Source organism: Cynoglossus semilaevis, chromosome 17 (assembly GCF_000523025.1).
Source record: "Cynoglossus semilaevis isolate Cse_v1.0 chromosome 17, Cse_v1.0, whole genome shotgun sequence".
Classification (NCBI taxonomy): Eukaryota; Metazoa; Chordata; class Actinopteri; order Pleuronectiformes; family Cynoglossidae; genus Cynoglossus; species Cynoglossus semilaevis.
The window spans coordinates 1,805,427-1,875,572 of record NC_024323.1 but is presented as its reverse complement, the minus strand read 5'-3'; the positions used below and the strand labels follow the sequence as shown (position 1 = coordinate 1,875,572).

General features: G+C 39.8%; 4 protein-coding genes and 1 long non-coding RNA gene across 8 annotated transcripts in view; 4 read left to right on the top strand and 1 right to left on the bottom strand.

Annotated features, from left to right (window-relative positions):
• The window catches only part of mafk (v-maf avian musculoaponeurotic fibrosarcoma oncogene homolog K), a 13,920-nt gene extending 1,072 nt beyond the window's left edge, over positions 1-12,848 (bottom strand). Inside the window, exons 1-3 of the mRNA XM_008329271.2 lie at positions 12,497-12,848; positions 3,341-3,419; positions 1-3,249 (exon numbers count right to left, since the gene is read on the bottom strand). The exon at positions 1-3,249 is cut by the window's left edge and continues 1,072 nt beyond it. Of these exons, the coding sequence (XP_008327493.1) occupies positions 2,824-3,249; positions 3,341-3,385 (471 nt within the window). The 5' untranslated portion in view covers positions 3,386-3,419; positions 12,497-12,848 and the 3' untranslated portion in view covers positions 1-2,823. The remainder of the gene's footprint in view (positions 3,250-3,340; positions 3,420-12,496) is intronic.
• Positions 12,849-20,280: 7,432 nt separating this feature from the next.
• ints1 (integrator complex subunit 1) lies at positions 20,281-40,063 on the top strand. 3 transcript variants are annotated; one of them, XM_017040736.2, is made up of 48 exons: positions 20,281-20,487; positions 20,586-20,689; positions 21,433-21,723; positions 21,815-22,011; positions 22,575-22,712; positions 23,954-24,113; positions 24,264-24,369; positions 24,470-24,656; positions 24,806-24,942; positions 25,038-25,179; positions 25,264-25,440; positions 25,535-25,643; positions 25,751-25,871; positions 26,108-26,185; positions 26,274-26,434; positions 26,833-26,929; positions 27,017-27,108; positions 27,252-27,312; positions 27,412-27,609; positions 27,700-27,829; positions 27,921-28,100; positions 28,198-28,347; positions 28,432-28,611; positions 28,756-28,860; positions 28,958-29,125; positions 29,267-29,378; positions 29,476-29,634; positions 29,723-29,869; positions 29,965-30,063; positions 30,297-30,421; positions 30,514-30,768; positions 31,032-31,191; positions 31,276-31,407; positions 32,030-32,198; positions 33,138-33,261; positions 33,355-33,470; positions 33,564-33,651; positions 33,741-33,994; positions 35,865-35,994; positions 36,611-36,744; positions 36,830-37,022; positions 37,113-37,237; positions 37,324-37,433; positions 37,987-38,100; positions 38,195-38,265; positions 38,352-38,443; positions 38,582-38,691; positions 39,149-40,063. In XM_017040736.2, exons 2-48 carry the CDS (start codon positions 20,635-20,637, stop codon positions 39,262-39,264), a joined length of 6,555 nt encoding a protein of 2,184 aa, XP_016896225.1. In that variant the 5' UTR covers positions 20,281-20,487; positions 20,586-20,634; the 3' UTR covers positions 39,265-40,063. The 3 variants fall into 3 exon arrangements, with proteins under 3 accessions (XP_016896225.1, XP_008327497.1, XP_016896224.1); XM_008329275.3 differs by having other exon boundaries at positions 24,806-24,951; positions 26,274-26,431; XM_017040735.2 differs by having other exon boundaries at positions 24,806-24,951.
• A 1,260-nt stretch (positions 40,064-41,323) lies between these two features.
• On the top strand, positions 41,324-49,172 carry LOC103392628 (uncharacterized). The gene is made up of 9 exons (XR_522932.3): positions 41,324-41,849; positions 42,727-42,805; positions 42,918-45,178; positions 45,293-45,349; positions 45,433-46,571; positions 46,649-46,710; positions 46,854-47,027; positions 47,141-47,271; positions 47,345-49,172. It is a non-coding gene; the product is annotated as an uncharacterized LOC103392628 (long non-coding RNA).
• Positions 49,173-51,900: 2,728 nt separating this feature from the next.
• Positions 51,901-55,038, top strand: LOC103392629 (paired mesoderm homeobox protein 2). Its single transcript, XM_008329277.3, has 3 exons — positions 51,901-52,728; positions 52,972-53,129; positions 53,618-55,038. Exons 1-3 carry the CDS (start codon positions 52,494-52,496, stop codon positions 54,011-54,013), a joined length of 789 nt encoding a protein of 262 aa, XP_008327499.1. The 5' UTR covers positions 51,901-52,493; the 3' UTR covers positions 54,014-55,038.
• Positions 55,039-56,029: 991 nt separating this feature from the next.
• On the top strand, positions 56,030-66,312 carry micall2a (mical-like 2a). Of its 2 annotated transcripts, none has more exons than XM_025064844.1 (17): positions 56,030-56,498; positions 56,593-56,641; positions 58,464-58,605; positions 59,180-59,346; positions 59,678-59,808; positions 59,954-60,451; positions 60,533-60,711; positions 61,129-61,189; positions 61,435-61,622; positions 62,222-62,335; positions 62,435-62,499; positions 62,936-63,059; positions 63,700-63,802; positions 64,290-64,363; positions 64,453-64,567; positions 65,275-65,321; positions 65,536-66,312. In XM_025064844.1, exons 1-17 carry the CDS (start codon positions 56,356-56,358, stop codon positions 65,613-65,615), a joined length of 2,280 nt encoding a protein of 759 aa, XP_024920612.1. In that variant the 5' UTR covers positions 56,030-56,355; the 3' UTR covers positions 65,616-66,312. The 2 variants fall into 2 exon arrangements, with proteins under 2 accessions (XP_024920612.1, XP_008327500.2); XM_008329278.3 differs by having other exon boundaries at positions 61,435-61,628.
• Positions 66,313-70,146: the final 3,834 nt, after the last annotated feature.

Genomic DNA, 70,146 nt, shown 5'->3' with positions numbered 1-70,146 from the left:
GAGTCTTTTTTAGACAAACACAGACATTGTATGTATGAACATACATACAAATATATATGTATGTATATATATGCATATATGTGTGTTATGACATAGTATATAGATACTGTATGTTTATAAATGTATGCATGTGTATATATATTTATATACTTTATCAAATATATATACACATACATGTATACAAATACACATGCATACATATATGTTTGTGTGTGTAATAACAATGGTATTAGAGTCTTCATATGAATTTACATCAGGCCTGTCAAGTATTTTTCTAGCTCAATCTGCATATTGTCCTTACATCCAATCAGATGTCTTGTGTCCTGTGGATGGATCAGTATTCCTAATTGTAACATTATGACTTTTTGGAAACAAAAAAAAAAAAGAAAGAAAAATTCAAAATGATTCGACGTCTAAAGATTACATAGTCACACCACTCCCAAGATAGCAAAAGACATAAATATAGAAAAATATGTAATATATATATATATGTATTTAAATATTTATAAATTCTATATACTGTATATGCATAGAAAACTAGGTATCGGAAAGAGGACATTAGTTGTATATCTACATAGAAACCAGGTGAAAATATACAAAATGTTAGAGTTAGAACACAGCAATGCCCCCGCCATAAAAATCACAGCAGGTTGTACAGCAGCAAGTTCCCCAAACTGTTCTGTTGCAGCTATGGAACGGGAGGTGAGGGGTCGGGGGGCGGAACAGTCATGTCCTCTTAGCCAAGAGAAAATCCTGACATTTAACAATCTCCAAAAAACTTCACTCCCAAAATAAGGAATGGATCCTCGGTAAGAACGACTTAGAATTTCAAGTGAATATTATATTCAAATATCTCCGAGGAGATAGACGAAGACAACAGAAGGAAGTGTGTGTAGTGACGGCGCCACCGTCTTTGTTGGGCTTTTGCGTGTAGAGATAGGTCGTCAGGAGTTCTCTTGCAAAGAGTGTGTCAAAAGCAAAGGTGAAAACGGCTACTGTTTCAAAGTGACCGACACCGGCAGAGGCACGTCTGGTGAGAGAGCAGTAGGAATGATTGTCTTTCTCTGTGTGGACGGAGTTAAAACAAAAAAAACAGGAGGCGGTGGGAGCTTTTGTCGTCTCGCATGGTCTGTAATATACAGGAAATTCAGCCGATTCGCAATTCACTCGTAAGGACCGCCCTCGTCACACTGTATCCAATATGGATTATCTATCAAAGAGTGGCATGTCAAGGAAACACGTCAGCCAGTAAGTGCTGCAGCAGAACCATCCTCAGTTACACCCGGGGTGTGACTTTGCAGTGAGAGAGTGAGTGGTCACACCACCTGTGATCATTGTGCACGTACAGCAAGTCCTGGTTACTTCACAAAGAGCTTCTGTCTGTTGCCATTTTGGTTTTTCTTTTATACTGCATTTTTGACAGTTTTCCCATTAAGTGCTATGTGTAAAAAGACCGTATCATGAATCGTACAATAGTTTCCTAAAAAAATTCAATTCAAAGTCAAAAATTGTACTGTTACTGTGCTTTTTGAATCAGTTCCACTTTCAGTGACGATGGTAAGAAGAGTGTCTACTATTCTATGTCCCGGAACTAATTATTATTATTACACTGTTCGGGAGAGTCTGTATCAAACAAGTAGCTCTTTGTATGACTAACTCTCAGTTTCAAAACGGTTGGTGACCCCTGGACTAGAGCTAGTCTGAGGGGAACTTGCTAGTACGTACGTAAAAGGCACGGCAAGGGCCTGTTATTAAGGAGTGTGGGGATATTTTTTACTCTGCATCAAAGTCATTTAAAAATGATACTTCCATCCCCCGCGGAGAAATAACTGCACATCATGACTGAGCACTGAGTAATCAAGATAGAAGAGATCAAAAAAGTGTCTGTGAAGGTTCTCCGTCATCCAGGTTTCATCTTGAGGGTTTGTTTGAGGAGGCTACTGAACTGGGCTAAGGTTTCAATGATAGTTTCTGCTTCTAAGAGCTGAATACTCCGGTTTGACTAACATCCTGTAACAGGGTCAGGGTGTGGGTGACCTGTACTGTATTGTCTATCATAACAACTCATTCTTCAAGTATTCAGCCCTCCCCTAGAGGCCGAACAACCTCTGGGATGATAGGCCTCTTATCCAGTTCACTTACTACTTCTGAACGTCTTAGATGTCAGGTCTACGGTTTCACTGCTGCGGACCAGTAGGTTAACACCGGTCTGTTTGACAACAGGGGACTTTTTTTCGTAGGGTCTCTAGGGTTCAAGTCTATGTTCAGCTTGGTTTGAAGTCCAACGCAATATCTATGAAAAACAAAAATCGGACGAAGGCTGTATGAACTATCAGAATCCAATACACAAACGCTTGTCTTGACTTGGCCCAGCGCCACCTGCTGTATCTGTCGGCCTTTATCTCCTCTATAAAGACTCTTCTCTTCCCACTGTAATTTAACTTTGCTGTCACATTGTTTCCCATCTGAACTCTCTAGTGATTAGTAGGCTAGTACTGCCACATTAAGGCATTGCAAACTCCTATTTTGTTTCACACCTAAGTAAAAGCGAATGTCTGCTCTCAGTCGGGCCAGTGGGTCACAAAGGCTCGCCGGTGCTGAGAGTGCGGGGCGTGGATTTGCACAGTGCACAGACAGTGTAGGTTGTGTGAATCAGACAGAAAGAAGCCAGATGCAGTTATGAAATCCAAGTTACATCACATAGAGCTCGCCTCCCCCATCCCATCCCTCAGTCTGACTACTGAGCGTCTTCTCAGTATAGGATGAACAGGGTCTGGCAGGGTCAGGACCAGGCAGGAGCATCGGAGCCCAGTCCTGTCAACACTAGGACGGGGCTGAAAACGGGGTGGGGCTGGAATTGGACTTGACGATGGTGATCACACTGGTGGTCGCCACTTTGCCCGGCGGGAGGGGTCCACGGGTGACAGTCCGGGCGAAACACTGAAGAGCCTCGTACTTGGCCCGTAAGGCATCCAACTCCAGTCTCATGCTGGCGTTCTCCCGTGCCAGCTTGTCCACCTCGTGCTGCAGCTCAATCTTTTGTCTTTCCAGCTCCTCCTTCTGGGTCACACGTTTGATGCGGCAGCTGGCGGCGTAGCCTCGGTTCTTCAGGGTCCGTCGCCTCTGCTTCAACCGCACCACGTCCTCTTTGGTCAGCCCCCGCAGGTGCTGGTTGAGCTCCCGTACTGACATGGCCACCAGCTCGTCATCGCTGAGGGCAGGGGCATTTTCCACCACCTCCTTCTTGACCTGCGGTCAGAGGAGGCACACGTCAAACATGTTGACAATTGATGAACACGTGAAAAGTTGCATTGATCACTCTCAGATCCCACACACATACCTTTAAAGCTTTGCTGGTTTTAAAATGAGTAGTCATTCCCTGCATGCGGACAACAGGACAGAAGCTCTCAGAAGACACGCTGAAAAGCAAGGAGAAGAAACTGTGAGACTAAAACTCGAGTACTGCACTAAGGGAGAGAAAAGTGGGGACAGACTGGGTTTTCAGTATGGAACAAGTTCTGTATTCAAGCAGAGCGATATATTGCTCAGACTATTTGGCTAAGACCCCCAACTTCACTATGTTACTTCTTAAATAATTTTGAATAATCATATAATTATTATTTTTGTTGATTCAGTTGTTGTAGGAACAGCGTGACATCTGTTTAATCTGGCACTCGGAACTGAAATCCACTGTTATGTCATACGTCAACATTTGTGTTTGCATGCTGGGGACGCTTTCGCCAGCAGAGGGCAGCAAGGTACCGTACCAGCGCAGAGGAGCGCGCCTCTGTTTACTACACGGTCAATCGGAGGCCTGTGTAGTTTATTGAATTGAACAACTTAAGAAACCTTCTGTGCTTCTCTCACGCCACTTTGCAACTATCGTTTGACCGCTGCTCTTCTTCTCTGGGGGCAGGCAAACTATCGTTCGACCGCTGCTCTTCTTCTCTGGGGGCAGTTAAGCTAATGTTTTTCAGAGGAGCCAGACTGTAGCCAAAAACAGGGGCAAGAATGCTGAGCTGTGAACCTGTGTGAGGCACACACATCCCCCCAAGGCTCCATTTCAGGAGCAGCGGACCAGCATGACTGCAAGTGCACTGTTCCACTGCCATGGAAACACCCTGGGCAATGGGCGTGGAAGTGGGAGTCACATGGTCCAGCAAAAGAATAAACAAGTCTCATTCATAACCACAACGCCGGTCTATACATAGCAAGAAAATGGGGGCCTTGGAGTTGTGTTTATACCTCCAGGACACCTTTCACAACCCGTATCTCTTGATGTTTGAGGGGATGGGGTGGGGGGGGGGGGGGGGGGGTGTACGGGGTCAAAGTCCTGTCCACTGCTTCATCACTGGAGACTTTAAAACAAACCATCACATCAGCATAACATCTACACTCGTGCTGAACGTTACGGGGCCCGTCTGATATGCATGTGGAAAATTCCTGGCGGTGGAGAGTCACTGGGAAATACTTTCCTTTATAGTCACCGATGTATTTTCTGCTACGAGACAATGTCGTCCGTCAGTTCCTAGTCTGTGTCTCTCGCTGCTGCTTGGATCCTCTTACAACTGGGCTTTCCTGAGCCGCTCCATGCCCTTATTTAACTCTTGCAGATATATTTAGCTCCGCACTGCTGATACAAGTTTCTGCCAACTAAACAGTTTGAGCAAGCATGTGATAAGTGATATGTCAGTAAGAGGGGCAAATGCTCCCTGCAGCCCTGTTAGCTGTGGCCTTCTTGGAGGAATACTGTGAAGTCAGGGTGTGGCTGCTACTTTTTGGGATATTTACCATATTTTATAAACTGACGGATAAATCTTGGGGCACCAGTGCTTCATCTCGGAGATTACAGGGAGAGTCTTTAGGAATAGTTCCGTCCTTTAAGAAGTCACAAAGTCGATCTCTGATCTGTTTTCTGCTCAGACAGATTCTATTTCAGTGCAGTCACTGATCCAGCTGTTTCTGTTCAATTCTATCCATTCATTCCATTACACAATCCTTGTATGGGTTGCAGGAGGAGCTGAAGCCAGTCAAGGCAATCAATGGTGGAAGACGAATATACCCTGGACAGTTCCCAGTCCATCACAGGGCCATATATAGAGACAATCAACCAATCACGCTCAGATGTTTCAATGTGGTCAATTTAGACTGAAGAATTAGGAATATATATTGTTCCTAGGCAAACTGGAGTAGTTATGCTACGTGCTACGTGTAGATACTTGGAATGCAGTTTTGGGTCTTTATTATTAAAAACATAAATTAAAATGAAGAAGTCTGTAATCCGAAGTACAAGGGAGGCTCTGGAATGGTTTAGTGCTGCATTCCAGCCAGGGGAGTAAATTATTTCACTTTTATCGACTTAAAGACGTGCTTGTTTGTATCTGTATCTATCTGCTAAATGGAGTAAATTATTTCACTTTTATGCTTGTTTGTTTGTATCTGTATCTATCTGCTAAAAGTCTTTTTTTTGTTGTTGTTAATTCTTCCGTCTCCAGACTGTTCTGTGGTTTCTCTGCAAACAGATGAACCTCAAAGTCTCTTAACTTAGTAAAATAAACAGATGTGAGGCGAATAAGCCAACACAACAACTAAACCCAGAGCCAAATAAACTGCTGTTTGGAGATTCAGGGAACATCTGTTGCTCTTTCTGGTGTGTTCGACTCGACACATGCAGCAAGGAAATAATTGAAATTTAAAATGAGGGTCGAGAAGTAGAAATAGAAAGCTCTCTTGAAGCCAAGTTGGCCTAAACTTTGTATCTTGAGTGGAGTTGCGTCAGAGGGGGGTCCCTGGGTCTATTTCTTCTCAAAGATCATGGAAAAGCAGAGCGGGGGCCTCCAGCTCGGGCTGAGAGGCCAGGTTGTTTTCCTGAAATTCTTGAGGCATGTGCTTATGTTTTTGCAACTCACATATGGACATGGTTTTCCTGAACATGACGCCAAGCATTCCTCAAGAGGAAATCCACACTTGAAGGATTCTGCCACATAGACAAGACTGAAATGTGTCTGACAACAAGTCACGGATCACATCCCGGAGCTCGCGTTCGTTTTTCTGTGAAAAAACACGTCAAAGAAAAAGGGCTACAGATGTGGGACACGGAAAAGAAAAGTGCATTCCTGAGTGAGCGCACATGTGCACAGAAGGCAAAGAGCTGAGCTGGAGAAGAAACATGCAGCCTGAATGTGTGTCCTGTGATGCACTCAGCCATGGGGGTGGAGCTCAGACGGTCCCCCTTGTAAAACAACGGCTGCAAAATTCACAAAATGTCTGGAATTCACCGGAGTCTCACATCGTACGCCTGCCCAAACAAATCAAAGCTGCAGCCTGTGAGCACATGTGAGATTGTCAGGAGTCGACCACCTCAGCTTTTCAAAGAACAGGGGTCTGCCAAACGTTGGTCAGGGGGGAGACAGACGTGGTCATGTACAACAACAACACCACCTGACCATCAACTGATTCTATGGGATGTGATGTTTAGGACTATAAATGTCATGCTTTTATAGATAGATAGATAGATAGATAGCATTGTTACCGTTGTTAGCAGATAGATAGATAGATCAGCGTGAAACCTGGGTTTCGCATTTAGTTGAACATACCGCTGATACACTGACAGGAATTAAAGAAACACAATAAGATCTTTAACACCTTTAGGTGCTACTTAGTGAGAGATTATTTTATCGTTCCGTCTGTCACTGTGACATAGACAAACAAAGGCTTTTTTTTTTTTACAGTTGTACTACAGCACAATGTTTAAGAATCGTTCATTTACCTGCACCATTTAAAGATAGTTGTTTATTGTTGGCCCAAAGTGTCTGACTTGTTGTATAACCTTGATAATATTTGGTTTAATAAAAACTAGATCATAAACTGAGCTAAGGAGGACAGAAAAAAATAGTTGTGGCCTTGAAGAGAAAACTTCTCTTTTTAGTGGGTGAATCCAGACACCACGGTAGAAGATATATATATATGCATGGCTGACATCAAAACGCGGTGACATTCCTGAGTGAAAAGGTGCATTTTGTTTACGTGGAGTTGGCGCACACAGGATGTCAAAAACTTCTGAAGCAGTTGTTTTTAGAACACGTTGGTTCGGCAGATGGTGAAACCAGCCTCGCTTTGTTTTCAACTCTTTCGGTTCGAAGGGATCCCATCAAAGTCCCTCAGAGAAATATTTCGAACCCAAAGAACAAAGTAGCAGGTCTGCCATTAAACGCATTCTGCTCCCTACATCAAAAAGGACGCAGGCAGGCGGAACAATGACGCATCGCCATGAAATGCGCACAAACTGCGGTTTGTAGATATTTGAAAAATGACTTTCATGTTTCCCTCTGGGCAATCTTTAATTGTTTTTCATCATAGCTGCAAGATGGAATCAATTAATATCAACTTCTGAATAATAACCACTAACTATCTGTTTATACAAAGCAAGCTGATTTGGGGTCAGCATTTATGTGTACTCTTCAGGATCTTTCTAAAAATAACATAACAATGACAAGCTCGCCAACTAGTTCACACGGGAACTATACACGAGTCCTCAAAGGGGTGGATCTGTTGTTAACACAATTATTTCTCAATAAAGCTTAAATTATTAACATAATTATAATACACAGAAGACATTGTTGTTTACATTCGCTGGTTGTATGCCATACATTGGATTGTGTTACAATAGATTTTGTGTGTATGATGTCACCGCTGTGCTAGCATGTTAGGTGAGAAACACAGGTACGTATGTGAAGAATGCGAGTGCCGTCCTATCGTGCAAATCGAGTTACACCACATCGTAACAGAGTTCCAACATAAGTTGACAGGTTGGTTGTTGCGCGTCATCAACACGCAGATTTGACGTTATTTTGCGATCAGACATAAAAGTGTCACCTGAACCACTTTGCTCCCTGCAGTCAGGAGCAGTAATTAGACTTCGGTTGCCACCGTTGTCAGTCCTGTTTTGTTGCAGTTTGTTCAAGATACAACAGCACCGCGTTTAACAACGTTCAAGTTCAAGGCTGTGCTTCAGGTAACTGCGGGGCCCAGTCTTCTCCCTAAAACAAACAGGACATCAAAGACGTGTGTGCTCATGCTTCAGTGATAAATGCAGAGCAGGCTTGTGTCTGCCCTCTTTGTTTTTCTTCCCTTTGTGTTTGTGGCTGAGCAGAACGCAGACTGAGAGTCAAATGCATTCCTGTGAGGAAGAGAAAAAAAAACTTGTCCTCTTTGCATTTTTTTTTTTTTTTTTTTTGCCTTTTTCTCAGGGAGGTGGAGAGACTTTGCTTTTTAGACTGCAGTGCTCTCGCAGCAGTCTGCTCTTTCTCCAGCGAAGCACATTTGGTGGGATACTATGTGAAGGAAATGGAGAGCATAGTTGAGCAGTGAGTCACGCTGTTTACTGGTAAAAGCGAGGACCAGCGGCAGGGAATCACACACCCTCCCGATCTGACGTTTCCTGGAAACTCCCGTTGTTTCATTTGGGAGGAAGGAAAAGTACAGAGAACCTTGGAAATGGTTGGAATGACCACCGGAACGTTGGTGCAAAAGGGAGGAGAAGTCACAGAATATTTGAGCAAAATGTATTTCACGCAGTCTCCAACGCTAGGATTTAAATCAAGGTCAAGTGCAAGGTTGTATTTTACCAGGTTTTTACTACCTGGTAAATACCAGTTATGTCCAAAACATAATGGTTCTCATTAACTCTCGCCGGGACAAATATACTGCTATTATTGATTCTGTATAAACTACATTTATGTAAAGATCATTCATTACAGCCAGCCACTGAGCTGGTCCATAATAAGTGACAGCACAAACTGTGACTGTTGTACAGTGCTTGTGTTGCTGCCGGGGTGACGTTTGAGTCATCATGGAATCAGGGAGTTACCGAGGAAAAGGATGAGCAATTGAATCAGCAAATAAGCCTCAGTCATTTCTCAACAAAATAAGCAACTGACAAAGCAGAAAAATAAATAATGGCAGTAACCGGGGTACTTCTAAATATTACTTTTCCGCCTGACCAGACCATCACAAATATAGAGACAAATAACAGTTCACCTCGGTACTCACGCCTACCACCAGTCTCTAATCAACCTTATGTTTAATCCACATATTTTGGACTGGAGGAAGAACCCAGGAAAAACTCTATACAGATGAAACCAATGTTCCACCATGTGGCCAAGTACTTTATTTTCAGCCCTTAAATTCAACTGTAACCTTGTATAAAAAATTACCGATAATGAACAATCAGCCCATAATCTGCCCTCTACTTGTATTTTTTTTGCTTTGTAACTGTTAAAATCATACCACAAAACCAGGGGTTTCAATCTGGCCCACTTAATGAATTTTGAATGTAAAAAACACAAACACATGTTCGTGATGTTCTGTAAAATATTTTTAACACATGTTCGTGATGTTCTGTAAAATTTAAGTATGATTATTTTCCAATATACTACTTCTTTGCATGCAAACAAATGGGGGAAAACATGGACTTATTGTTATTTATAGGTAATTGTGTTATAATTGTGGTCTGGCCACTAGAAATCTAATCAAGCCAATTAGTTTGACAGCCTTGGTTTAGAAAATGTTGAAGCAAGTTCAAAGTTGGAAGAGCTGCAATTAAAAGCTTACGCTAACAACAAGCGAATGTTGGCAGCAGTTGGTCGGATCTGCTCTCCAACCAACACTCCACACTCTGCTCCTGCTGTTTGTCTTATTCCAACTTCCGACTGATTAATCACAGCGCTTTAAAACTAAATGTATTACATGAACTTGCAAAACAGTTTCCCCGACTTTAAATTTGACAACTCATAACCCTTGACCCCATCAGGGAAGAGAGAAGGAGCTTTATGTGCTGTGCACACGGTACCTTTAAAAAGCCTCCGGGCCACCACTTGAGCCCCAGACTCTGCCTCCCTGCCGACAAATGGCCCTACTGTCAGACAGTCACTTTTCATGGACCGACCACAGACCTGTTGACACATTCTCCTTCGGAATGCCTTGTGCAATACCGGGCTGCGTTGAATCCACACTGACTCTTCATATTTTTCCAGTAAAAAGAGCAAAACATCAACCATGTTCCCTGTGAGTCATCACACCACTGACCACAGCTATTCCACTTTCACAAAACTTCACCAGCGAAAAAAAAACAAAAAACGCTCTGCATTCTGCAGCCTTTCATTAATCACTGCTGGCTGGCTAACCAGTGGAAATGAGAAATCCTAGCTGCTGAAGCGCACATCGTCCAACTACATCCTGTGGCTGCAGGTGAAATTTCATCCGGTGTGTCCTGTCATTGTCACACACACACACACACACACACAGGTGTGCCCGCAGAATAGTGACTCAGCCAGTCTAATTTCCCCACTTCTGAAGGAGGAATCATCGCTGCGGAGATGTGACCACATGTTAACCTTATGACAAGTGGACTGCGCTGACGTTCCCGCCAATACTGTCTGTCTGTCTCCCTGGAAGCAGCGAAAGTTGCACACCAGATACAAGAATGAATCAGGCTGAATAGAAGCCTCGCACACGCAAATCTGTGGCTATCAAAGTGGAACGAGTTACTCACACGCACAAGATTTTCCAACTGTTCATCACAAGCACTATTTATCCGACGGCTGAGACAACAAACTAAAATATAGTCAAATATGTTCTAAAGGTACATTTCATTTTTGTGTAAATATTTATAATTTCAACTTATTTTCAGTTTTTAACACATAGAAAAACATACTGTAACTAAAAAGAAAAAGGATAAATGCCGGAAGGATAGCCATAGTTAGGAAGTAGAAGATAACCCTAATCATTTCCCAAACTTACTGAAAAGTCCAACATATAGTACCGTCATGTTAGCCTAGTAATATTGTTAAAAATCTCAAAGGCTAACCAGGGCTAGCAATCGCCTTGAGCAAAGCAAAGGTTGTGCAATGTTGGCGAAGAACAACTCATGATAACTAAAACATGCAGATTGCTTCCTAACATATGAATAAAAACAGAAGTCTAAACAGTCTAGTCTAGAAAAAGACTCATGTCATCCAAAGCAGTTATAAACTGCATAAGCAGGTTAGCTAAGAAGGCTTACAACACACAAAACATTATTCTAAGAATTAGCATGAAAACCTGTTGGGGTTTTTTTTTTTTACATTTGTTTTTCATCAAAAATTGACCTAGTTTGGCCGTAGATAAGACAACGTCTTTGCAGACTGATTTATTGTGTGTGGAAACATGCACTCTTCCTGCTCCTGCTTGTTGCTGCTCTTGGAGGGCCACTCAGTGCTGGTGGTCTGACTCCAACTCTTGCCCTTTGTCCCACATGTCTAAAATGCAGACCACGTGTTGCCTTCCAATGTCAAAGCATGGCTGATGTTTCTTTTAGGTGGCTTTGAAGTGCCGAGAACCTGAACGAAATGCATTTGATTTTAAATCGATTTCAATCAAACGCAATCTATTTAAAGCCCACTTGAGGCACTAAGACATAGATTATAAATAAGCAACAACAAAAAAAAAATTATGGTGATTTTATGACTCATTATGTTTTTATGACTCATAGTCCATGAAATTAAAAAAAGGAACAAAAATGTTATATATATAAATAAAACAGGAACTACATTATAGAGGCTTGAAAATGGTCTAAAATGTAACATATTCAAAAAAGCTCATTCAGCAACAGGTTATAGATATAGTGGCCATTTAGTCAACAACTCATCAAATATTTTTTGAATCTTTTTATAGCATGTTAAAAGTGTAAAAAAAAATGTGAGTTAAAACGATAGTTATAAACAACAGCAAAAATCTTTAAAGTCTAACTTTAATCTTGAAATTCTAAAGAGAAAAAGTGAGAATTCTGACTATGACTGACTTCAAAGCCATTATGTTAGAAAAACAGAACAATCATAAAGTCAAGAGTTCTGGGGGGGAAAGGGTCAAAATTGTTAGATTTAATCTTTTTTCTCTCTCTCTCCAAAAATCTCAAATATTTATTTCAAAGAAAATGTTAACGATTTAGACCTTTACTGAAAGTAAAAGAAAGAAGAAAGAAAGAGTCATGACTGACTTCAAAGTAAGAGTCCTGCCCACATTCACCACAAACATGTGTTTATTAAGTTATTCCATTATTTATGTGGAACTTCTTTAGGCTTAACTTCTTTAATTCGGTCATGTAAGGTTTAGGAAAGTTACAGTAAATGTGTGTTTTTGTAAAAATGTGTGGAATTTAAAAGGAATTTCCTGCCAGTCTTAACTTAATGTGACTTAAACTAGCAATAAAAAATAAAGACAACCGGTTGCTTCAACTCTGAGATACTTTTACTCCACCACAGCACGTGTGCCAAACATGTCAACATAACACTCGGCTTAAACTGCTATTTCTGCTGGTGAAGATGAGTGGTGACGGTGTGAAAATATTTTTTTTTTTAATGTCTCAGTTCTGTAATATAAGAATGTACCGGCCAGGAGTTGAGGCTCCAGAAAGTCAAGAACATCCAAGTCAGCCTTTTGAAAACGGAAATAATCTCACCTCTGTGGACTGCCTTCCAGCTCCGGAGCGAGGGTAATGATGGAGACGGAGAAGTAAAAAAGTCACAGCGGCGGCGGCGGCGGCGCTTGTTGTTGTAGTAGACTTAGTTTTCCCCCTGGTCACCGTCGCACAGTCTGTCTTCTAGTCACAGCAGAGTTTTTGGGTCAGACGTGTCTCCGGCAGCGGCAGCAGCAGCGGCGGTGTCTCCTCCTCGCACTCGTCACTGAAAATACATTAAAAAAAAAAATCCTCTACAAAACAGGGGCAATGTACCAACATTCCACGCTCTGCTTCCGCAAGCGCTTACGTCACTGGCTCCTCGTGACCGCCCCCTCCATTCATGAAAACAACTTTGTGCTGACGTAAGTCTGTGGAGGAGGTGAGAGGCGGGAGGCGTGGGGGAGGCGTGGGGGGAAGGGGGGGGGCGGTGAGAGGCCATAAATAGAAGACAGATACCACAACTGGCTTTTTGCTTACTTTACAAAAGGCTTCTTAAAAAAGTTCTAAAGTTTTTACAGTTTGTGCTGTGCTGTTAACTTTTCCATTTGTTTTTATTTACCTCAGGACCAAATACACCTGGGTACTCAAGTACCTCAAGTACTTGTGTGTGTGTATACACTTGAGTATGTTTCAACTTCTCTTATGCATTTTATTCCAAACACACCAGCAGTGTTGAATCAATTTATGCAACACTAAAATCATTGCCACACCAGACGACAAGTCCAGACTTCAAAACCAGTAGTAAAAACAAAGTGTTTCACGCGAGATAAGATAACGATAACGTATAGTTGCACATGTTACAGCTTAGAATCATTGAAAATGATCCGCTATGGCTTTAAATCGGCCAGAAGGACCGCAAACGAGACGACCTAGGTGCTAGCAAAACAGAGGTAAGGCGACGATAACGGCGTGTAGTGTAAGTCAGTAGATAAAAATGTCAGACGTGGCCCAGAAATAGCTTCACCGTAAGTTACCCAAGACGGTTTCAAAGTAAAAGATAAAACAGAGCGCAAGATTGTACAATCACAGTGACCCAAAGTTAAGAGTTGTTAAAGGTTTGTAAAATAAGTACAAAACAACTAAACAAACAAATAAAACGAGTAAACAAATAAATAATTAATGACAATGACTTAAAGTTAATTAGGAAGAGGTTAAATAGTTAAACAAGTCACAAGTTGAAGTTACTGAAACGTTTAAATCAGTAGTTGTTGGTTTAGAATTAAGAGATTAAGAATTCGGAGAAATGTTATTGTTTGCAACTCGGATGTTGACGCAGAGAACACTTATCTCCGAGGCTAACAATATATAGCAAACAAGCGGTCAGAGTTACCAAGAAAAAGTGCAAACAAGGCGACCCTACGGTTAAATGATGAAATGAATGCCAAAGATGAGGCCATCAGATACACCGCCGACCGGAGTCATTGTGGTTGATGTGCTAGTTATTTATGAGACAGCCCTATCTGTGCATCATAAATGTCCCCCAGTTATATTTACACACTAAAAAGATAAGTCTAGTTTGTCTTCTCTCAGACTTGTATTCATCCTGATTTTTTTTTTCACCTTTTCAATAATGTAATGAGGGTTCAGTTCTGGACAGCAGACTCTTTTTGCCAACCATTTGAGTGGAGTCACTCACTGTTGGAAAATGCTCTAATGCAATTGGTCAATCAAGTCGACACACAGGATATTATTATATTATAGTCCCGCAAATCCCATCACTTTTGAACTCGCCCTCACCTAAATAATAATACTGAGCACATAACCATGATGGGAAATATACTTACCTGAAATTCTTGTAATTATCATCAACATTTTTTTCTTTTTTCTTTGCTATTTCACATTCATAGAGAGCGGACTAGGTGGAATTAAGTCAATACAGACTTGTTTGAACAATGAAATCACATGACCTAATGTGACTGATAGTGATAAAACAGTCAAAAAGTGACAGGGAATCAGTTTAAACATCCTGTTGACGGTTGTGAAGGAGCACTTATTTTATCATATGTACAGTATATGGATAATTGTGTTACCCAAATAGGTGACAAACAAGTAAAAATACACACAGCAGATTTCTAAAAGTGCAAAGAAAAGAAAACCCCACAATGAAAAGCTTTTAACAGTCAAGGCATAAACCAGCCGCTTTCATAGACGCCTTCCCTACAACTTTCCTCCTCACACTGCTTCTTTTATGGTCAGGTCTGTGCTACAAGGTATTCAAAAATGTGTATTAGTTGAGACAGAACCTCCTCCTCCTCCTTCTCCACCCTCTGCTAAGTTGGGAGCAGCAGCGGCATTCCATTCCTGAGGAAAGTATGTAGTGTAGTAGTCCAGCAGTCACAGGATTTTTCTTATTTTAACTGCACTGCTGCCGTCACAGGTTATCCTGGGTAATTAAGCTCTGGATGGAAATATGTTAAGTCAGAAGCCTTTTTAAGTCCTTCAGCCTTGTATGCCGGCTGGGGTCTCCCGGTTCGTTTATCCCTGTGGGCTGTAAAACAGCCTTGAGGTTGCTTCGCATTGTTAGAAGTCATCGACTAAAAAACAAATGTGGGATGGAACTATAAACACTGTGGGTGACAAAATTCAGACGAGACAATTGAAAAGACATAAAAAGAAAACGAAAAGTCTCCTTAGATATTTAGCTGACTAGACCAAGATTATGTGAAATAATGTGATTTATGTTTCCTAGCAATCCAGTGTATATGTATTTAATCTCTGACACGTTATATAAAGATAGTTACGGTTTTGGCGCGGGGGCGTTTGAGGTATAGTGTCAGTGTGATCCATACAGCATATGGCAGCCTCTTTAGAAGGAAGTCGGGCCATGATTTATGCATTGTTTTGAGGTCAACGGGGACAGACAAAACTGGTTGTGGGAGGCCTGACTGAAAAAAAAAAGTTCCTTCTCTTTGCTCTCCATAATTCACCGAAAGAAAAACTTTAAATCTACATGTCAGACTGGAGTAAACTGAAAAGCAACAGGGGAGTGTGCAAATATTAGCCAAAATTCCTAAAGAGGAAGTAGTTCCATTAATCCAGACGGTGGTAAAGGTCAGCCAAAAAACAGTTTAAATATAAGAAGAATTGCACAAAAGAAAACATATCTCAGAAATACAAAAATAATGAAAAATTAAAGCCCCCAAAAGACAGTTTCTGTTAGCAACAAAATTAATACCGGAAGGATAGCACAAATAAGGAAAAGTATTAGCCAATGACTATATAAGGTTACTATAAGGACAGGGGCCAAAAAGCTCACAAATGAAACAAATATGTAAAAACAAAAATACCTCAGAGTGAGGGAGTCAGAATTAGCCAAAAAAAAAAAAAGTAACTGCAGAAATAGATCACAAGTTTAAATGGATGATTTTGTAAACATAAAGAAAGTCAAGCTAAGTCGGCTAAATGATTTTAGTTAAGAGATTATTAAGTAAATTGCCAAGAACAGTCCAGCAATAGCTTAAATGGGAATTATTATTAAGTAAATTCCCAAGAACAGTCCAGCAATAGCTTAAATAAAAAAAACTCTGCTACCTTAGCCAATCATTATATTTTCTAAGGCTAGCCTTAGTACAATTAACCTTAGCTTCTGTGACAAACTTAGCCAAAGTGAACCACCAAAATATCATGAACCTGTATTTTACATGGTTATATATTTGAGTATTGCACCATTCTTAAGTACTTTACTGCCACTCCTGATTTCCTCAAACATTAACAGCTCCCTTCTGGTGAAGCCGTCTGAATTAGCCCCATAAATTACTCATGATGCGTGGTTTTAATGACCGGACAAAATATAGAATTTGCCAAAACCGAAGCCATTTTGTCTACCAAAATTCCACCTCAACGTTTTTGAAAGTTGACCATTTTAGGACAAAAGCAACTTTAGCCTTTGGGTCACCTTTCTATTCCGTGGTGGTTTTGCTGTAATGGTGTTGCGTAATGTTTAGCAGCCATAGAGATAAAAGAGGAAACAGAGACACCCTCAAGGTTCACACACACTGTCTCAAACATGATGTAATGTTAATGACGTGCTAAAGTACATCATAAATGTTGAGTAAGATTTTCATTGACTATATGACTGGTGCCAGAACATTTCCCAAACCGTTTTCAGATGTGTTCCTGTTGATAGGTCTTTTTTTCTTTTTCTCCACAGCGATGGTGTCAGACAGACAACAGTACGTATTGACTTTTCTGACTCACACATGGAAGAATCCTTTGTGCAAACCACAACGTTCCGTTTCCAGCTTAACAGACCACCAGAGACCTTATCTCTCCGACCTCGACTCTGCACCAGATCCCAAGATTGTGTTAAATTTAGTTTTATTGGCAGGACTTGAGAACAACATTTCTACATACAAATATATATTAAATATTCTGCAGTTTATAATAAATTGAATGCTGTAAAAAAAAAACGTGGTCCTGGTTATTGGCACTGAGTCATACTTAAACGAACTGAAATTAGATCTTGTTGTATGAGTCATATGTTCTAGTTAGGTCGAACTAGTTTAAAGGAGACTCAATGGTAGTTTGAAAAAAAAAGATTATAATAGATGACAGGAAACAACAATGAGCTTACAGCTACAAGTTAGCCACAACTATAGTCATACCAGCTAAACTGATTAATATATGGGGCTACATAAGTACAAGGTAAATAAAAATGCTATAAAGTGTCTATAAATTAAGCAAGCATAGCCATGGTGCAGCTGAGAATTGGCATAGTTAGCAAAAACGGTAGCTAAGCTAATCTGATAGCTGGGGTTACAGTCATTAGTGACAATGAAATAAATACTAAAATCAGCGAGAAAACATTGACATGATAGTCTAATGTTACATAAGTTACCAAAAATACATACAGAGCTAACACAGCTAAGTTCACAACCAGAGAACATACACTACAGTAATATAAAATAAAATACACAGAAATATAAAACACATAGTCCGAATATTGTAAAACATATCCAAAATGTGTCAGAAGTTAAGGCTGGTATAAAAAGCAGAAGGAAAGACTTTCTGGTTGTCGTCGATTTCATTTGTTTGTTTGTTTCTGTTGCGTGTTTTCAACAAATGCTGACATGAACTCTCTGGAGAATGAGCTCACTTATTTTATGTCAGTCAGACTTTCAGCTGCTCGCTCACTTCCACACAGCCCCGTTACTGTCCGTCTGTGCCAGCGCTGTCCACACATGACCTGTATTACAAACAATGTGGCAAGAAAGTGTAGCGTGTGCTACAGAGTGGGCCCGGGTTTTGGTTAGATCAGCGTGCTGTGGGGTCTGCACTCTTGCAGGTCGGTTTTGGATTACAGGAAGTAACACTGACTCACTAATCTCGTTTCTTTTAAACTCAGACCGTTGAAGTCGGAAATTTGATCGCGTACAAAGACCCCCCTCCAGCCCCCGTAGTACTCAGATCACTTTCCTTCCTTCCATGCGCTCCAAAATAATCCCTGAGTAAAAAGGGGTTGTGGAACCTGCAAAGCCGAAGTTGTGATAATAACAACACACACTTTGACGTTTAAAGTGGTCACTTATTGTTTCCCAAAGACGTTTTACGAATTTCTACAGACTTGGATCGCGCAGGTGTGTGACGTTTAAAATATGGGTCCCCAGAAAAAAAAGTTTGGGAAACACTAACTTAGACAGCCCACCAAACTGTCCAAACATGAGAAAATATCACGTGGTCTCCACTACCAGAGATATTTTTGAGACTTAAAGAACTACCAATAATCATCTGCATTTATGACTCTGTTTGATCCTCACCATTTTTCAATCCGGTCATGGGCCGGATTGGGCGGTTCGGTGGGCCGCATTCAGGACATGTGCTATAGAGAGACAAATGGATATAGTGGACCTATCAACCTTTACCGACCGGTAATACCACGCCATCGTTGAAGGATCAATACATTTTCAAAATAAAACATCTTTCAGACTTTCTTCTGTTAGCATCAGAGTCTGAATGACCTGTCGTTTTGAAACATTTACAGTTTATCTTTGAAAGAAAAAAGTAAAGGGACATTTTGAAACATTTACAGGTTATCTTTGAAAGAAAATAGTAAAGGGATATGACTGGATTCTTTTTGATTGAACTAAATTAGTGAAACTGAAGTACATTTTTTCACCGTGTCCCTCAAATGACCTACGGACCAGCATCGGTCCCCGAACCGGGGGTGGGGGACCCCTGTTTTACAGATTTAATTTGAAAAACCAGCGACCTCGTTCGACTGATTTCCTCAGAATGTGTTTGATGTGAAAACACTTGTACCTACGCAACGGAGCCCAGACACACACCAGAGGAATACTGCAGTTACAGCACTAATGGCAGCAGCTGAACTAGGGCCAAAAAAATCCTCCTCATCAGTAAAGATCTCTGCAACGACTCCAACATTCTGAAAGCCTGCCATGAAACAGCCGGGGAGGGTTTGGGAGGGGGGGTTCAAAGTCAGTGGGGCCTGTTGGTTAGATATTCGCTCATTTTCTATATTTGATACTTATGTCAAAAGTTAAGTCATGTGGGAAGAATGAACAAAATCACTGGCTTTGACCAAAGGCGGGACTAAATGTGGATCTTATGAAGCCTGGCGAAGTTCTGCCAATGCTCTCCCACTCTGCTTGCTGTAAAGTTTTAGACAAACTTAAAGAAAGACAAGTACCATCAGAATCAAAATCCACACACTGTAATTCCTCAAACGCCTTTTATCCGTGTGTGTGTGTGTGCGTGCGTGTGAGTAATTCAAACGCCTTTTATCCGTGTGTGTACGGGTGTGTGTGTGTGTGTGCAGGCGTGCGTGTGACTCATCATGACTCTAAGATTCCTGACTTTCTTCATGACTTCATCCTGAAACTATTTGCATCTCGTTGCCTTCTGGCACTGATCTGACTCCTCTCTCTACTTCGCAGCTGCCGTTTCAGTTTGTTTTATTTCCCACCTGCACCTTTTTTTTTTCTTTTGAGAAACGGTGAGGCATGTATAGGTTTCCTTGACTTTTGTAAACTAACTTTTATAAAACATTTGTCGACATAGTCTAAAACCTTTTTTTTTTTTTTCAGAAGTAAAACAGTTTGCCCAAAATATGTTACAAGTGGCTAAAGGCACATGACATGTTGAGTCAGAATAGAATTAAATGTTGGTCCATGCTTTTGGTCTGGGCGGTTGTTTTTGATGTTTTTCTGAAATAAGACAACTGAATGATGTATGTGCAGATTTATATTAAGTCTCCTTCATTTCCACCTTAAATATGCAACGTGGTTTCCTTAAATAAATATAAACTCTGACGAGCTTTCAGTTCGGTAAAATACAGTCTGCGCTGCCATCTACTGGTAAAAGGTATGAATTGTCCGATTTGCTATGTATGACACAACAAAAGTGTTCTGTCATATATGTGTATGTATATATGTGTATAATAAACACGAATAAAGCTAAAGTTGCCCGAAAAATCTTACTAAATATAGGGGGAAACTTATACTAAATAAATAAGAGGCATATCACAATGACTGCGATGTCTAAAAATGTAAATAATGATTGTAATTACATAACAAAGTCCAATATAGCTTAAGGTAAGGTATTAAGGTATTAGCTTCATTAACCAAAGTTAACAAGTTAATATAGATGATAATAATAATAATAATAATAATAATAATAATAATAATAATAATAATAATAATAATAATTGAAGTTAGCGACCATGTTTAAACCAACCCTGAATTTGTTTATGAGGTCCAAGTAAAACAACTAATAAGCAGTACAAGCAATACAGCTGATTCTATACTAGATGGCGCCGTTCGCGTCATGGCCAGTGAAATGAAGCCGAAGAAGAAGACGAGGCTGAAGATAACATGGCTGCTACGATGAAGTTATGAATCGTTTAAACGTTGCGTTTTTGTTACAAGGGCAGCGTCTTGATTGAAAACGAAGGAAAATGAACAAATGAGATGATTATTATGACACAAGTTTAGTATGAAGCTTGATATGCTTACGTGAGCGGTTATATTTTCATCGTAAGTCAAGACAATGCTAGCTGCCGTGATGGTTAGAATTATGTGTTAACATATATTCTAATTCTGGTCCTTGTTTGTGTTTTTTTTTTTTCAAACAGCTTACATTGAAAAACCCATTACATCTTGTATAACTCCGGTTTAGAAAACATGAATCGCCCAAAGCAAACGGCTCTGCGGAGACCTAGTGCAGCAAAACCATCAGGTATGGCTGTCTTTTCTTTTTATAATTTCACCTTAACTTGGTCATTTCAACATATTACTAAGTAATTCGTGTAATTCCATATCAACATTTAAAATTGAATGCTTTAAAATCGCTTTGTATTTTTTTTATAAAGTTAAAAACGATGGTTTAAAAAAACCGTGAATGTCATTGTTGCTATTTGCTGCACACGTTTGTCAGACAAAACTCTGTGGCTGACAGTGTTACTTTTACAAATTTTAACTAGCATTTTGATAAATATTGTAACGTTAGGACTATCTATCTGGTACTGCTATGGAGAGATGCAATTTAACTTAAATTTGACTTGAGTTAAATTTAGCTAACGCCCAAGGGCTTCCAATTCTAACAGAATCAATAAACCAAAATAATAAACCTAACAAACATAGTAATTAAAGCCTTTTTTTAAAAAACATTGCTTAAAACAGGTTACTCGCACAACAAAACATGTCTACCCAGGGAAGTTATTTTTTATATTTATGATCTATAATAAAATAGCAAATCTATTATAATATCTAATAATAATATATGTATATAATATAGAAAAGGTATTTTAATAAACAGTTTTATCTTAAAAACAAACATAACCAACATTTAGGATGTTAAAATAGGGATTTTAAAATAGTCCTTAATTAGTGGATAGATAGATATTTGAATAGATAATAAAAGAGCTGCAATGATAATGAAAAAAACCCTGAGATTTTAAGTTTATGATTTTTATTTTGTAGGTCACCCACCACCAGGGGACTTCATTGCCCTGGGATCGAAGAGCCAGGGCGGGGAACCCAAAGTTCCCGCTGTCCTCCTGAAACCCGCAGCGGCAGGTTTACCAGTTGACCGTAAGAGAGAGACGTCGTCCACTCTGCCCTCATCATCAGGTCTGTCTAGTCTCACCAAGCGTCCCAAATCATCAACCACTCCTCCGGTCAGCTCCCTGGGAAGACTGGCTGATGCAGCTGCTGTGGATAAGAGGGCTATATCCCCCTCCATTAAAGAGCCTTCAGTGGTGCCCATTGAAGGTCTGCGTTTATGAAATATTTTAAACCAAGTTTGTCACCAAAAGCTGTGAGTGTTCAAATCAGCTGAAGACATTTTATTTTTCTCCACCAGTGTCGCCAGTTGTGCTGCTGGATGAGATCGAAGCTGCCGAGTCGGAAGGAAACGATGACCGCGTCGAGGCGCTGCTGTGTGGAGCCGCGAGTCAGCTCAAGATGAACAGAGCCAAACCTGACATCACTCTGTACCTCAGTCTCATGTTCCTGGCCAAGATCAAGCCAAATGTTTTTGCAACTGAAGGAATCATTGAGGTGAGAAAGACGTCTTCAGGAGTCATTTGACACAGAGTTAATAAGTTAGTGAGTTAAGAGCTGGGCGTTACAGTCCCATATATAATGATACATTTAAAATTATTGCAGGTGGTCTTATCTTTACCACCTGGACAGCAGTCAGCAGTTACTGGCTACAAAGCCTCTAGACCAGGGGTGTCAAACATAAGGCCCGCGGGCCAAACCAGTCTCCTAGGGGGTTCAATTTGGCTCGCTTGATCTAAGGCCCGCGGGCCAAACCAGTCTGCTAGGGGGTTCAATTTGGCTCGCTTGATGAATTTTGAAAGCAAAAAAAGCACAAACACTGATGTTTTGTAAAATTATATTTCATTAAATGAATGAATGAATATTTTACAATATACTTATACTACAAACAGGGGAATTATGGGCTTATACTTATTAATAGATAATTATGTGATGATTGTCCTGTCTTGTACTGGGGTTTTTTTTTTTACTGCAGTGTCAACATTGTAAAACTATGTCTGCACTTGAACATAAATAATCCTCTGAGACAACAGCTAAATCTTTGTACTGACTCTCACCAGGCCCTGTGCAGCCTCCTGCGTCGGGATGCATCCATCAACTTCAAAGCCAAAGGAAACAGCCTGGTGTCCGTTCTTGCTTGCAATCTGCTGATGGCAGCCTATGAAGAGGACGAGAACTGGCCAAAGATTTTTGTGAAAGTGAGGAAACATTTTGTTTTGTTTGTTTTGTTTCCTTCAACGTTTGATGCTTTATGGATAATGATTTGTGTATATCTCTGAGAGCAGCATTACCTTTACGTTAAGGTACAGATTTGGATAAAAACTTTTTAATGGTCCTGGTTCTAGTTCAGTGAACTAAAATGATGTGGTTAAATACAGTTCTTTAAAAATCATATCAAAAGATAATTGGGTTTTTTAAACACATTTTCCTTAAAAAAAAAAAAAAAAAATCAGACCTAAAGTATGCAATGGAAAACAGTACAGTTTTAAGATAAAAACCTGACATCTTACCACTGCAACTGTCTTGAAGCACTTTTTCCACCATATTCCAAAAGAGTTTAAAAACCGTTGGCCGTTTAAGGACAGTGGACTCATTATCGTGTTCTAGAAAGTTTTGTGAGTTTTAGTTTAGGTCATGTTATACTACTGTAAGTCACCATCAGAAGATGTTAGGCTGTGTTAATTGGGCTCAAGTACGAGAGAGGAAAAAAACAACACAGAAACAAAGAATAATTAGAAAAAGGCAACAGTGTGGCTGGGAAAAATAGTAGTTTCTTCAGAGCTGATAGCAGAAGATTTATTTGAAGATGACCTAAAAGTCATGCATAAAGGCTAAAATGCTACAATGCTTTTAACCTTCTATGCTATCTACTAGGAAAATGCACTGGTATTCCAGGGGAAAGGCAGAATAATATAATAATAATATAAATTAAATCATTTAATTTGGACAAGTTTTGGACAATGCCTGGTCTAGACTCTACACCAGGGGTGACAAACATAAGGCCCGCGGACCAAAACCGGGTTTCAATCCGGCCTGCTTGATGAATTTTTTTTTAACATAAAAACGCACAAACACACAATGTTTTGTATAATTATATTTCATTAAATACAAATATTTTCTAATATAAATATATTTGCATGGAAACTAAGGGGGAAACATGGACTTATGTTGTGATTGGTGGTCCAGCCCATTTGACAAAAATGAGTTTGACACCCCTGCTCTACACCAAAACCAGGAATGACCGGGGAATGTAAAATCCATTTTTACCATACCACAATATGGTTGCCCAATATGGGTTGGTTGTAACTGGAAGACTGTACAGATGAAACTACTCCATAACTTATTATGACACTGACAAAAGCAATCGATTTTTATTTATTCAATATTACAAATATTGATTTTTAAAATTACTCTTCTAACAGTGAACTGTGTTTTTCAGGTGTACATTGAGGACTCTTTGGGGGAGAGAATCTGGGTGGACAGCTCTCACTGTAAGACCTTTGTGGACAACATCCAGACTGCTTTCAGTACAAAGATGCCGCCAAAAAGTATGCTCCTGCAGACTGACACAAGCCGCTCGGGTGGAGACCTGAGTGCAGGTAAACATATTTACAACCAAAAGTTTTGAAAATGTCTAAGTTAACATGACAAGTTTTGAAGAATAATCATTTACAACAAGTTACAAGTTTTGAAAATGTCTATGTTAACATGACAAGTTTTGAAGAATAATGCACTTTTTTGGCTTCTAGGGAGCAGCCCACACCCGTCAACACCTGATGAAGATGACAGTCAGACTGAACTGCTGATAGCAGAGGAGAAACTCAGCCCTGAGGACGAGGGTCAGGTGATGCCGAGGTATGAAAACTGATCACGTTTATGCTGCAGCCATAAACAAAGAACTTTAGTAAATTATTGATTATTTTAAAACGTCTTTATTTTCTCCACAACACTGAAGGTATGAAGAACTGGCTGAAAGCGTGGAGGACTACGTGCTGGATGTCCTCAGAGATCAGTTGAACCGCAGGCAGCCCATGGACAACGTGTCTCGAAATCTGCTCCGTCTTCTCACAGCCACATGTGGCTACAAAGAGGCACGACTCATGGCTGTGCAGAGGCTGGAGATGTGGCTTCAGAACCCAAAGGTAATAAGTCAAAATGTCCCTGGAGGAAAGGATATACAAGTATTCCTCTTGACTTTAAAAATGACCAAAATGCTGAGGACGAGGATTTTATTTCCATAACTAAGCAGCCCCTAACATCTAACACTTCATTCAATCTCTGTGTGCACTAGCTGACCCGACCGGCCCAGGACCTTCTCATGTCCCTGTGTATGAACTGCAACACCCACGGCGGTGATGACATGGAGGTGATCTCCAACCTGATCAAGATCCGACTCAAACCCAAAGTCCTCCTCAACCACTACATGCTGTGTGTCAGGTCCTTGTCGCACTTCTCTCTAATGTCTGTCCTGTGTCGCACTCCGGTGAATTGTGCTAAGTGGTTCTTTAACTGTGACTCTCCAGGGAGCTGCTGAATGCCCACAGAGACAATCTCGCCACAATGGTGAAGCTGGTGATCTTTAATGAGCTGTCCAACGCCAGAAATCCAAACAACATGCAGGTTCTTCACACGGTGCTGCAGCACAGCCCAGAGCAGGCCCCGAAGGTAAAAGCAAGAAACCGCGACACACTAATCCTCATCAACGTTTTATTTTATTTCATTTTATTCCTGTCTTCTCTTTGTCTGTAGTTTCTGGCCATGGTGTTCCAGGACCTGCTAACCAACAAGGACGATTACCTCCGCGCCTCGAGAGCTTTGCTGAGAGAGATCATCAAACAGACCAAGCATGAGATTAACTTTCAGTCCTTCTGCTTCGGTTTAATGCAGGAGAGAAAGGAGACCAGCTACGTGGACATGGAGTTTAAAGTGAGAAAACACCGAAACAGCTCAGAGTTTTCAGATCTTTTCCAGACTTGATTTGAATCTTCATTTTTTGTTTTTCCTCTTGTTTCTCTCGAAGGAGCGTTTTGTTATCCAGGTGACAGATTTACTGACGGTCTCCATGATGCTGGGCATCACTGCTCAGGTGAAAGAAGCCGGTATCGCGTGGGATAAAGGGGAGAAGAAGAGTAAGTATTGTATTCTTTTCCTTCAGTAACGTCATTATTACCAGTCTTCATCATTATCCTGTGTGAGGAGGCATCGTTTGACGAAAAACGTCTGTGGTTTGTGCCAGACCTGGAAGTTCTGAGGTCCTTCCAGAATCAGATTGCTGCCATACAGAGAGATGCAGTGTGGTGGCTTCACACTGTGGTTCCCACCATCAGCAAAGTTGGTCCCAAAGACTATGTTCACTGGTCAGTAACATCTAATTTATCCATAAATTGTTAACATTGTGATTTGATGTGAGATCTTTAGGCTGGCACCTGTAGTACTGTTGTAGGCCATTAGGGCTGGTTGATGGCGCTGTTTGACAGAATTATATCTTTTATGACTATAATTTGGCCCAGATTCCAAAAATGTGCACTACTGAAATAAACCAATAATATTTCTGTATATTTTCTAACATAATCAATATCTCTCATGTCTGCAGCCTTCACAAGGTGCTGTTCACGGAGCAACCTGAGACGTATTACAAGTGGGACAACTGGCCTCCAGAAAGCGACAGGAAGTGGGTTTTATGCCTGTGTTTTTTTTTTCTATTATTAGAGATTATAAGATTATATAATGAAAAATAACATCTATCTTCTCATCCCTAGTTTCTTTCTTCGCCTCTGCTCTGAGGTTCCCCTACTGGAGGACACACTGATGCGCATCTTGGTAATCGGACTGTCCCGTGACCTACCACTGGGCCCAGCAGATGCCATGGAGCTGGCAGATCACCTGGTTAAGAGGGCCGCAGGAGTTCAGTCAGATGGTAGTTGAGTATTGTAGCCTGGAAAAGGTGTCGGTGTTGTGTAATTATAAAGCACGGGCAACGAACAAATACATGAGAAGTTATTTTTAGATTTAACTTTCGTTACGTAGAGAAAGAAAACAAATGTAGAAACAGATGTAAAACATTATTTAAATGAAAATAAATAACAGAAATAAGTACAGGCGGTCCTTGACTTATGGCGGAATTTCATTCCTACGGTGCAATGTAATTTGAACTCACAGAACCAATGTCACTTACCTACACTAACACAATGGTAACATCAAAATCAAGGACATAAAAACATCAGAAGATTCTGACGTACACTTGGAAGCCAGCAGATCACCTATTGAAGGGCAAAAGTCCCCAAAACAATGTAAACAAAACTGTCTTCTGATTTCTAGATTTGGAGGTTCTAAGAGTGGAAAGGATTCAGCTCATCGACGCAGTGCTGAATCTCTGCACGTACCACCACCCCGAGAACATCCAGCTGCCCCCGGGGTACAAACTCTTGACAAAAAAATACTTTCATGTCTTCTTCAGTTTACAAAATAACTCCTAATAACATAAATAATCTTTAACTTTTAGGTACCAGCCACCGAATCTGGCGATATCCACGCTCTACTGGAAGGCATGGCTGCTGCTTCTCGTGGTGGCTGCGTTTAATCCTCAGAGGATAGGTACATTTAGGTTTATATTTCACGGCTAAAGTGGATTCCATGGCTTTGAAGTGCAGAAAATGAAACACAACCTTTCCAGGTTTTTTTTTTGTGTGTGTCTACAATTTGTTGTTTGTCAATACTTTCTTTTTTTTCCCCTAAAGGTTTAGCTGCGTGGGATGGCTATCCCACCCTAAAGATGCTCATGGAAATGGTTATGACCAAGTAAGTTAATAATAATAATAATAATAACAGCAGTTGAAACTTGTCTCATTCTTGGTCTTGTTCATCCATTAATCTCTCGCTCTCTCTTTCTCTCTTCAGTAACTACACCTACCCTCCATGCACCATCGCTGACGAGGACACAAAGACGGAGATGATCAACAGGGAGCTGCAGATCTCGCAGAGAGAGAAACAAGAGATCCTGGCCTTTGAGAGCCACCTGGCTGCAGCTTCCACCAAACAGACCATCACGGAGAGCAACAGTCTTCTCCTTTCCCAGCTCACCAGTCTGGATCCACAGTAAGATAAATCAGTAATTACAGTTTCAGGGAAGAGTACAAGATTGATACAATTGCATTGTTACTCCTGTGATTTTTTTTTTTTTTTTAGGGGACCTCCTCGTCGGCCGCCGCCACAGGTCCAGGAGCAAGTAAAAACCCTCAACCAGTCTCTGCGTCTGGGGCACCTTCTCTGTCGCAGCCGCAACCCAGACTTCCTCCTTAACATCATCCAGCGACAGGTAACGCCGGCGTCAGCGAAGCTCAGTTCTGGAGCTAAAGCTATTCAAAAGCCACTGATTAACATTGCTGTCGATATTCTGTATTCCACAGGCCTCTTCTCAGTCCATGCCATGGTTAGCTGATCTGGTTCAGTCCAGTGAGGGGTCCTTGGATGTGCTTCCAGTACAGTGCCTGTGTGAATTCCTCCTGCATGACGCTGCGGATGACAATCAGCCAATAGATGATGACGATGAAGGAGAGAGCAAAGAGCAAAGGGCTAAGAAAAGACAAGTATGTTTATTAAATGAAACTTTGTTTTTTTTTTAAAACAGTGTCTTCTAATGGAATTTACTTAATTTATTTTTTGTTTCACAATCTGACCTTTCAGAGAAAACAAAAGCAAAGACAGCTACTCGGTCGACTCCAGGATCTGTTGTTGGGTTCCAAAGCAGACGAGCAGACGACATGTGAAGTGTTGGATTATTTCCTCCGTCGTCTCAGTTCATCTCAGGTGGCGTCCCGTGTCCTTGCAATGAAGGTAATAAACTTAAAGGAACAGTCCACAGATCATTTCTAGAAACATGAGCGAATGAACTAATCCACATGACAAACACGTGTCCAGGGTTTGTCTCTGGTGCTGAGTGAAGGAGCATCGAAGGACGGAGAAGACCGATATCAACCAATGGAGGAAGACTCTGCGGATGCTGAGCTCCTGCCTGGTTACCAGTGGCTTCTTCAAGATCTGCCAAAGCTGCCGTTATTTGACACTGTCAGGGGAATGACGTCCACTGCTCTCCAGCAGGTTAGTGTCTGTGACATTTTACACTTTGGGAACAATAAAGTGCAACTAGGTAATTTGTGAAAATACAAGTAGAAGGCAGCATATCTGATGAACATCACACTCATTAAAAATGACTTCTTAATTTAACTCTCTGCTTCCTCACAGGCCATCCACATGGAAACAGATCCACAGACCATCAGTGCCTACCTCATCTACCTGTCCCAGCATGCACCGGTGGAGGAGCAGGCCGCCCATAACGACCTAGCACTGGTAAACCCCACAAATCTTTTAATTTATTTGATTAAACAAAGTTAGATTGTTTTCTAAAGCCAAAACATTGTAAATCTTTTCTCCGCGTTCTCCGCAGGATGTTGCTCGGCTGATCGTGGAACGCTCCACCATCATGAACAGCCTCTTCTGCAAACACTCGTCTCGGCCCGAGTCTGAGGCGGTGCTCTTAGCTTTTCTCTCCATCTTCTCGGCTTACATTAGAAGGATGAGGAAAACCAAGGAGGGAGAGGATCTGTACAGCTGGGTGAGTACCTTTTACCATTGAATATTTTACATTTCATAGCTGAAAAACAAATATGTATTTTGTTACTTCTCCTAAAAAAGCATAGAACTTTAAAGTTACATGTTCATAATCATTGAAGATATTTTTTTGTTTTGTTTTCAGTCTGAATCTCAGGACCAGGTGTTTCTGCGTTGGACGACAGGAGAAACCGCAACGATGCACATCCTTGTAGTTCACGCCATGGTTATACTGCTGACACTTGGTCCACCTAAAGGTACTGTACTCCTGCGGATGGATGTAAAGTATATATTTGGCCTGCAATGGGACGGAACATATTTATAAATATATTATGTCTTTTGTCTCGTGGACAGGAGAGAGCGATTTCTTCCATCTTTTGGACATTTGGTTCCCTGATAAGAAACCCCTTCCTACTGCTTTTCTGGTTGACACGTCGGAGGAGGCCCTACTGCTGCCTGATTGGTTGAAACTTAGGATGATTCGTTCAGAGGTTTCTCGACTGGTTGATGCAGGTACAAGTTCTCACTGGCCGAAAAATCTTTTTCACATTTTTTTTTCTCACACTATATGTCATGGATTAATGCATTTCTTTTTTAACAGCTCTCCAGGACCTGGAACCTCAGCAGCTGCTGCTGTTTGTGCAGTCGTTCGGTATCCCTGTATCAAGCATGAGCAAACTGCTGCAGTACTTGGACCAGGCCGTTTCCCATGATCCTCAGACGCTTGAGCAGAACATCATGGATAAACGTAAGAATCTTTTTTCAACATCTGACTTTGAAGGCAGTTTCGATGTTCACAGCAACTTACCCTGACTGTGCCCGTTTGTTTTTTCCGCTCTACAGACTACATGGCTCACCTGGTTGAAGTGCAGCATGAACGAGGTGCCACTGGGGGGCACACTTTCCATGCATTACTTAACTCCTCTCTTACTCCAAGCAGAGGTCAGTAGACGTTTTTTTTATGAATGGCTTGTGATGTGCAACTAAACTCATAATAGAACCAACTAAGAATTTAAATCAAAACTTAAATAATCAAAAGAACCATTGAAGGGGAAAAATGGGAAAAGTAATAACCACGGAAAGACACATTTCCAAACTAAAGCTATCAATTGCCTGCTCCAAGATGGAACATTCATGTGCACGTGTTTGTGTTTTAAATATTTCCCTCCTTACAGACTCTGCTGATGGGAGTAAAGTCAAGGTAACAATGGAAACACAACACAGCTCTGTGAAGATGAGAGCAGCCAGTCAACTTCCTGTCATCGGTCCTGACGATGATTTAACCGGCTTGTTGCTTCAGGTTCGGTTCTACCTATCTGACATCACTCTAATCTCTGTGGTCAATTGTTGCAACAGATTTTTTTTTTTCTATTGACCCTTTTTTTTGGACAGATTTTCCCTTTGAAGACGGATGCTCGTTGGCATGGCCCCCCTCCCAGCCAGCTCTCTTTAGCCTTGCAGCAAGCCCTGGCTAAAGAACTGATGCGAGCCAAACAGGGCCAAGTTCAACAGAGCAGTTTGGCCTTTCACCTCTTGCAGGCCATTGCGGCCTTGCTCACTTCTGCCCACGCGGGGCCAATCGTCATGTCAATGCACCACAGCCATGCCCTTTCCTGTCCGCTAATGCGTCAACTTCACCTCTATCAGGTAAAGGCTGTTGCAAAATAACGTAATATGATCATTATAAACTCTTCATGACTTTGACTGCAGTAGCATAATAAAATGAGTTAACATTTTTATTGAACAGTGTTGTAGCAGTATGATGTAACATAGCCTGAAAGGCATACTTATTACCACCTGCAGGTCAAGGAAGTGAACTGCATCTACATGTTGCCAGACAGAGAATACAATTCTAATGAAACAGAACTGTATACTTTCGCTTTAATGTTTTTTGTGTCTGCTTTTACTAGCGTCTTGTGGCCAAGGATGTTGCCTTTTCCTCCCTGTTCCTCAAAGTCGTAGTTGAGATGTTGATCTGGTTGGACAACCCAACTGTGGAGGCAGGGCCCCTGAAAACTCTGCTCAGATCTTTTGCCGGTCAGAGCTCTCATACACACAGACACAACGATGGTGAGCGTCTGAATTGTTCATCTTTTTAAATGACTCTGTGTCTCAGCACGAACAGTGAATCATGAGTGTGCTTTTTCCCTGCAGTGAGGACAGGCTTCCTTCACCTGGCTGAGGCCTTGGCCTACCGCAGGGACACTGACGTGCCACTGAGAGCTGTCATTGCTATGCTGAAGGCAGGAGACAGATGTAATGCGGAGGCAGAGCTCATTAGCAAAGGTACGTTTCAAGTTGTGCATGTTGGTGTGAATGTGATCGAATCAGTTTCTGAACTCTGTTATCTCAAGTGTTTGAGCTGTTTGAGTGGTTAGAAGACAAAACAATGTCCTTCTCTTTTAGGTCATGGCACATATGTTCCACAAATAAAATCCCACAGTCATGAAAAGTAAATGTGATGAAATATATTCATCTCCTAGTTTTAGTTTATTCTCAATTGACCTATTCTGAATAATTCATTTGAAAACCTGGGCCTGTTTAGTTGAACACATTTCTGAAATACCTGCAGAAATTGTAGAAAGACTCACTCTCTTTAGTTTTTACGACCCTCTGCTGCCCTCTAGTGAATTGTTCTGCTTATTTGCAGTCAAAAAAGAGGATGATTTTCAAACCTATTAAGTGAAATTAGATCATTTAAATTTCTTAAATTATAGATTTATTTTTTTAAGCTACACACCTAATGAATTCTCATAGCACTCAAATCACTGGTTTAGGACTTGGGAGTTATTTTTATTTTTCAGGAATATTTTATATATGCTAAGTAAATAGTGTATATATTTTTATAATGTATTATTATTATTATTATAATTATTATTATTTAATTGAAATTTTCATTGTTGTGCAGTACTACAGGGGCTCATGGAGGTCAAGTCTCCATACCTGGAGGAGCTTCTGTCTCTGTTGATGAGTGTAGGAACACAGAACGGGACGGCCGGCCCCGTAGCCATGGTGATTTCCCTGCTGCTGCAGGAGAGCGAGGAACCAGCTGTGAAAAAGGAAGTGGATTCCAAAATGTGAGCAATGCCATTTCTATTTCCCTCTGAAGTCATGCAGGAAATATTGAAATATTTGACAAGAGGTAATGACAGGAGCAGCTGTGTCTGCTGTCCGTGACCAGGTCCTTGTAAAACTGAAGCTGGATTTGGTTCAGGAACCTTTAATTGGTTTTGCAGATACATGCGTACTTTGAAAACCCTCTGAATACTTAACATTCTTCTCGGCAAAACTGTTTGAGAGCCAAGCACAGGGAGCCTGCCCACACATTGTTTTATAGTGCTGTCTGGATGTGTGAAATATTAGTGTTATTTGCTTTTGCTAATTGCCATCTAATGTTTCTAAAGTGCAGCCCCGGTGGCCAGTCGTGTTACTAAGAAAGGTTTCCTGCATTTCCTTCCTCAAAGAATAGTTACTGTGGCTAATGAGCAGAATCTAAACTTCACTTTTGTTAACGTGGCCTTGTTATTTCATGTAAGAAAAAAAACAAACATTTTTTTTAAATAACTTCAGGGTCACTCGTGTCACTAGTTTTGTTTTGAAACTCTCTTCTGGCAAATTTAAGCTATTTTAGGTCATTAACAACAGTTTTAATTAATTTTGTAAAGTCAGTGGTTTTATGTTGTTACAATTTATCACAATTAATTTGACCAAGTGGTACACCTATCTTATTAAAAATTAGAAAATTTGTGGTCAGTTTTAGCTATTTTTACTTGTTTTTTTTCTTACATTTGCTTCTGTCTTTCGGTTTCTTTGAGTGTTTTTATTTTACTTTTTAAAGCCGAGCCTGTTAAAAAGTTTGGGAAACTTGAGCGTCTCGGCCAGATTTAATATAAATTTAGTTATGTTTTGTTTTTAGTCAAGCAAAAGTTCTTACTCAGGCTGTAGATTCTAAGTTCTAAAATCTTCAGTCACACCTCATTAATGACGTACCTCTTCTCGTCAACTTTTGTCCAAAGTTCTGAGGTGACAAAGTCTGGACTTAGCTCTGGGCTGCTCGTGGACTGGCTGGAACACCTTGACCCAGAGGTGACGTCAGTGTGCCCTGAGCTTCAACAGAAGCTGCTGTTTGCTCTCAATAAGGTGAGCTGGCTTTTGAACAACATTCTGAATATATATACATATGTTTTGTTGACGTCTCTGATACATCCTTACTTACTGTCTCAACCGCTCTAGGTCCAAGGCACCCCGGCGTACAGACCGTACCTGCTGGCTCTGCTCACACATCAGTCAAACTGGCCCACTCTCCTGCCCTGCATCAGCGCTCTCCTCAGCAAGCGGCGTGACTACAAGTAAATTTATATTTCATTTTTTCTAACACGGAGTCGATGCTTCCTTTATTGTGGGATCTTGCTTTTAAATGACGCCTTAACTAACATTTACAGACTGGACCCATCATCAGCCCTGGACTTCCTGTGGGCCTGCAGCCACATCCCACGTATCTGGCAGGGCCGTGACCAGAAAATACCACAAGTGAGTTTAAAAATTTAGAAAGTGACCCCTGCGGTGAAATGTTTATGCCAACTCTGTTGATTTTTTTTTTTTTTTTTAACCCTGTGCAGAAGAAAACTGAGAAGTTTGTGCTGCGACTCAGTTCCGAGGAGCTGATCAGCCTGGTGGATTTGATTCTGTCTGAGTCAGAGCTCATCAGTCACACCAAAGAGGAACAAGATGACGAAGGCAGGGTGGACCAGGCCTGTCGCTCCCTCATACAGTCACGGCTTCCCCTCCTTCACTCCTACTGCAATGGAGACCTGGAGAACATTAAGAAAGTGTCGCAGTACCTCATCAACTGTACCGCCACGTGGGAAGACAGGTAAAATAAATTAAAAATATCTACTATATGGACAGTAGTTGAAGTAGTACTCCAAGATGTACTTTAGACGACAATTCAGGATCAATAACAGAACTATAAAAAAAGCTAATTTATAATACCTGCTACCTTCTGAGATTTCTATATCAAAGTTTCTCAATGGAAAAAAATTTATAAATAATTTAAAAAATCTTAACCCATTAAAATTTTATAAATAATTTAAAAAATCTTAACCTCAACCGCAACGTGTTTAGTTTGTGACGTGTAATTGGAATAAACTCCATCGTGCCTGTTGGATGAATGTTTAACGTACCAGCAGGCGTTTATTTTTACAACACAAGGCCAGAACCTTTTATTTTTTCTGCATATTTTCACGATCAACCCTTTTTTTTTCTTTTACCCGACAGCTTAGCTGTACTTAAAATATGTAATTCCGAAGATAATTTTGCTCGACCTTGGCCAAAGTTTCCTCATTAAAGCGCTTTAATAACCAGAGACGTATTTGTGAACACGGGGTTTGCCTCCACCGAGGGCTGCAGCCTGATCTTTGACAGGCTAAGTTAGAACAGGAATTTCACAACACCGGCGAGTTTAGAGCCTCAGCCTTAATCCTCTCGGCTTCATTATAACAAACTGAGCCTTTAAAGAGATCACAGTGTAGACGACCGGTGCTAGGTTTTAATTTCACACCAATAGACCTAATTATCGAGTTTCCCCCGGTCTACAGCGTCGTGGCTGACACAGGAAAGTTCATCTGCGCTCAGAAGGAGAATGTACTGCAATTTTCTCCCAAGTTTCTAAGCACAACGTAGCAAAGAGGAAAAAAAAAACGATTTGAGGCTAATTAGGACAAACAATACAAGGTGTTGAAATGGATGGAGCTCAGCACTGAATTTAATGAAGGATTAACGGTTGTAAATGTGACAGTTAAGTGTTGATGTCACAGGCTGGTTGACACACAGGGCCGACCACAGATGAGAAGTAGAGTTATCTTGAAATGTGAGATGTACATTTGTTAGCTACACCCTCATCGCTCAGCCAATCAACGTATGGCTGCTGAAGTTCTAACTGAGCATCAGAATTTTGAAGTGAGGTGGTTAATAAGACTAAGACTGAGGACGTGAAAATATTGTTGTCCACAAGGGGGAGCATGACAGAAAATAATTGAGAACCCCGGTCTAAGCTAACAAAAAAACTTCCAAGAAAAGTGTTCTACTAGACCAAATAAACCAAAAGAATATTGAAATCACAGTGATTATCAACTGGCGGCCCACGGGCCAACTCCGGCCTGCCGAACCTTCCAATCTGGTCCACAACTGGATTCCGAGGAAGAGTAAACAACTGAGGGCATATAATATCATTAATTTGCACCATTTATGACTTTATTTTATTTAAAAATATATTTTTTTATTTCATTTTATTTGAGTATCTGGCCCCAAAGGTCTGTACAAAAAATATTGACCCTCTGACAAAAATAGTTGGTGACCCCTGGTCTGGATAAACAAAAGTTGAAAAACCTTGTAAATAACTTAAAAAAAATGCAAAAATTACACTATGCAGAATGAAATGATCGTTCCAGATTTTACTAAAGCTTTGATTGAATTAGATCAAAATTTCAAACATATGAACTCATCTGTCTATTATCACTGCTTTAACCTGACTAAAGATCTGATTACCATTTCTAAATGTTTACATCCTTGTACTGCGCAGCCGAGCGGAGCATCTGTAACCAATTGTTGCTGCTAGTTAAACAGCTGTGAGCTTCACGACAAAATAAGTGACATCAGGGATTCGATTTCTCCCTCAGAGCCACAGCCTGTAGTAGCCGAGCCACTTTTCCCACTTTTCCTATGTTTTTGTTTTGGTCTCACAGGGCCATGAGTAAGAGATGCCAGGACCTGCTGCTGCAGATCTACTTACATTTTCCTGAGGTCATCCAGCACGTGACCCTGCCTGAGGGCACGTTCAGCAGTGGAGGGGCTGCAGACGGGAGCAGCTGCAAGGTGACTTCCTCCTCCACATTACAGTACAATTTCAAGTCTTTCAGAATTGGTTACATTATTGTGGTATAAACTCTTCAATTCAACACGGCCAGCGTTGGTTAACTGGTTTAATTTTATTCACATGCATCTTTATTTTTGTTCTCAATTTAACCAGCTTCCTTTTTTTTTTTATTTTTAACAAAACCTTTTAGCCTTTTTTAAGTATTTGATTCCTTCTTACATTTAGCTCATTTAACATGTGTTTTTGGAGTGCCTGAAAAAGAATTCTAGTAAAAATTACATTTTTTATGCTAATGGTTAGCTTATAGCAATTACTGGTCTTTAACATTTTTTGGAAACTTTTTAGACACTTTACAAATCTTTTTTCCAACTCGCTTTCTTAGTCGAAAATAATCAAATTGCTTTGTGTTTTACCAACATTTCAAAGCTTTTGGTAGCTGGTTGAAATTTTACAGCATCAAGTCAGGAAAAATGTTTAAAAGCATTTTTTCTACCCTTATTTCCATGCAAATGCCCATAATTTTTGTCAGGAAAAATGTTCAAAAGCAATTTTTCTACCCTTATTTCCATGCAAATGAGTTCGCCCATATTTGACAAACGTTTTCTTTTTTTTAAGCTGGACGTCCTCGTCCACCGCCTGGTCACTCTTCTTGCTGACATCGGAGACTCAAAGTCCGCTGAGAGCCGTGTGTCTGACGCAAACCTGGCCTGTAGGAAGTTAGCTGTGTCCCATCCTATCCTCTTACTCAGGTAGGAAAATGATGTCCCTCCTCAATCACGACTGCCTGCGGTCATTCATAATAGAATCTGTGCTCTGACCTGTTCTCCTCTGCAGACACCTCCCCATGATCAGCGGTCTGCTCCACAGTCGCATTCACCTGAACAAGCACGAGTTGAGGCAGCAAAACCACATGACCTTCTTCAGCAACATGCTGGCCATCCTGGAGCTGCTGCAGCCCCTGGTTTTTCACAGCGACCACCAGAGGGCGCTTCAGGACTGCCTTCTCTCTTTTATGAAAGTCCTTAAGGCAGGGCTGCTTCCACGTTTTTCCAAGTGTGTTACAGAACTGAGGATGACTCCAGTGTTCATGTTTGTTTGTTTGTTTTCTCCCTCGTAGAACTTTCAGACAACGCGTTCTCCGTTGATCTTCATCAACAAATTCCTGCAGTTCACTCAGAAGTACATAACGCACAACGCAGCGGCGGCCATTCCTCATCTGCAGAAGCATTCCCACATCTTACAGTCAGTAACACACGCTCTCTGACGTGGTCCGTTCTGAATGGTTTATTCTTTAGGTTTTGATGGATTCATTTTGTCTCTACCTGTAGGGGTCTGTGTGCAGAAAACCCAGACCTGGTGCAGCTGAAGTCTCTGCTCGCTGGACTCACCTTACCACTGAAAGGTTCATCTGCAGGGGTCACAGCAGAGGAAAGAGATGGTGAGCAAGCAAGTTATCTTTGTCAGCTTCCTTTGAGCATTCACAACTGCCGTTTGGCAATAACTTCACTCAGAGGTCAGAAGTTTTTTAAGTTTAAAAAAATATTTTAAATTAAATAATTTTTTATATTAATTATATTAATATAAAATTAATGTTATGTTAATATAATATTAAAATTATATAAAATTAAAACGTCTTTTCAATCAATATTTTAAACACATTAAGTTGTGAAGCAGGATGGTGCACATGTATACAGTAGTTCTAGTTTTATTTGCCAAAAAGCAAGTGCAGGGCAATCGAAACATAAAAAAACAACTTTTTTGTCAGCATTTGTAAACTGCAAGTTACGGTGAAAAGAAAATGGTAAAAAAAAAAAAAAATTTAAAGATAATAAAGATTTCCTCAGAGCAGCGTTCAGAACAGGCTGTTCTGTGTCTTTGTGGTTCCCACCACCACCACCAAAAGAAAAAGTCTTCTGTCAGCTCTGGTTTTCAGCCGGATTTTTATCTCTTTTACATTTAAAAATAATTTGTTTCTTTTCTGTACACATTAGATGACAGGTCCACCAGTTCTCTGCCCTTGGTCAACATATCTGCCTCAGTATCACTAAGTGGTGTTGACATGACCATGTACTTGAAAAAGATATCCAGAGGAGAAGCAGTGGAGGGTGAGTACCACAGCGCTGTAGAAATGTCCTCTGTTTTTAATCCTGAATCTTCGTGATCAACAAGTTTTGTTTTGAACTTCTCGGTGTGTTGTAGATGTGCTGGAAGTGTTGACGGAGGTAGATGATAAGTCGAGGAGGAGTCCGGAGATCATCCAGTACTTCATAGTGAGTCATGAACAACAGTCATGTGCAGCAGCCACTGGAGTGTAACACATCCATCATTATGAAACCCTCCTCTTTGTTTTGTGTAGAACGACCTGCAGAGACTCATGGTTTCCTCCGAGGAGCTGTGTCGGAACATGGCCTTCAATCTGGCCCTGCGCTGCATGCAGAACAACCCCTGGTGAGTTTTACAGCCCTCAGACGACTGGCGAATTGCCAAAAGTTCCTACCTGTGAAATTCACTCTCCTGTCAATCACAGCTACGGTCTGTCAGCGCGCCTTAGTTATAACTGTAACTGTTTTGTTTCCTGCGTCGCAGCCTGGCAACCGACTTCCTGCCGACGTTCATGTACTGTATGGGCAGTGGGAACTTTGATGTGGTCCAGACGGCTCTCCGGAATTTGCCAGAATACGTACTTCTTTGTCAAGGTTGGAGAAAAAAAAGCTGTTTTATCGTTGTCTTTGTTCGCAGCGATCAATGGCTGAATAACTGTATTTTCCATGTTTAAGTTGAAGCCTCCACAGATGCATGCTGGGAGATTTGATGGCATTTTAGCCTCCTGGTGCATTATGAAACAATTTTTCATAATATGTGTTCAAATAACAACATGTATCCACTTTGTTTTAGAGCAACGGTGAGTGGATGGATGGAATTGAAATAGAATTATTTGATATACAGTGCGCATCTGTTAAGACAGTGTTTCTCAACCTCAGGGTCGTGACCCCACATTTGGGTCAACCAGAATGTCTAGTAATTGATTGGAAAAAAAATACTGCTTCATTTTCTTTCTGTTTCCAGCCTAAAAAAGTCAGTTTGAAAAAGAAACAGAAATTAAATTCTTCACTGTCCGTTCTCGTATGTTAAGTTTTTGTCTCTCTTCCACAGAACATGCCGACATCCTGCTCCACAAGGCTTTTCTGGTCGGCATTTATGGACAGATCGACACCAGCTCGGTGATCTCAGAGTCCATGAAGGTTCTTCACATGGAAACGACAACATAACAAACATCTTGCAAAAAACAACGTCAACTATTCTCAGCATTCCTAGCCTAGAATATTCCTTCGTTTGATTCTGTGTAGCAGAAGTGGATTATTTTACACATGAAGCTCATCAGTGCTTCTTACTCGAGGCTTCATCCCTGAGCTGGAGGCTCCAGCAGTGGGAAAACTTCAAAGACCGGTGTTAAATCTCCCTCCTAATGAGCTACAAGGGTTATAATTAAAACTGTGAAATGACTCTTATTGCGAGAAAATGACAATTAGCGCATTAGCCGCTAAATTATTAGGTTGTTAATTGTTTTAAACAGATAATGTAACAATACATTCACCAGTAATGAGAAACTGGGACGTTGATAAGTGATGTCCAATTTATTTAAAACATTGCGAAGTTACAGAAACAGTAGGTTTAATAATTGTAATTTATGGGTAAGGAGAAGTGTATTAAATTACAAATATTAATCAGTTCAATTAAGAGGGAGATTTTGTACATTTCTGCTGTTACATTGCTTGATATCATGTTGTGTATTTAAAATGGTAAAAAAAAGTCAGATTTTTACCGTAGGCATCGTGGTTTTTAACATTTTAAAGATCACTCATGATTTTTCTTTTTGCATAAATCATATTATTTTGCTCTTCAACATTTTGATCTGATTTTGTTAGTTTTAAGTCTTGATAATAAACACACAAAAAATAATGAAAGAAAAATGATAAGCATCAGTGAAAAAAATATGTTTTTGAGGCTCTGAGTTGTTGACGTGAGAACTGAATAAAACAACATTTTGAAAATGACTGTTTTAATATAGCTGTATATGTCATCATTTTGTCATTTTGTAGTGTAAAGAAATGCAAGGAGAGTCATTTTGGTCAAAAACGTTAGTTTAAAATAACCAAAAATTACCTAGAGTTTAAAAAACTGGGCAAAAAGAGGACCACAAAGCTATTTTTTTTAAAAGAATCTTGGAATTGATTCTTTACTTCATCCAATAATGTATACAAAATAATAAACCTCAGTCGAAACTTTCCTGAAGTGTTTCATTTTTTAACATTTAACAGCTGAACTTTAAAATAGTTCTGTTAACTAAAAAAAAAAAAAACACTTAAAAAACACAAATATGCCCAAAAACCAATTACGACCTTTCAAAGAAACCTATTTCCAGCTGGAGTGTAAGGGTGTAAAAATAAATGGCTGCAGGTTTTTGTGTCTGCTCATTTCATTCCACTGGTGCTTTGATCCTGATAAAGCTGGAAACAGCTGTCAGTGCTTCGCTCGTTCGTCACTGGGCCGTAACAGACAAATTAAAGGCATCAGTGATGCACACGCTGGGATGGAACCCATTTTGCCATGAAAGTGTGAGTTGTTTTGCCCACAGAGCCTCTGACTTCATCTTCAAACCCTCTTGATGGAGTAGAGGGCTCGTTGTCAGACGATCAGTAGACGCGCTGATAACCAGGAAAGTGGACGTCCCCATTGATGGGAAATTAACCGTAGCCGTAAATGTTCAATAACTGAGAGCAAAGGTTTCTTTAATGACAGTTCGGACCTGTTGTTGGTGTTCGGTTACACTGAAGGACATGGTAATGAAGATGGGCTGTCTTTATAGACATGTCCATACTTGGATCACATGCCTGAAAAAGAAAAAGAAAAAAAAAGCGCAGCATCAAATAATGTTCTGAAAAGTGTCTGTAATAAAACACAACGATGTGGACTTGTTTTTTATTCAACACTGATATACTCACAGGTAATTGAAGACACCAAGATATTTAAAAATCTCTAATTTTAGTTCTCAATTGCATCTGCTGCCACCTAGTGGAATCAATCCTTTTGCATGTCACTGCTGCATAAACAAATATTAATCATTTGCCCTTTCTTCCTTTCCATGTACCTAATTTATATTAAATTTATTTATTGAACATTTCAGTATATCTTACAAAGATGCATCTTAGTTTTGAAATGATCATTTAAGTCTATAATTATTTAAAACAACAAAACACTAAAAACAAATCATAGAAAACTTAGGGTTAGGGTTATTATAAACAACACCAATCTGTCAGAGAGATGATAAACGTATCACATATTTTGCAAATTATTTATTGAAAAGTAATTTGAGGTATACATAGCTTTGTTGCGATTTGTTTAAATATACTGTATTTAATGCTTGTCATTGTTTTGTGGCCAGTATCATCGAATATAAAAGCACAGATGGGTCGAACAACTGTTTGTATTTTATTAATAAAAATTGGGAAGAGATTATTTATTAAATTAACGCGGTGCTCGAACTTCCATGCTGAAACTGGGCACTGACAGCAACTTTCTCGCTTTGCTTTAGCGGATGCGCAAACCGGACATTTGCAGAGGCTGTCGCTAAACTCTATTGAAGTTTGTCTAAAGGGAGTCGCCGGTTTAGTTTTTTTCTTTTTGATGTCCGAAATGGCGCCCATCCGCCCAATTGACGTAGCCAATCGGGCCGCTCGCGGCGCATGATGTAAGACGCTTTAATGTGTGCCGCGTCCTTTAAAAGCCGCAGGTGCCGGCAGTTACTCGTTAATGGCGGCTCGACCTGGTCCGGTTAAATGACGCAGCTAGAAAAGTGAGTGACTTTTGGACTTTTATTCCCTACTTTTGGCGTTTTGATACTGTATAATTACTTGTAGTACTCTGTAGCTAAAACCTCACTTAGTGGTAGAGGCAGACAGCAACACTTAGACTGGGTTTATTTCTGTTAAAAGGGCGTTTTTGTTTTGTCCCCTGTTGCTTTTGCTAAAATGCTAGCTCAGTGAATGGCTAACCTTTTCCTGTTTTAGTTTGTATAGTAAATTTAAATTCAGTATAAACATTTACACAGACCACCTTCCAGTGGACTCACCACTCGCAGGAAGGTTTGGGGGGGGTGGTATGGTGCAATGTTATTTGGGTGGCGACTGCTGCCCCCGCGACCTGGTAACGGATAAGCGGATGAAAATGGATGGATGGATGGCATTTACACAGATTTCCATTTCCCACCAAGTTAAATGTGTTTTATGGGATATATGCCCAGGATATTTCATTCCTTATTTAATGAGGCAAGTGTGTTTTGCTAATTTGGGCTATATGAATGAAATTGACTTGAATTGAAATGGAAATACTTTTTTTATTTATTGCTTTGCTGAGACTAATTAAGTAATGACTTACCTACAGTATGTCAGAAGTTTAATGTCATTCCTTATTTAATACTGAAGTCTTATGAGACCTTTGTTTTGTTAATTTGGGCTTTACAAATAAAACTGACTTAACTTAAGGAGGAAAACCTTTTATTACTTTGCTGTAACTAATTAAATAACTTGCCTGTGCCAGAATGTTTGTTCCTTGAATCATATTTTACCACTTTAGTGTTTAATGTGCAGCTTCAGTGTCTTCTACAGTAAATTTCTAAGAGACTCTTTTTACATTCTATTTAATTTGTAATCAACAATGTTTTAAATGAACAGATGCGTTGGGATTTCTGCACACGGAGACCAGGTTGGAGTTGTCAAGCATCAGAGTTCACTCCTGAAACTGTAAGATAAGGTGAGCCACCTGTCAAACTCAGTATTTTAAATTTAAAAAGAGAGAATTTAAAAAAAATATCACACCCAACCTTCAGTACTTAACATGACTTGTCTCTGGGTTCATTTTCCAGATTGGTCATCCTGAAGATCTTCAACACAGTAGGGAACATCGTTTTTCTTTTATTCCCCGTGGCCGCCGTGCCGCTGTTGCACCTTGCCTGGACGCTCCTTGCCTGGACGCGCCTTGCTAGGCTGCTGTTCATAGCTGTATGTGTGTGGTTGAGTGTGGGTTGTGTGTGTGTGTGTGTGTGGGAAACTTTAATACATACCAACAGAAAATGGCCACATGTCTTTTTGTCTTGTTTGTTTCCTTTCTGGTTTTCCTTTCTTGAGTTTCCAGGCTGTGGAATCTGGGTTTTGGAGCAAGAGCCATAAACTGGAGGATGGTTAGCTAGTCAGTGTAGTCTTACAGGTGGACGGCTCTCTGCTCAGAGTTGTTGTAACTCTGGTCCCTTTTTTCTAATGGTGTGGATGTGGAACTGCTGAGCAAGTAGGTAAATGTTGGCTCTGATTTCTGACCGTGTTGGTTCAGTATTTGTAGTTGATGGAGTGTCTGCAGGGTGTCATTTGGACTCGAAGTGTGTGACTGCAGTGGTTTTGAGCTCAGCAGTTTGGAGTGTGGGTGTGACGATGTGCTGTTTCAATATGTGTACTAACAATGATTGCTTTGTAGGTGCTGTCGTCAAAGGGTGAGTCCAAAACTTTTATTCCCCTTCTTCCGGATGGCTAGCCTGTCAGCCTCCGCCTGTCCCTATCCTTAGATTTTTAGTCAGGAATAGAGTTTATTACTTAAACCATAAGTGTTATTTTGCTGTCATTTAATCTAATTTAATCACTGAGATATGGCTGAACAATGTGGTGCATAATATTTATAACAAAATACTATAAGTGCAACAACTGAATTTCCTCCAAGACTGCAGATGAAGAGCGATACCAGGTATGTACCCTGTTGATGGGTACACACCTGGAAGGTAGGTGCCTGGCTCCATGCCATAACCATTTTTTCTTTTCAGATTCTACTGAAGGAAGACAACCAGTCTTGTGGGAGGAAATAAAGTAAATAGCGATTTAGTTGCGCGATTAAAATGTGACACCATTTCTGTTCTTTCCCAGCCGCCGTGCTGATCGTGCGCTCTATCATGGCCTCCTACCATGACCTTTTTTCCAGCTGCCGTGCTGATCTGTTACTGTATTGTCTTTTCATAAAAATTTTGCGTAACAATGGCTAGTTGTCGGTCAATGTTAAGTAGACATAATTGCCACAGTTCAGTCTAAAATATGTACTATGTGTGTCAAGTTCAGGAGTGTAGCATAAAATTCTCTTCTCTATATGCTGGGCTGTGGATGTGTATGTTTGTGTGGGACCAGATGTTGAACCAGACTGACATGTTTCTCACCTCTGAAACAAGATTAGCTTAGTTTGAATTGTAAGACTGCCTTGTTTTGGCCACTGTGTCAAAAGGCTGATGTCCTGAAAGGGTTTTATGCCATTGTGGTGCTTCCTCTTCCTCCCATGTCTACCTGTCTCCTGTCCTTTGTTTCCTAGTGTGGCCTGTGTAGTCCTACTGGCAGTTTATATTATTTAGTATTCCACGAATTTACGTCCCGTTTGCGTGCATTCTCCATTTTGCGTTGCCGTCATTTTCGACACTTTCGGATGTCGTCCTTCCTTCTGACAACTTTGGATGTCCTGGTTGCTGTCAAATCCCGGCTGTCCAGTTGCTGTCAAATCCCGGCTGTCCAGTTGCTGTCCATGGTGACCCGATGAATTACTGCTGCATCGATCAACGTGGTGTTCCAGCACTCCGATATCAAGAATTTACTTGCCTTTGTACTTTTTGGTAATGTATTAATGTACCATCTGTAAATTTGTATTCTTGTGCTTGCCTTTGTACCACTTGTAAATGTGTATTCATGTGCTTGCCATTGTACCACTTGTAAATGTATTCATGTACTTTTTGTTAATCTATATTTATGTACTTTTTACCTCCTTGTAAATGTATACATGTGTACATCTGTTTGACTATTAGTTATCTAAGCAGCTAGCTCACAGGAGTCTAGCGTTTGCCTCTGAAACAGAACTGTTTATTGTTGACTGTTATTGGTTTAATGACTGTTTAAACTGGGTTAATTTTGCAAAGATGTTCTACGATCAGTGTATATGTGGGTGGTGGAGGCTTCACCAGTCAGTTAAACAGGTAGGAGTCCTTGGTTAATTCCTGCCTCAGATGGGCCGTTGGAAACGCTGGAAATCTGCCATTCTGGAATGAAGGGTGAAAGTGGCCCAAGTGAACAAACTTGTGAGGTCTTCTCAGCCCCAAGATGTCTTCAGGTTTGTTCTTCACATTGAACATAGATTTAATTTTTAAGGACAACAGGCTTGTTCTTTGCGGGTATATTTGTTTTTGATTCATCACGTTGCTTACTCTTATTTTGGATCTAATAGACTTGAGACTACAGTCAAACCAAGATAATCCAGACCTTCCTACTCGGGTGTCTTGAGGTTTGTAGTAAATTATAATCTCTATCATGGTCAGTTTGATATCAAGTAGAAAACTTGTCTCATGTTCATGTTCTCGTCCCCAGGGGCCCAGACTCATCACAACTGATCGGAATTTCCATTCTCATCCCTGCTGGGTTGTATATGGATTTATTTTATTTTCTATGTAATCATCTTTAGCTCCATGGTTCACTGGTGTATATTTTGTTGTGTAAGTTGATCAGGGTCACTACTAGACCCTGTAGTTTCAGGGTTACTACTAGACCAAACTAGTTTGCAGCAGTAAGGCTAGTGTATGAGTTGGATGTTAGGGGTCATTTATCAGTTTACTGTTCAGTAATTTAAATTACCATAGATTGGTTTTAAATTACCGTTCAGCCTTTAGATGTTGTTTTTAAATGTTAAACTTTCCATGTCAAATTTAAACTCACCAGTTCTGTCACGCAGGCTGTATTTGGCCTTAAATTGTCTTTAATGGCATTGAACAGTTTAGCCTGTTAGTTCTGTCTTGTTTCCCTTTGCCAAATCAATTTTCTACTAAAGAACTGTGTACCCTTCTGTGGTACTTAGATGGCGTGTTGGGAGGCCTCCCAGCAGAGGAATATTGTCCTCTGCTAAAGTCGTTTTAGTGGCTAGACACAGGGCTTAGTTGACAAATATATCTGGCTAGGCATACAGGTTAGATTGCGCGTTTAGGTTCCTTATTAGGAAATATATTTGGCAAAGGGGCAACCTAAGACTTGGTAAAAATTAAGTTGATATTAACTATATAGACAAGATCTGTGGGCTAAATAGCAGAAGATTAACGTAACCATTTTGTTGAAGTAGGCAGTTAAATTTAAGAGATTTAGTGCAGTGTCCACAATATTCCATGTTGAGGGGGGTGGCAAAGGATAATGTCACTCTTGTGTAGAATGAGTTTAGGGTGGAATGATAGGTGGGGCACCTGCGAGATGGTATTCAATTGTTAATTTACTGGTGTTTAATCTGGGTCAACTGTAAATGGGCTATGATTAGTGAAGATGGTGGAGGTTGAGGGACAGGTGTAGTCTTCACCTGAGCTCTTCTGATTGACTGAACAGGTGACGCTTCTCAGTATTTCCTGTCCCACAGGTGTTGGTGCTGGGTCCAAACAATCTCTGGAAACCTGTACCGTAGGGTGAAGGTGGCCCAGGAGAACCAACTCCATAGTAGAAAGATCTTCTCAGCCACAGGATATCTTCAGGTTTGTTCTTCACATTGACCATTGAAAAAGCTTTCCTATTTATTCTGCTTCTTAAACGATCTGATCGGTGTCTCTAGGATTCTATGGACCAGTGTTTACCAAGTCTGGAGAAGATGAATCCTGGTTAAAGGGACCTGAGGTGAGCAGAAAGATTAAAATTCTGTTTGGTAATCTTTTTTAATTATTTTTTTGAGAACTCTAATTATCCAAATCTACCGCTTAAAGATGTAAATCCATGACCTCTATTGGTCACTGTAACTCAATTGCTGGTTTTGTTGTCAGGATGGTTAACCCAGTATAGGATTCCTCACTGTCATTGGAGAAGATTCAGGCAGCTCCTGCAGGGTCCACCTTAGAAGATACGTACATCTCAGGGCAGTGGTGTTTCTGCGTTCGGTTTAGCAGAATTTTAAAAATGACCTGGGATGGATCCCAGTAAGCTGAAGTTGGCTAAGTGTAAGTAAGTCCTCAATGATGGTGTTCTTTCTCATCTCATTCTTTGTATCCAGCCCTGCCCCTTTAACGTGCCTATTTTCTTCCCCCTCTTCGCTCTTGTCCTCTGTTTGCAGATGTTGGACCTGGACTGTGTCATCAAAACACATGCACAGGATGACTAATGTGAAAAAACTCCTCACGAAGAGCTCCATTTGAAAAGCCAGGATGCCGTAGACCTCAGACTACAAGATGTGGGTTTCTTGAGGTTTGTACTACATTATAATACCTAGTCTGTGTGCTGTCCATGTAGAAAACTTACTTGACTTATGTATGTTTAGATACAGCCCTCCCCCCCACCCAAGGACCCAGGCCCACCGCACCTGAGGAGGGGACAGCAGTCTGCTTGGCTGTTTTTTTTTTTTTTTTAATTATTTTAATTTTATGTATATTTGTATTTCCATACAGTTGCCCATTTACGATCAACATGACTTCTTATGGATATTCTTAGATTTGGTCTTTGGTCACTGATGACTAACTACACGCTTGAACCCAGTTTTAGTTTAGCTTTGCTTTAGTTTCCAGTCAGAGTTTAATGAGCTGGATTTCCTTCACAATACTAACTTCTACTAACAACACTCCACACTACTGTTCTAAACGTTCATCACCCTTCTTCTTCTTCTTCTGGGTACTTTTAAGGAAATCTAGTCATGAATTCTTACTGTGAGTGCTGCACCATGAATGCAGTTCCCAAAATCAGACTTGGATCCATCTGATTTTGTGATCTGGTCTGTCCATGGTACAACATAATGAGGATGTCAGAATTAATGTAGATTTAGTTAATGATCAAGCGTTTGTGGTTATTTCATCAGTGGTCTTTTGTCCAAATCATGGACTATACATCAGAAGACATGGTGGTTTAGTTTATGGTTCTGTTTGTTGTTTTTAGTTTGGGGAGGAGGTCCACAGTACTCTTGTTTTTGTGTTTGTTTAAGTTTTACTTTGGTTTTGTAGGGTAGAAGGATTCTACTGCTGGCTGGCCTGGCGGCTTCCTTTGATTTTGTTTTGTTGGGCTGGGACCTCCACCCATGGTTCTTATTTCTACATCTTGGTTTGAAGTTTCTTCACATTTGCCATATGTTTGTATGAAACAAACCCAAGTTTCCTCTTGTGTGCTTGTTTTATTTGTGTTAAAAAAAAAACTCTTCCACTTCCAGAGGAGCATTAACTATCAACTTGTAAGAAAAATGTATATATTGTGTATGTTTTCTTGTTTTTTTATTTTCAGTTCTGTCAGTTCTTGTATTATTTTTTTTTTTGCAACCATTTTGCACCAAACTAAATGTTTTGCCAAAATATCTTTCTGTATTGTAGATAGTGTTTTGAACTATCATAGCATATTTTGTTAAATTGATAAAAATTAAGTTAACGCCAAGCATTATTGTCTAACTTTTAGCTTTCCATACTTTTATCATACAACAATCACCATTATTTGACATGTAATCCAAAAATGTATTTTTATATATATATATATATGCAACGTAACGGTAGATTTCAAGTTTGTCAACCATTTGTCAAGCAGCCAACAGGAATGCATGCAGCAGAGGTTCGTGGGGGCCCTGATGTGTCCCTACCTGCCTGTGGACATCTGTCTACCCTCCATCTTGCTCTCCATGACACCCACAGTCTTAGATCATCTCCTCCGTCTCTACGCTCCACTTGCGTTTGGCTCGTGTGGAAACGGCGTAGAGCGTCACCAGCTTTTCTCCCGCCTGGCACTTTGATGTCTCAAGTGTGATTGCTCTTGGACTGTGTCTGCTTTCCCTTGAAGGTTTGACGGGTCGAGCAGACGGGCCTCTCAGGTTTGAGCCAGGGCCAGTGATCCAGGACTAAAACATCAGTTGGCTGACTGTGGGATACTGTTTCAGGCTGAGTGCTGCACAAGCATAGGGGTTCTTCTTTTGCAAACAACACACACTTTTGATGTGCCTTGGTGCAGTCAGACACATAGACCATTGATAGATTAATGAGTTTCACTGGGTAATTTTGAACATTCTCTACTGTACAAACAAGCAGTGGAGTATGGTGTGTTTGAACACAATGGAGGGTAGACACATTTAAAATCTGAAAGATTTGACATGGCAAAACAAAACAGACTAGATTTAAGAGTAAAACATGTATATATGTGTTAATTTTGTATTTATGTATATATATATTTTATATATGTATTTGTATGTATATATATATAAACATACACATCTATAATATATGTGTATATGTATTTTTTATATATGTATAAATGTATATCTGTAAATTTATATATATATATACACATTTACAATATACTGTATATGTATGTATGTATATATATTTTTTTTAAACTGTTGCTTTTGTTTTCCCTGAGCCTTTGCAAATAGCTATTTTCATCATTACATAAATATTTGTTTACAAATATTTTTTATGTACTCTATATTGTTTTGTTTTTTCTCTTGTTGTTTTGTGCAAAATGTACTACTCGTTTGTATATTTTTGACCCCTTTATGAAAATATTTCAGGCTAAAGTTTGACTGGTTTTATAAATACATCTTCATTCCAAGTATAATAGGTGAAGATTTGCCGATTGTCCATTCAGCTGCAGGTTCTCCAGAGTCCCAGGTCATCTGCTGAGCTTAACATACCTGGGAGACCACCACAGCCGGGCATTAGCTGTTACTATTGTTGTTCAAGTCCCTCATCAATTATGCAGAAGCTGCTGTTTTTCTCTTCTCTGATTATCTGGATCCACTTGTATTAAAGGATCTTCTCTCAGGTGAGATAAAAAGTGAAGGTTGTAAATAAAAGAAAGAACTCTGTTGTCTGAGTGGACTTTTCTGTGGCCACCTGTGTGGTGAGAACAAACAGATTAATGGTCAGTCTGACCACACACACAGGTGGTTTTAGACACAACTAAGTCAGGCAGTGGTAAATAACTTTGAAATACTATCTCTGTTGCACTTTCTTGTGTGTTAAGTTTTTAGTTACCCGTAAAATTAAATTAAAGATAATAGTAGATGGAACTTTCACCATATTGAGGGGCATGAAATGCATTAAAAAAATGTTCCTAATATTAGAGTTAGTTGGGTTATGGTAACCTGAAGTTCTACAAAGTTCTGTTTTAGGTACACTATTATTCCAAACCCATTTTCATACATAGAAAAACTGACATTTGGATCTTGTCAATTGATGTGGGAAAAGTATTCCGATTAACAAAAAGTATTAATTTTGCAAGCCTATTAAAAGTTGCTATGTCGTCTGTAAAGCCAATGCGTTTGCTGATGACTCGGCTCTCTTTCTCAGGCACTTTTTGGTGCACTGATGTTACAGTCATTTCTATGTTAATCTGATTGTCGCAATAAAATACTTGCATAGGTATTTAAATATATGTATATAGGCTACACTGATATTTCTCTCTCAGTCTGGACCACATTGTGGTCATCACAGCATTTTCTTTTTGAATAGCAATGTGAATAGAATATGGACATTTGAACTAATAATAATAATAAAAACAACAATAATAATTATTGTTAATATTGCAGTGCAGTCTATTCATTAACCTTGTATATGTAAAGTCCAATGCTGATTAAAAGGGCACGTGATATGGCCAAGAATAGAATAGTCCACGTCCTAATCCATTAATTGTTTATTCTCTATATGCGATTATTAAGCCTATGTGTTTGAATGATAGAAAATGATGTTACCATCTTCCCCTAATCTGTTTTATTTAGGAATAAAGCTGTAATTAACACAAGTTAATGTCAGGGCTTCACACAGAGAGTCGAGCTGCGGATCCTTCTAATTCCCAAAAGGGGGAAGTTCTTCGTGACCTCTGACCTCCCCCGCCGTCCCCCACTGAGGCATTAGTGTAATGTTTGAACAGATGCAGATGAAAGGGCCACAGGTGAGGCTCTCACAGCTCCGTGCGCTCAGTGAGGTATGATGACCACATGGTGACTCACTTCAGGTTTACACATCGCCGTCCCGCAGAGGAACTAGCCTGATCAAAGCAACGACTCGGCCTCGCACTTCCAGCGGTGACAAGAACGCTGTCAGCTCAGAGCTCCCGTCGACGCCTGAGCCGATGAGCATCACAGCCAGACGTGCCGTTGGGTGATGATGTGTATCCGCAGATTAATTGACACACACACACACCTGTGGTTTAATTCACACTTACAGCGCCAGCGATCGTCTCATCACGGATCCATCAACGCTAAGCCGCGGCTGTCGTGCTTTCAAAATGTTAATAATCTTCCTGACTTGGTTGCTAATGTGCTTACGTGTGTGCTTTGATCTGACATGTAAAAATCCTGTTATTGTTGACGGTGACTGGTGAGAGCTTCTCGACGCTCAATGGCACCTGTAATCATCGGCGTACGCACACACTTTAAAGGAGACCGAAGGTGAATTGTTGTATCGGAATAATTTATACGTGTAAACTTCACTAAACTGGCAAACTGTTCGGGCTGTACCCCGCCCTCGTCTGTTGACAGCTGTGATTGGCTCCAGTACAACCCCACCCCAGCTCCCTGCAAAGGAGTAAGGGGTTGATAATGGATGGGTAGAAGTTCTCTAAATAGTTTATGACACATAAAGTTAGCAAAAAAAAAAATAAAGTAAATTAAAATTATTTAGTTAAAAAAAAAATAAATAAATAAAATGAAATAAACAAACGTATTAATTTGTTTATCAGAAATGATAAATTGGGATCGTGTGTCCTCTTTAAACTTTAATGTTATTTTTGCAAAATTTAGGTTAAAACAAATTAACAAATTATGATATATATATAAATATAATATATAAATATATATATTAATAAAATGATTTTAGTTTAAAACCATTGATTTTTACTGTCCTGTTCTCAGTTTGTTCCACAGACATAAACACCGTTGTTTTCATTTCTCCTGCAGTCGTTTGTCCTCATTACGACAGACAACAGGTGAGAGCGGTGTCTGTGTGAACAATCAGACGTCAACACTTGAAAGCTCAGCTACCAGTTACGTTGTGACTTGTCCCGGAGTCAACAGAGGAAACATTCCTCATCGCTAAGACCTATATGAGAATACCAGACTGGGAAATTTTAGGATGTGTTTGACACAGTAATGACAAACTCCGAAAAAGGCTGATGGACTTGGGTAGATGATCCACTGAGAGGTGGATGAATCACAGGATTTTCACCGCTCTCCTCAGTAAACCATATCCTCTTCCCACTGCTGGGGTCATGTGACCTAGAAAGGAGGGGGACACGAGGGTAGAAAAGAGCTCAGGTGAGACCACCTCCACCACTTAGAACCCCCTGTAGCTGCAGGAGGTGGTCCACTGATCTGCTCCATCATGACTCCTTTCTCCTAATTTTTCCCCGATATTGGAATGCTTTTCACCATTCAGGCAGTTTCCCTGCAGGATTAAACTTGGACTTTTGCTGTTGGACATTTGTGAATCGATAAAAGCTTGGACATGTTCGGCCCAGGACAATTGGTCTCCACACTCCTGCCTGCTGTTTTCCATTCACCTGCAGCCCACTTTTTCCCAGCATTCCCAACTGGACTGAGCTCTCTCCCACAGATTCTGATCCCAGGTCCCTTCGTCACCTATGAATCCCTGAGGAGTTACCTGCAGCCGGAGCCATGCGCGGACGCTCTGCTCTTGGCCACACAGACCGTGCGAATTGGGGCGCTCTCCGAGGACCTAGGTGAGTCCAACCTGGAACGCAGTCGCGGCGGTTTGTAAGACAGTCAGCGAGACGGGGAGCGCCATCTGACTGCCGTAAAAATGTTTACAAAAGCTTGGCTAACAGCTCGTAACTAACAATCAATTATCTCTCAGTGTTAAAGTGGCTTTAACGACCGCCGCTCTAATTACCTAATCCAGAGCCATTAGCTCCTTTGTCACCCGTTGGCAACGCCGTAATTGCTGCTTGTGCTGTGTTTTCCAGATGAACAGAGGCCAGTGAAGCAGCGTCGAGCGCGGGCCAACTACAGCAGCTGGCAGCTGGAGGAGCTGGAGAAGGCCTTCCAAACCACACACTACCCTGACATCTTCATGAGGGAGGCCCTGGCCTTTAGACTGGACCTGATCGAGGCCAGAGTGCAGGTCAGCTGGACCTCGAGAATTTTAACCAATCAACTTCCTTAGATGTAGTTACCGGGCTGTCAGGCGTTCACCCCTGGTTAAAATTGATGGTTTTTTTATATTTTGAAAAAGCAATTAAACCAGACCAGATTGATCAGTAGAAATGACACTAAAAAGAGTTTTTTTTTTACTGACCCTTACGAAATCTATAAAAATCGTTATCGTTTTTTTCCTTCGATAATGAAAACCCGATAATGCAATATCTTGGTTTCGCCAAATGATGTGTACCCTAAAAATACCCAGTGGGCCAGTTTTGGCCTGCGGGCCGTATGTTTGACACCTTTGGTCTAAATTATAATATATAATTCTGATGTTTAGTGAAGACCTCTAATGTTCAGTGGAAAAGGGAGAAAACAAACAACAAATGAAAAAAGTTAGGAGTTACGAAGTTGCCAGCAATCTTTTATTTAATGTTCACAGTTTTGTGTACTTTGTGCTCTGGGATCCAGGTTTGGTTTCAGAACCGTCGAGCTAAGATGCGTCGTCAGCTGAAGCTCCAGAGCCAGCTCCCTGCAGAGCCGTATCTGAAAAAAGACAGTGATCAAACATCAGAGAAACTCAGCACAGGTTTGAAATTAGAGTGTTCAGACCCGAGGCAGTGGGACAGGCAGGAGGAGGAAGAACATCCTCCATGGACAAATGTACGTCAGCAGCCCGAGACCCTGAAGCTAGGTAAGTGGGCAGCGCTCCGGGGGTTGAGTTTGGAGGAGTTGCGCTCCTGCAGTATTGCTAACCTGAGGTCCAAGGCCCGTGAACATGAGGCTGGAATACACACCACTGCAAACAAGTCAGAATCTGACACTCAGGCACAAACACAGGAAACTGATGCCCAGCTCTGTGATTGATGCGTTTCCTCTTCCTGTTTGTTCAGATATAAAAGGAAAAACACAAAGCACTCTATCTTATAATCAACCGTATGGACTGGTTTTTATCTTTGCTAACAAATAAATCATTTGAAAAAAAATATGTATACTTAAAAAATGTATTAAAATGTTTCATCCTAAGGCTACTTTATTATTTTATTTTTATACTTTTGTATGTATTAAAAGAATGACCCAGAAAAGACCACTCATTTATTTTTAACCACTGTTTAGCTGTGCTTCTTGTTGAAGAGAAGATAAAAATATATATCTAAAATTGGTTTGAAATAATGACATACCGCAGCGTCATTTACGTGGATGAGTCTAAAACTGTGCTTCATAGGATGGGGGCTCATATTTAATACAAAATTTAAAGAGAGAGGAGGATACATGTTTAAAAATGGTATCAGCTAATTAATCCAACATGCTAAACCCCCCTGAGCTGCTTAATGCAGCGTCAAAATTAAGCACATTAAATCACTAAATTAAGTAGAAATGCTAATAATGTGCCACCAGAGTGGCTTAATTAAAACAAATCTAATACTGTACATGCAGCGCTCCTTTATATGAATATACCGTATATATGTGTATAAGTAGAAAAATGTATTTCAATGGCATTTTCAACAGTTACTTTTACTCTCCTGTCAAAACTTGCTAATTTGTCTTTGTCTTGACTAGACAGTATTACACAGACGTTAGCGGTTCAATGGCTCCACATGGATCATGCAAATCTCCTGGTGTAGAACTTGCTAGCTCCATAGCGGAGCTGTTAGCATGACTGCCTCAAATGTGGGAACAATAACGTTCGAATCATTTATTTATTTATCCACACAGTCTAGTGTTTCTAGTGTTCTAGCTACAAATAGCCATTCGTAGCTAGCATTAAATTGCTACCACGACATTAGCTAATTCCACATTTGCCGTACCAAACAGTAGAATGATGTACCCAATGAAGTGTCCTTTACATGTATCTGCTGCTGGATCACTGTCTTTGGGTGATGAGGTCCATCTTCGAACAACACAGTTACACTGACACCTACTGGTCATAAACATGAAAAATAAAAAGACAGATTTTTTTTTCACCAACTTCAGGACACATTTTGTTTCTTTATTACACACACAGCCTCGTGCTCCAACACTGAATAAACAATTCATGTGTGTAGTGTGTGCAACAGCCGAGTTCTAGGTCAGCCGAGTTCAGGTCAGTGAGGTCATTGTTACTTCCTCACATTACAAACGCAGAAGGTCACCTCTGGTCTCACGATAATTACACCTCTCTCATGTCAGAGGTTTAACAGTCACCAGGTGAAAATCCAATTCAAATCCTAATCCAAACAAATCGGACTTAAAAGATTCAGAAAATAATTTGATCTGTACTCATTTGTCACAATAGCTCGGTTCTGTTAGGCTGCACACAATCCTGAGATCAAAAATAAATAAATGCTCTTCATTGAGGACTTCTCAAATGGTGGGGCGGGGCCCCCTAGGGGGCATGTTCAGGAGCCAGGGAGGGTGGCTCCTCAACCAGAACAAGATGATATTGTTGAGATTGTTGAGGTATTTTAACCTAGATGTGCTTCGTTAACACAAAAAGGTTTTCCCACAGTGTGTTTAACATATCTATTAACTGTGTATTTCCAAAGTAACTTTGAAGAGGACAACAAGCACGTGGTCTCTCTGGGAATCGAACCCAGGACTCTCTGCTCTCTGCTTCCGAGGCAGGTGTGCTAACCGCTACTTTATGGAACCCATCAGGGCCAGATTGAACTGCCTAGCGGGCTGGGCTATACCACATATACACTGTGCCTAATTCTATCATAGCATTGCATAGCTAAATGCTAAAAAACGTATCTGAACAAATTTACAAAAATCGAAAAGTTTTACATAATTGACATTGACATATATTGTGTATTCATATTTTGTGTCAGACTTCATGTGGTGTATATTTGATGATATGTTGTATAATGGTCTTATCCAGTTTAACATCATTCAGAAAACAAAGAAAGGTTTATTTTGGTCTCCCCTGGAGTCGGAGTGAACTCTAACTCTCAGACTAATCCTCGGTGAGTGTACTGTAATGAGAAGCTCTGAGTCTCCTGGAGCTCGGTCTGAGTTCATTTGGCTGAAGACAGAAGAGGAAACAGGACGCAGCTGCTGCTGCTGCTCTGCTGTCGCTGCTGCTGTTGCTGCTGCTGCTGCTGCTCAGGGACAAACCCTGTGCTCCTGCTCTTTGTTTGTAATCTTTGGTTCCTCCTGCTCTTCCTCACTGAAGAAACTCTCCGCCTGTCCTCCTTTGTCCAGTGAAGGGACTCGGCAGCAGCAGAACAATGGCTGCCATCAAGGCTCTGGAGCAGTGGTGTAAAACGCAGTGTGATGGATACAGAGATGTGGCCATCACTAACATGACCACGTCGTTCAGGAATGGAATGGCTTTTTGTGCACTCATACACAAGTACAGACCGGACCTCATGTAAGTATTCGAACGTCTCGTGTTGCCATGGTGTTTATTCCATCATGGTTTCCGACTGTGTCCTGATGTGTTCACTGTATTCCTGTTTACACAGAGACTATGAGTCACTGAAGAAGGATGATGTGTTCGAGAACAATAGATTGGTAAGTTGGTTCTACCTTGTTTTTTAATTTTTAATTTTGCAATATGTGTGAATTGTTATACATTTTCTCATTTGTACTGAAGGGAGCATTTTATACTTTACTGGTTTTTACAGCAAAGTTTGAATTGTTTGACAACTTTATGCCGATGATTTTCAACTGTTTCCTAAAACCATTTGTTCTGATTTTTTTTTTTTTAATTTAGTAAAAAGTGTTTTTGCTTATCTTGATATTTAACTACCGTATTAGGTACACAGGTGTATACAGGAGTAGCTTTATATCTTGATATCTTCTTGATACATTTTTGTTATATATTTTTTTTCATTTTTGGCAGTAATAAACTTTTTCTTGGTTTTTCAAGATCAGCATTCAGAACCCCAATCGTGATCAGTTCCCGTCCGGGCAGCTTGTTATTTACGGACCTCTCCTTTATTCAGTCCACTCCGCCAGCTTCCTGTGGGTGTTTAAGACGTCACAGGAAGCTAAAGTAACTCACCATTCACTCATCCTCTGCAGAACCTAAAGGGAATGGCAGTGAACCCACTACTGTTAGCAACGATAGCCGCTCTCAGGCTATTCATTTTGAATGAGTGTTTCTGGTCACCTGCCACCTGAGCCACATGATGACAGCTCATTGAAGGACTGCGTGGTCCTTACGTACGTCTCAGAGCTGATGCAAGACGAACCTGAAACCAGATTTGTGGTCCACAGAATTGTTGAGTTTAATCAGGTTCAAGTTTTTGTCCGTCTGCTCAGGATACTCTCCGCGTGGTAACGCGAGAGCACGAGTTGTATGGTAACTCACACCTGTGCATATTTCATGAAGGGTGTTGTGTTGCAGTAGTAAGACACAGGTGGGTAATTCACCTCAGAGCTTACTACCAGACACGACAAACAAAAAAAAACAAAAAACGAAGAAAAAAAAAAAAGACAGCAAACAAATAAAACAAAAAACGAAGAAAAAAAACGCATACACAACATAGTTATGATGATGTTTCTACACCACTCCTGACCGATCTCATGTCCAGCCGTCATAAAATGTGTCCCTCCGTCAAACTACCCTAGCGGATGAATGAATGAATAACAACAATAAAAAATAACAATAAATTCATATTATCTATGCAAATAAGTACAAGTATATTAAAATTTCTCCCATGTTTTATGCAAATAAGTACAAGTATATTAAAAAATATTCATATTTAATGAAATATTATTTGATAAAACACCACTTCTTGCTCAGCATTTAACTCTTGGAAGCTAATGCTTTGGCTTATGGCTCAGTATTTTAGCTGAATGGGTTTTTGTTTTGGTTATTTTTTTACATTTTAAGTCATTTTTGTGGATATTTGATAGAACCTCCATTTTAAGCTACGCTATTCCGTGTTTGTATTTATGGGATATTATTAATTATGTGTTACTATATACTATGTTAAGGTTTTTTAATAACGCAGATTTTTTTTCTAGCCACTTCTGTTTTTTATTAGCTTTGAATTAGCACTGAGTCTTAATTATTTTTTGCACTGTATATTAATATCCTGCTCCCTCCCTCTCCATTCTTTCCCTGCACACTCACAGGAAGTCTCTATTCATTATTCAACCTTTTTCAGACCTATTTATCTTCAGGTCAGGCCACAGAGAGCTGGAATTAAAGAACAATTGTCTGACATTTTAACCAGCTCCCGTGGCGGTTGAATTATTTGGGTCCATGCTATGCTATTTTTTTTTTGTTTAAAAAAGACTGGACTCAGTGTTTTTATATTATATATGTATGTGGACAGTAGTAAGTGGCTGCTGGGTAAACATATCTTTTTTTTTTTTCTCTAAGGCGTTTCAGATTGCGGAAGAGAGGTTGGGAATCCCTGCTTTGTTAGATGCAGAAGACATGGTGGCCTTAAGGATCCCAGACAGACTGAGCATCCTCACCTACGTTTCCCAGTACTACAACTACTTCAACGGACGCCCCCCGAGTAAGAACATCAGAGATTTACCATCAAACTGACTTATCTTTGAATGAAAAAAGTAAAGGGATATGACTGGATTCTTTTTGATGAAGTAAATAAGTAAAACTCCAGGAGATTTTTCAGTGTCCAACTGCGGTCCGGTATTAAATGACCTATGGACCTGCACTGGTCCCCAGACCAAGGTTTGGGCATCTATCTAGGACATTAAAACATCAGAAGAGTCTGACTTACTGTATGCCTGGGAGCCATAATGAAGTGCAAAACGTTTCCAAAAAAACAACACAAATGAAAGGTCATTAAGGTCATGTCCCTCTATTCCTAAGTGTGTCATGAAGGTCATGTCCCTCTATTCCTAAGTGTCAAAAATGTCCAAAGTAAATTTCTGTCTCTAATTTTTTGTACTCTCCCAAACACAGAATACCATTAACAAGATACATCGTTTTTTGTGTTTTTTAAAGATCACAAAACCAAAAAAAAAAACTCTTAAAATCCACACACCAAACCAACAGTGGAGTCACTTCAGATCTATCTAAACACTTCCTGCTGTCTGATTTTAATCCTCTTTTTACCCCCTCCACAGTGGGCGGTGTGAAAAGGCCGGCTGAGGGCTCCAGGGAGGAACCATCAGAGAAGAAGAATCTCCCGGTAGTTGCCAAAACCTTTGTGCCTAAAATCAGCGCTGAGAATCGTGTAAACTCCACCGTCTCAGCTTCAGCCTCAGCCACAGCGACAAGAGCTCCGGACCAGGTAACTTTTTGCCGATATCGGATATGCGCATATTGTCCAAACACGTAATTTCCAATTCCGATATCAACTGATACCGATGTAGGCCTGGTAACATTTATTTACCAGTATGATATTTATTAAATGAGCTGCAATGCTGCCATCTAGTGACTTTCACTTTAATATACAGCTGTTTGTCCCGAAACCTTTTTTTAGGGCGGGTTTTCATTATAGGAGGAAAAATCGATAACGATTCTTACAATATTACATAATATGCTAATATCGGACGGATATTATCGGACATCCCTACTGTATTTTTGCTCTCATTCAGGTTCTTTCATTTTTCCCTCCACAGAAGGCTGTTTTGGCAGAAAGTGCGAACAAAAATGGAACTCTGAACAGCAAGTGCATCGCATGCAAGAGTCACGTTCACCTGGTTCAGCGACACTTCGTGGAAGGAAGGCTGTACCACAGAAGCTGCTTTAAGTAAGTCCATGTCCGAACTCACCAAAAATCACCAAAATAATAAAGTTGGTTGATTATTTATCATGACATTTAGGTGATAATAGATATTTTTTCAGCCATATTTGGATTTTAAAAATGACTATGAATTATTATAAACTTCCTCCAGATGCAGTGAATGCCTCAGTGTGCTTCACGCAGGAGGCTACAAACCAGGCAAGAGCGCAGACACTTTCGTCTGTAAGAAAAGTTGCAAAACTTCTCCCTCCAAGGCCGCGGCCGAGAATCGACTCACCGGCTCAGTCCTGCAGTCAAGCGGGGTTGTTCAAACCCAGCCTGCTCCACGCCCCACCGCCGTGCCGCCTGCTGCTCCGACTGTTGCGCCAAAACCACCGGGTCTGACTCCACCTCCTCAATCCTGGACGTCGTCAGCGCAGAAGACGCAGGTGGCACGTCAAAGGTTTTTCCAGGCCGCGCCGTCGACGTCTGAGGCCTCGGCAGAAAGGACGAGGCCTGCAGATCCATCAGGGCACAAACACGTCCGGCCGAGCGCTGTCGATGAGAAGAGCAGTGGCAGGGCCATGACGGGAAAGACACTGGCAAACCGCAACAACAACAACAACAACAACAACACGTACAGATTCACCGTCCGCTCAGCAGAGAGACGGTGAGGGGACATTTGTGTAGCTGCAACTACAGTTTGCTTTTTGAGGGATTTCTAACATTCAGGACTTCCCTTTTACTGCAGGTTTGGAAATGAGCCAAGTCCAACTGAATGGTCCGGAAAAGATAAATACAGCCAAGAAGCAGCAGGAAGCTTCGCGGGACGAGTCTCTACCAGTCAGAGCAACAATGAGAAATCACCGCATCTAGAAGAGATCGGCGACGACAACAGGAGGTCGAGAAGTGTTCAGTCAGAAGTCAAAGGCCAGTTCTGCTCAACTCCTATGACTACTCACTATTATCATGCTTTTAAACAACTATTTACATATTGTAGATTTGGAACTTCTGGAATGCAGTCAAAGGTGTAACAAAACAGTGTGCTTTAATCAGAAATATTGTACTGTACTGCTGTACTAGTATTATTTTAGGTAAGCATGTTCTGGTAGGCCGCATAAAATGATGCAGCTGCCTAGACTTGGCCCACAGGCCGTGATTTTAACACATGGATTATTCATCAAAATTAGAAACAGAATTATTCAGTAAAAAAAATGTAAAAAATAGTATGGAGGTTAATTTTAACCAAATTGACTCTGGCAAAAATAATAATAAAATAATGGTGACAAAGGACCAAGGAGTCAAAAAAGCTAATGTTTTTTTTTTTGTTCCCCATCTTTTCTTCAGATCCAGTTGGTGGTGGAAGCCAATCGAGCCTTAAACCAATGAGCCCAGAGCTTTGTATTAAGTAAGTACTTTATATTCTATGAAAAAAATTCTATTCACACAGCTGGTTACAATGTCAAATCTAAGTCCCCCGACTGCAGCAGTCTTGATCCGTTCTCTCTCCTCCATCTTAACCTACGATAAAGAGCTTAAACCAACTGAGCTAAAACTTAAAACTTCTGTTATTTTAAACCTCATCATATGATTCCTCCTGTATTATCTCCTCTCATATAACTCCAAGAGGTGATCATTGTGATGTATTTACAGAGATGATGAAGTGGAAACTTCCACTGAACGACAGGAGCCTCAGCTCATGTCCTCACCGTCCTCTGACGTCTCCAACGCGACCATACAGCTTCCAGTGTTCCAGCTAACAACACAGCCTCCGTCTGTTGCATTTAATGCTGTCAACTTAATGGACATTCCTGCGGAAAAACCTCAGCCAACCTCTGGAGGTCAGTGTAAGTCCAACTTATTTCAAAGAAGTCTTTTTAGTTGTATTTTTTTTTTTTTGGAATTTTGTGGAATTTTTTTCTGTACATTTTTGTCCTGCGTATCATACAAAGGTGGATGCTTCCAGTCACTCCACTAGAGGGAGTGCTGTGTATTTGAACATAGCATCATGTCCAGATGCATAAGAAACATCTTGTGTTTTCTGAGATTATTATAACATTTTAAAATATTAGATATCTCTTACCTTAGTACTAATGTTTTCTTTGGTTGCAACACTGCCACCTATTAGATCATTTTTCCACTCAATTTTTTTTTGCCAGAAACTTCCTGACCACTGGTAAAAAAGGAAACTGTAATACAGAGTGTAGCATTGGTAGCATTGTTAGCATGACTGTTGATTAGGGTTATCAAATTAACTTTCTTTTTTTTCCTTTTTAAGAAATTTCTAAAATGTTCAAGGAATCAAAACTGTTAAAGGGATGATTAAACTTGATGATTAAAAAAAATTGTCAGAATTCACTTTTTTCACCCCCCAAACAATCTAAAAACTACCTATACTATTGAAAATGCTTGATTTTTTTAAAACATTTTTTTTTTTCAGTTTCAGGTTTTAAACCTGCATGTCACACACCTGTTAAAGTTCCGACCAGACGGTCAGCTGTGGAGTCATTTGAAATTTCAGCGACTGCTGCTGCTAATCATGGAAATGTGTCACGTAAGTCCAATGCCGTCACCGCAGCGCCACATACAGGTAATTTTCTCATATTTAATTAGGTGATTTCTCTTACATTAATTATTTCTGTCTACCTCCCAGGTGCTAAAAAAGGAAAGTATGTGTCAGCAGCTAGCACGTCCAGAGCTAATAGGAGAACTCCCTCAGTAAGTTCTGTTCATTTTGATGTTCCGAAGATGTAAAACAGTGATTTGACAATCACAGGTTAACTGGCTAAGTGCACAGCAAAATAAAGGAAAATGACAGAGCCAGAAACAAAGCAAAAAAAGCTAAAAGTAGGTGAACTTTTCAAAAACGATTCTGAAACTAAAGCAAAAAAAAAAAAAAATTGATAAACAAAATTAAAAACCTTTAAAATATTACCCCGGTAACAACAATGTATAATTTTGAAATATAGCAAGAAATTAAATAATGTTAGCACAAATGTTAAGAATTAGCAAAAGAATGGAACATAGCTAAAGTTAGCACAAAGCTAAGGTGATAAATAACTACAAAAACCATGTATGGGCCGCAGTTTAATCTGTGAAACCAAAGCTAATATTTCACTGGCCGACTCTTCATTCTGTTTCCTTATTTGTCCAGGTCACATCTCACCATGTTACAATGCAGCAGATAGAAAAACAACTCTGTGACATCGAAACAAACCTGGTTCATCTGGAGAAGCAGGGTGTGGAGCTGGAGAAGAAACTCCGCAGCTGTGAAGAAGGTACTGTTGGGACAAAATATTTCACAACAAAACAAACTTGATTGGGACTAGACAAGTCAAGGTACCCGATCTACTGTATTTACTGAACCACAGCTTAAACCAGTGATGTGCATCAATGGAAAAACACTCTAAACTCTGGAATTGTTTATTGTTCCAATTTACTCTCTTTACTCTCTATAGTAAAGCTACAGGCTAAAAATGTCCTACCTAAGTTCACGCTTTGTAAGTGTTGAGAATCATAACATATTACGTCTAAATAATCTTTCATATTTAATAAAATGCAATTTGACAAAACATCACTAACATAAAGTGCATTTTTTTCACTTGAAATATTATTCAAATGGGCCAGATTGAATGCCCCAGTGGGCCATTTTTGGCCCACGGGCCGTATGTTTAACACCCCTGCATTAAAAAAAAAGTAATATAGAAAGCAGTATAATAATATGACACTACAGTATATTACCAACCACACTGTTATCCAGACACGTCTAATTTAAACAACTCCATTGGGTACAGTCAAAAAGAACGACTGTTTTCTTTCTTAATCTTTTAGTTAGGATTCACATATTTTCACCCAGATATTCAACGGTTTTCTATGTGAATAGATTTTGCTGAGTGTCTGTGACTGTGTTTTTTCCAGGGGGAGAGGGAGACGTGTTGATGGACCCACTGATGATCGATTGGTTCAATCTGATACGGAAGAAGCAGATGTTCATCAGAAAAGAATCGGAGCTGGTTTACATGTGGGTGTTTAACTTCCTAGAAATGTGTTTAGTTAAGTACAAAAATATAATTTACTTATATTTATTGTACACTATAGATATTCCTGGTGCCCTTATGAAAATGGCTAATAGGGAAAAGTTGTATGATCAAAGTTGAAATCAATGAAAGAAATTTAACAATATATAATAATAATAATAATAATAATAATAATAATAATGTTAGTCTGATTAAAAGCCTCTAATAGTAGCTGCCAAAAAGCAGGTTTGTTTCTCTTGTTGTCAGTATCTAATACAGGGGTGTCAAACATATGGCCCGCGGGCCAAAACCGGCCTGCTAGGGGGTTCAATCAGGCCCCATTGATGCATTTTGAAAGTGAAAAAATGCACAAAGACTTCATGTCAGAGATGTTTTGTCAAATTATATTTAATTAAAAATGTATATTTTTTATTTGTAATATACTTATACCCCTGATGTAATGTATTACTTTCTTCCATGTTGTCCTTCCAGAGCCAGGACTCAGGAGCTGGAGCAGCAGCAGCCTAGTGTGGAGGAAGAACTACGCAGACTGCTGGAGAAGCCCGGTAACACAATCCGCTTCTAACTCAACAGTTTCTGTTTTTTTTTTTTTTTTTCAACTCATTGAAGTACAGTTTCTGTGTTTCTATGTCAGATGATTTGAAGTCTGCAGAGGAGCAGCAACAGGAGACGCTGCTGATGGAGAGGCTGATGGAGATTGTGAATGGCAGAAATGCCATAGTTGAAGGTTTGGACAAGGACAGACTCAGGTGACTTAGCTCACGCACCTGGAACCAGCGCTTGAGAACTAACCGTGCAAATACAGCCAGAACAACAACAACAACAACAACAGAGAGCTATAAACAACAAACACAAAGCATAGTAAATGTTAAATATACATTTAATAGATTCATTCATGTTGCATGTTGTTTTAATGGTCCAAAAAGAAAGCTACAACAAATACAAAAGAACCTGCGTTAGCTGGAAAGCTAATTTTCATCAGTTGTAAGCGTTATTTAAATTAGCCAAAAATAGAAAACAAAAAGAAATTTTACAATATTACTTTTTACAAAAAATATTATAAAGGTAGGCAAAAATATCAGCATGTATGAATATTAAGGAAAGTTAGCCCCAAAACAATAAGTAAGCAAAACTTAAATAATAAAGTGTTCAAAAAGACTAGCAAAATTTGGCATAAAGGAAGCAGAAACAGTTTCCTTTTCCCAGAAACAGCAGAATAAGTCAATCTGGCTGAAAAACAGGTAAAAGCTTTGCCAAAAGTGTCAACCCAAAAAATATATGTATATAAAAAAAAATGGAGAAAATGTGGACAAAGAGATATGAATTAGCCAAAAGGAATTGGAGTAATTTTCCAACCAAAACTACGTATAAAGAAAAACTCTCCAAACAGCTACACTGACGAACAGGCTATGAAAGAAGGCAAAATAAAATGTTTCAAATTTTTCATTTTTTCCAGAGAAGTAGAGGAGGATCAGCAACTGAACGAAATGATGAGAAATCTTGGCAAGTATCGCTTTTTTTTTTTTTATCACATTTGTTAATGTTTTAAAAATAATAAAATTACAGGTTCAAGATTTCTTTTTTTACATCTTAAATGTTAATGTTATGCTTTCACAATCAGAAGCGTTTATTGGTTTAATTTCTCTTTGTATATGTTGTGATAATAACATCAAGCGATAACAATTCAAGTCAATACTCTATCTGTTTTGTTGAATAGGAGTTAAGAAAAGCAAAAGTAAGAGGAAATCCTCCATCTCCAAACTCTTCAGACGGAGAAGTAAAAGAAGAGTTGAATGAGGTTCCAGAGTTTTTATTTTATTATTGTTAAATTCAATATTCTGGGTTTTTTTTTAACATTTGTTGGGTCAATAATTGTGTTTAAGGAAAAAATATATATTTACTCCAATTAGGTTTTATTTACCCAACTCTTCTCATTAATTAAATACATTTAATTTTGTTTTTTATTTGTTTAAGGGACATCAATCAATCAATCATTACAACAAATACAAAAAAGAAAAAAAAACCAGTGTTAGCTGGAAGGCTAATTTTCATCAGTTGTCCTCTAGCCAGCTGTTAAAATGCATTATAAAATTCCACCTATCAATAAACCAAATACTTTCCTTGGTTTGGAGGAAAATATATTATTCACAGAACTTTATTATTTATGTAAAAATCTCAGCTATTGTATTTTGTCCTAGCTCACTGAACTATTTATGGATTAGCCATCAGTGATTTTTCAATTACTCTTGAGTTACTTTAAAAGACAGATATTTATTCATGTATTTTTGGAAAAACACAGATATATTTTATTATAGCAAAATTGTTATACAATATTTTTTTGTTTTACAGCAAAGTATTCAGACTTTATATTACGTACTGTATTCATATTTTATCAAACCTCTCTTCATATATTCACCTATTTAGCTATCAAGACTATTGTAGCTAATCACTAATTATCTTCAGATAAATTTTTAAAGTCTTGGTTCACTTACTGTAACTGGCTAATTATCTAAATTTTTACCAAGATAAAGTCTTGGTTCACTTACTGTAACTGTTGGTGAACTTACAGTATATTAGGTTATATTTCTTATCTTTCTATTTTAACTCATTTTATATAAAACAACAATTTTGCCCCAACCTGTTTTCACAACTTTCCTATCTTAGCCGTGTGGCTAAGTTAGCTTCCGTGGGTATCGCCTCCATTTTTGCTTCTAAGCAGTTTTCCAAATCATTTTTAACAAATATTTATTCAAGGACTCGACTTTATTGGATAAATTATTAAACCATTTATTTAAAAAATATATAAATATACATGGACTGTGAGTTGGAAAGCATTGATGTGATGACGAAACAGCCACAAGATGATGCAATCGTCACGTACTCTTTAAAATGATTTCCAATCATTTATTTAATAATAAAAGTAAACATGTTTTCTGTAAAGTACTATATATTAAACAGTGAAAAAAGTTTTAAGGAAGAAGTATTAAAAAAAAGCAAAAAAAAAAAAAAAAGCACCAGACCTGGCTGCTGCTGGTTTCGGGCTCTCTTCTGTACAGTAGGTGGCAGCCTGGCTTTGCTGTATCATGGAGTGACAACTTGAAAATCCAATTTGCCACAGTGCAGACAGTTAATTTCTTTTGCTAATTTTATAAATGCTGCAAAAAAGAGTTGAGCAGCACTGATGCAATAAAAATGTAATGTGAAAGAGGATTAGGTGGAGTAGCAGCAGCAGCAGCAGCAGCGGCGGTGGCGGCGGTAGCTTATGGCCGGGGAAGGGAATTATAAACTATAGGTTGTATTGAGCTCTTTATCTTTAAAGCTGCTGTAATTAAACATGACTCTTCTTTACTAATATCTGCATCAAAATTGCTCCACACCTGAGCGGTGCAGCTTGAAGCACAGAAAGGACACGTGGAGTCGCCTAATCGCTGTTTGTATGGGGCTGTTCTATATATATATATATATATATGTATATATATATATATATATTGCATTTTGAGAAGCAAGATTGAATGGAATATTTTTTAAACTTGAAATCTGTTGTCCAATAAATCCTTTGAAGATTAGCCTGTATGTGGATATTTTTTCCCCCCATAAAAAAAACACTTTAGTCTAATCCACATAACCTATTTTTTTATCGCTAGCTTCTCCGCAGACTGTTGATTCAACAACTTGAAGGCTGAGACTCTGAATAAACACCGGTGGCTTTGCATCAAAGCGGCGCTCAGTAATCGCAAAGCTGTATCAGTGTTAGCGCAGGTAAATAAGTTCCTGTCTAAATGATAATTGTTTTAGGGTGTTCCGGTTGAAGTCCTCAGAAAGTGTAGCCCACGACGAACTCAAATCTGGTCTAGTCCATCTTCAGCACACCTTAAAGCAGGCGTGGGCAAACTTTTTTGACTCGTGGGCCACAATGGGTCCTGAACTTTGGCAGGGTGAACTAAGATAAATGACATGTAGAAAGTCATGCATGGAGGCTAAAATGCTAAAATGTTTTTAGCATTTTCTATGTTTTCTGTTGGGGAAATGTGAGCATTGTGGGGAAAAGACAGAAGCAGAATGATAATATAAATTAATAATATAATTTGGACAAGTGTGGCGGGCCAGAAGGAAGGAAGGGATGATGGAAGAACACGGGAGGGAGGAAATAAGGAGGGAAGGAAAGATTGACAGAAGGAAGGAAAGAAAAAAGGAAGGAAGGACAGTAGGAAGGAAGGACAGAAGAAACATGGGAGGGAGTAAATAAGGAAGGAAAGATGGAAGGAAGGACGGAAGAAACATGGGAGGGAGGAAATAAGGAAGGAAGGAACAAGGGAGGGAGGAAATCAGGAAGGAAGGAAAGATGGACAGAAGGAAGGATGGATTGAATTCCAATTCACTCCCTCTATCAAGTTTCCGATCGAACATCGGAGCAACTATTAGCACTTCCGATCTGATGCCTTAGCCTAAATGCTCAACTTAACTTTGCGCGACTTTTGCGCCGCAAACAGGAACACTCACATCACCCTTAGCAATGGCAGCCTTTGGCACGCAGGGTTCGTGAAAAAAGAAGGTATCCAATTGATATCGGTAGAAGCAGATACTCCAAGTTGCAGTATCGTGAAAAGGTTGTATCGCGCTATCCCTATTAGAAACTACACAGTATTTGAGTCATTTTCCAATGTTTTAAAATAAAAACCTGATTAACGTTGCTGTTAGAAACCAAAGCTGCTGAAACGGTTTTCATGACGTTCTTTTTTCTAAAACCAAACATTGTTCACTCTGACACGCATGAAATTGCAATCGTGAACTCGGGAAAAACACGTCGGGGATGATATTTGGTACAAAAATGTCACGTGTGATTTCAGCTGACAGTCGAGACCCAATGTGCGATATTAGAGTTAATTAAAGCTTTGCGCCCCATCTACTGCGAATGCTTGCACTCGTGCAATTAGGAATCAAAGGCGAAGGGCTTAGTGTCAGGAGGGGGGGTGCGGGGGGGGAGTCGGCTTGGTCTAATACGTGGCTTTAACAGGGAACGGGCCCTGATTTGCCCAGCTTCTAGCGACAAGCATTAACAACAGCCTCAAATTAGAGGGACATTAATATTCATAAGTAAAACAATTCATCCTGTGAATGTGTGATGAAATGGAATCCTCTGAGGTGAGTCCTCTCCTGTCCAGGCTGCCATTGTTCATTAAAATATGCCATTACCCGTGAAGTGCTTCATCTTTATGAAGGGGTGGTAAAAAAAAAAAAAAAATCAGTCGGAATCACTCTGACAGAAAAGGTGCAGTTGGCGATATTGTTCCGGAAGCTCACATTATGATAATCCTGCACGTTTTATTTTAATTTTTTTTGATGATTTCTAACACCATGTTTTGCTTTGTCTGTGTCTCATTAGTAGCCAAGAATAGAAGAGGGAAAAAAAAGGACAATGTGTTTGGTTTTTTTTTTTTTTTTTTTTTTTTCTATTAATGAGAGCTTTGTAGTGTTTTAGGCTGTAGCTGTCGTAGGCTGACGCTTATAAGGCAATCGGAATTTTGTGTGTGCGTGTGCGTGTGTGTGTGGTTTTATTCTAGTCCCTGCCAGGGACTGTGCCACCAGCCTGTAATTATGATCCTGGAGGTAATTTTATCAGCCTCATTAGCTCTGATGAGTAAACGAGAAGCGTGTCTCTAATTTATTGGCCATTCAGCCTGGAGACTTAATTCTCATCAGAGAGATCATAATATTTGTATAGAGAGCGATCTACACGGCACATATAGTTTAGGCACGAGGCTCCGGGCCCAGATGTGTCTGAGATGTTGTCCAGGAGACAAATGAGGAACATGTAAATATACGTATATATATAAATATATTTTTAAAAATTGCTTTTTTTTCCCAACAAATGGTTTGATTGTATTCGGCCTAACTTTGAAATTTTTTCCATTTTTTTTCTCTCTATAAGTCTCTATACTCTATATGTTTTGTTTTTTTTTTGTTGTTGTTTTTTTTTCAAATTTTAACAACTTATTTTTTTATTTAATTCTGGCCCCAGTTTTAAGACTATTGGCTTTTTTTTTTTTTTTTTTGGCTACAGTAACTTAAAGTACTCCCTAGTTAAACTGTTGGACTTTTAGTCGTATTTCCAAAAATTTTTTTTTACCTGTTTTGTCAGTTTGACAGTTCCTTTTGCAAGTATCTCTCCTGCTATTTTAATGCTATTTTTATTAGCATAGCATAGCATTATTAGGAATATTTTTCAAAAATCCGATACTGTAACATACTGATACTGTATAAAAAATACCAATACGGAGAGGTTTCTTTTTCAATGACAAAATATTATATGAAGCTCAAATGTTAATCC

What these genes read in the sequence shown, in the direction of transcription:
- ints1 (XM_017040735.2), top strand. Translation starts at nt 20,635, where the DNA reads ATGAATCGCCCAAAGCAAACGGCTCTGCGGAGACCTAGTGCAGCAAAA. An exon ending in GGCCAAAGATTTTTGTGAAA is followed by an intron (nt 22,713 to 23,953) that starts GTGAGGAAACAT and finishes TGTGTTTTTCAG; the next exon opens with GTGTACATTGAGGACTCTTT. An exon ending in TTCTCGACTGGTTGATGCAG is followed by an intron (nt 29,635 to 29,722) that starts GTACAAGTTCTC and finishes CTTTTTTAACAG; the next exon opens with CTCTCCAGGACCTGGAACCT.
- LOC103392629 (XM_008329277.3), top strand. Translation starts at nt 52,494, where the DNA reads ATGTTCGGCCCAGGACAATTGGTCTCCACACTCCTGCCTGCTGTTTTC. An exon ending in GGCGCTCTCCGAGGACCTAG is followed by an intron (nt 52,729 to 52,971) that starts GTGAGTCCAACC and finishes TGTGTTTTCCAG; the next exon opens with ATGAACAGAGGCCAGTGAAG. An exon ending in TGATCGAGGCCAGAGTGCAG is followed by an intron (nt 53,130 to 53,617) that starts GTCAGCTGGACC and finishes TCTGGGATCCAG; the next exon opens with GTTTGGTTTCAGAACCGTCG.
- micall2a (XM_008329278.3), top strand. Translation starts at nt 56,356, where the DNA reads ATGGCTGCCATCAAGGCTCTGGAGCAGTGGTGTAAAACGCAGTGTGAT. An exon ending in TGTTCAGTCAGAAGTCAAAG is followed by an intron (nt 60,712 to 61,128) that starts GCCAGTTCTGCT and finishes TCTTTTCTTCAG; the next exon opens with ATCCAGTTGGTGGTGGAAGC. An exon ending in AGCCCAGAGCTTTGTATTAA is followed by an intron (nt 61,190 to 61,434) that starts GTAAGTACTTTA and finishes ATGTATTTACAG; the next exon opens with AGATGATGAAGTGGAAACTT.